This window comes from Muntiacus reevesi, chromosome X (genome assembly GCF_963930625.1).
Source record: "Muntiacus reevesi chromosome X, mMunRee1.1, whole genome shotgun sequence".
Lineage (NCBI taxonomy): Eukaryota > Metazoa > Chordata > Mammalia > Artiodactyla > Cervidae > Muntiacus > Muntiacus reevesi.
In genome coordinates, this window is record NC_089271.1 from 3,675 (window position 1) to 75,763 (window position 72,089).

The 72,089-nt window shown below is 52.3% G+C and overlaps 1 long non-coding RNA gene across 1 annotated transcript; it reads left to right on the plus strand.

The window, feature by feature from the left end:
* The first annotated feature begins 14,651 nt into the window (after positions 1 to 14,651).
* LOC136153783 (uncharacterized) lies at positions 14,652 to 29,755 on the plus strand. Its single transcript, XR_010660430.1, has 3 exons — positions 14,652 to 14,783; positions 14,884 to 14,949; positions 29,623 to 29,755. It is a non-coding gene; the product is annotated as an uncharacterized lncRNA (long non-coding RNA).
* The last annotated feature ends 42,334 nt before the right edge of the window (positions 29,756 to 72,089 follow it).

The following is a 72,089-nucleotide window of genomic DNA, read 5'->3' on the forward strand; positions in this document are numbered from 1 at the left end:
TTGAATTGCTCAGTCATGTCTGACTCTTTGTGACCCCATGAACTATAGCCCACCAGGCTTCCCTGTCCATGGGATTCTCCAGGCAAGAAGATTGGAGTGGGTTGCCAGTTTCTTCTCCAGGGAGATCAATTATAATCGTATAAAAATTTTTTTAAAAAAAAGAAGAAATGGGCTCCGGGGAAGTTGAATGTCCCAGATGGGCATGGAGAGACTTAATATTTTGCACGTGTCTTCCCCGTCAAACCACCAGCCTCTGGAGGGTGGGGGGCATGGGCATCCACATTCAGCCTGGAGGAGGCTCTGTAAACCTTTATTATCCAAGGAACAGGGAACCTCAATAAAGTGGCATCTACCGTTTCCTCGGCTTTTTGTTTTTCTTGATGCATGAGGTGAACTGTGTAGAAAAGTTAGATTTTTTTTGGGGGGGTGTCATGTTTTGAGGCTTGCAGGATCTTAGCTTCCCGATCAGAGATGGAACCCCTGCTCCATGCATTGGAAGCTCTGACTCCTGGACTGCCAGGGAAGCCTCTAGAAATGTTAGACGTATTTTTTAAAATTAATTTTTCTGGGAGTAGAGTTGTTTTAGACAGCATGTCTGTGTCCGCTCTGCAGCAAAGTGAGTCAGCTATACACGTTTAAATAGACGGCCTCTCTTTTCTGGATTTCCTTCCCGTTCAGGTCACAGAGCCCCAGGTGCAGCTCCTTGTCCCGTACCGCGTGTTCGCCTTAGTTTTCTATTTTATGTGCGTGCCTGCGCAGACACTTCTGTCGTGTCCGACTCCTGGCGACCCCGTGGGCTGTAGCCCGCCAGGCTCCTCTGTCCGTGGGATTCTCCAGGCGAGGATACTGGAGTGGGTCGCCGTGCCCTCCTCCAGGGGATCTTCCCCACCCAGGGATCGAACCCGGGTCTCCTGCATTGCAGGTGGACCCTTTCCACTGAGTCGCCTGGGAAGCCCCTCTATTTTGCACACAGTATCAACAGCATACATGCCTCGACCCTAATCTCCCAGTTCACCCTGTATATCCTTCCCCCTTGTATCCATACATTTGCTGTTTGCAGCTCTGCCTCTTTCTCTGCTTTGCAAATAAATTCATCTCTAAGGCTAGGTTTTTAAGAGAAATGAAATGATGGCAAATATATATATATATAGTAGTCACAATGTCTTTCCACTCTCAGAACCCAGCATTTACAGAGTGCTCAGAGAGTCTGTGAGATTTTAAGGAAAAGAAAGAAGCTGGAAAAAAAAGGAAAACCAGGCATTAACACGAAGAGAGACACCTCTGAAAGGCTGAACAAATATTTTTCGGTGCCGCTGAGCAGACTAAGGAGGTGAGCACCGTGGCGTGTGGATCTCAGACCCCATCTTCTTCTAAACGAGGCGGCTTCCCGCACGCGGAGGCGGGGAATCGTGTCCGAAATTCTCGTCCTCAAGACGGGCTTGACTTGGGGAATGGCGAGTGTCAGTAATTTGCAGGGCACCTTTAAGGGAGGTGTAGCAGTCTGCTCAAGAAATATAATGAGAGACCTATTCCTTGCCCTTCTTTCTTGAAACCAATGCCTGAGGAAAAAAAAGAAAACACCCAGCCTTAGCCCTGAGCTGTAAACGTCTGGTTTGTATTCATGCCGCATAGATTTGCAAGTTTTAAACGGCTGGACCTGCTTTCCTAAGCCACGCACACACCTAGAGGACACCTGTTGTGTTTTGGGTTAATCAGCGAATGGATAATTGGCCGGCAGGCACCCCGACCTCCTGAACCAAGGCTGCGTCAACGGGTGTCCGAGGCGAGCCGCAGACACACGCAGAGAAACCCACGAGCGTGTCTGCAGCGGTGGAGCGCGTCCTTTTCTAGGATTTTTATTATTTTAAACGTCGCGTCGCGTGCAGACAAAAGACGCGCCTTTCTTGGCCTGAATACATATAAGCGGCACTCCCCTCGGTCTGTATTCTGCGGCCCTTCCCGAGAAGCATTTGACAGTTTTGTTGTAAATTGTCTTAAACACGCTTTTCCCAGTGGCATGTTGAAATGCATCCATTAGCGATTATTATAAACAGGAGGTTTCCAGAGTTATTATTTTTTTTCCTTTGGTCCCCAAGCACTGAGAACTAAACCGCTGGCAGGACTGTGTCGTATTTTCTGACCCAGATTGCGATGCTCTAGGGGGGGAAATAGGGGAACGTCAGGACCTGGGTGTGAGCTCTGGGCCCAGAGGCGGTCGGCTGACCCGTTTCTCTGACCTCTGCTGGGGGGGCCCGGCCCTGCGAAATTGAGGGCTTAGGGGGGCGTGTGTCTCGGGGCTCAGGGACCTCACAGGGGCCTTGGAGACCCCCTTAGGGGTTGTTATGGAGCTTTGCTTCCAATGGGCAGAAAAGCAGAGGCAGAAACAAAGATGGCATTGCTTGTGTTCCAGCAAGCTTCCCTTGCTCACGGATTATCCCACCGATCTCATCTCCGCCTTCCCCGGAGGCGCCGGGGTGGACCTAGCAAGGTTGTTCCAGAGCATTTACACGAGAAAAATCAGATTTGTCTGGAGCCTAACTCGCATGCTAACCTTCCGCACGAGTTCTTTCCAGCATCGCTCAGAAAGGGGTGCCCCTCGTCCGAGCCGCAGGACTCTGGGAAAGGACGGCCGTGCCCCTGGAGAGGGTCCCGCAAGCGTTCGGGCAGGCTCGTCTGCACACCCCCCTCGACAGGAACGTCTTATTAACAGCGCCGAGTGCGTGCTGAGTTGCTCAGCTGTGCCCGACTCTGCGACCCCATGGGCTGCAGCCCGCCAGGCTCCTCTGTCCACGGGATTCTCCAGGCAAGGACCCTGGAGTGGGTCTCCATGCCATCCTCCGGGGTTTCCATCTCATGCGCCCTGAATGTACGAGGGTCGGTCCCCACCACATCCCACATTCATATACAACCAGCTCCGCAAATGTAAATGTCAGTTGCACGTTTCAGACCTAACGACCCCTTTAAAACGCACGTGTAACTGTGTCCAAAACCAAAAACAAAACAGAACTTAAAAATATATTCAATTATCCTTTTGTAAAATGCAGACGCGCCATGCCTTTGACAGCTAAATAAATGGACTTTATTAAGCCGCCCATTACGGGCTGTGATGATTTCGTATTCCTATTGTATCCTGCCGTCGTCATCGGGGTCTGCGGGGAGTCTGGAGTCCCTTCTCTTCATTTCCCACATTGATTCTTGCGTGAGAGGGCCCCATTGAATAATTAATACACTTCCCGTGATGGATGGCTCGCGTGGCCGGGATATTAGGTTATCAATCACGACCCACTTGTTCTAATGTAATCATATTGAAAACGTGTCAGGAGCTGTTTATCCAGGGATGACGAGGGGCAGGCGTCCCGGGACGCCATCTCCAGCTGCGAGCCGTGAGCCGCGAGCAGTGGGACTTGGAGGAGCCTGCTTTGTGCTTAGAAAATCCTGCGGATCCCTTCAGCTTCCAGCCACCGCCCCGTGGCTACGTTCCTGTGTGTGCGTGCCGAGTTGCTTCAGCCGTGCCTGACTCTGCGACCTCATGGACCGTAGCCCGCCAGGCTCCTCTGTCCAGGGGATTCTCCAGGCAGAAACACTGGAGTGGGTTGCCATGCCCTCCTCCAGGGGAATCTTCCCAACCCAGGGATTGAACCTGGGTCTCCGGCATCGACGGGCGGATTCTTAACCGCTGGGCCTCCCGGGAAGCCCTCTCCATCTTATGACGGCACAAATGCACCATGAAAAAATGAAACGCCACCCTGATTTAACCCTAATCATTCCCCTAGAGGCCCCACCTCATATACCATCCCGCTGCGGGGGACAGAGCTTCCACATCCGAATTTGGGGAGGGGTGTGTGCTGAGTCACCTCATTCATGACTGACTCTTTGCAACCCCATGGGCTGTAGCCTGCCAGGCTCCTCTGTCATGGGATTCTCCAGGCAAGAAGACTGGAGTGGGTTGCCATGGTTTGTCCAAATTGCATGGCATTGCTGTGTACACAAGTGCATTTTGTTCTCCTGATTCGTGCTGATTTTCACAGTTTGGCAGACGACGGAGCCGAGACACCTTGGCCGGTTTTCGGCGTTTGATTCTGGCAGCTGTCGGCACAGGGGCCGCCCCCATCGTGGGGACGCCTGAGGTGACTGCGCGTCCCTCGGTTGCACCTGGACTCTGCGGGCAGAGCTGTGGGGTCTGTCTTTGCAGCGGGTGATCAGGACCCTCGGGGACCCTGAAGCTGGGGGTTCCTAAGGGGAGATGTCAGGTACCACCCCAGGAACGCCAGGGAGGAGGAGAGAAGCCAAACCCAGGCCAGGCTGGACCCCGGGGCACCTGGGAGGAGATGCCCACGTTTTCTGAAGCGGGGCAGACAGGGGGTGCCACTCGCAGAAATGGAACCAGCTCAGCTGTGGGACCAGGGAGGGATCTGTCCTGGGGTTCAGTTCACCCCTGGGACAGGGAGCCAACGCTGGGGCACCCAACCCAGAAAGCGAGTCACTCACACACCCTGCCCAGCGCCTGCCCAGCGCCCGAGCTTGAAGCAACGTGAGCTCCGTCATCTGACCTCCAGACAATTCTCGCCCCATCTCCTGGCCTCCAGACGAGTGTTCATCACCTCTCCTCCAGACGACTCTCCATGACCTGATCTCCACACGACTCTGCATCACCCGACCTCCAGACAACTCTCCACCACATCACCTCCAGACAACTCTCCACCACATCACCTCCAGACGACTCTCCATGACCTGACCTCCAGACGACTCCCCATCACCTGACCTCCAGACAACTCTCCACCACATCACCTCCAGACGACTCTCCATGACCTGACCTCCAGACGACTCCCCATCACCTGACCTCCAGACAGCTCTCCTCACCAGCTGACCTCCAGACAGCTCTGTCCCCTGTCACCTGACCTCCAGCCAATTATGCCTCCCATCCCCGGGCTCTTCCTTCTGTAAATCTTCAGAGACACTGGCTCAGTGACCCAGTGTTTGCTACAGGGCATCTGAAAACCGCCGAGGGTCTTGGGAAGTAAATTGAAAAATCGCCAATAATCTTCACCTGGTGCTCACGATTGCTATTGACCCTGGGTCAGAGGTCCTGCCTCTCTGTGTTCAGATGTTCACATTGTCATAAAGACAGGAGTCAGGCGCTACACAAATCTGTGTAAAATTTGCTGGGGGAAATATCAATAACCTCAGACATGCAGATGACACCTCTCTAACATCCGAAAGCAAAGAGGAACTAAAGAGCCTCTTGATTGGGGTGAAAGGGGAGAGTGAAAAAGCTGTGTTAAAACTCAGCGTTCGAAAACTACACTCGTGGCCTCTGGCCCCATCAGTTCATGGCAAATAGAAAGTGAAAAACTGGAAGCAGTGACAGATTTTCTTCTCTTTGGTCCCAAAATCAATGGAGATGGTGACTGCAGCCATGAAATTAAAAGACGCTTGCTCCCTGGAAGGAAAGCTACGACAAACCTATACAGCATATTAAAAAGCTGAGACATCACTTTACCAACAAAGGTCCATATGGTCAAAGCTATGATTTTTCCAGTAGTCACAGATGGATGTGAGAGTTGGACCGTAAAGAAGGCTGATCGCCCAAGAATTGATGCTTCTGAACTGTGGTGTTGGAGAAGACTCTTGAGAATCCCTTGGACAGTAAGGAGATCAAACCAGTCAACCCTAAATGAAATCAACCCTGAATATTCGTTGGAAGGACTGATGCTGAGGCTGAAACGCCAATCCTTTGGCCACCTGATGGGAAGAACCGACTCCTTGGAAAAGACCCTGATGCTGGGAAAGACTGAAGGCAGGAAAAGAAGGGGACGACAGAGGATAAGATAGTTGGATGGCGTCACAGATTCAATGGACATGAGTTTGAGTAAACTCCGGGAGATGGTGAAGGACAGGGAGGCCTGGCGTGCTGCAGTCCATGGGGTCGCACAGAGTCGGACAGGACTTAGCAACTGACCACATGTAATATAAGTTTACATGATTGCATATTCATGCAATTATCTATTATGAATTTATATATCTATATAATTCCCTACTCCAGTCTTCTTGCCTGGAGAATCCCCACGGACAGAGGAGCCTGGTGGGCTGCCATCTGTGGGGTCGCACAGAGTCGGACACGACTGAAGTGACTTGGCAGCAGCAGCAGCGTGAGATGTGGGAGAGCGTTAGTCACCCAATGGGGTCCGACTCTTTGCTACCACATGGAATATGGCCCAGCAGTCTCCTCTGTCCGGGGTTGATTTCTTTTAGCATGGACTGGTTGGATCTCCTTGCAGTCCAAGGGACTCTCAAGAGTCTTCTCCAACACCACAGTTCAGAAGCATCAATTTTTTGGCGCTCAGCCTTCTTGATTATCCAACTCTCACATCCATACATGACCACTGGAAAAACCACAGCTTTGACTAGACGGATCTTTGTCGGCAAAGTGATGTCTCTGTTTTTTAATACACTGTTGAGGTTAGTCATAGCTTTTCTTCCAAGGAGCAAGCGTCTTTTAATTTATTTCTATGAAAGCTCCCTAATGAGGGCTACACCTCAAGCATCCGGTCCCGTTAGGATGTCTGCTCGAATGCACGGTGGGAAGACCAATGGACAAACAACAGGAAGATAAAGTGCAGGTACTTGCTTGCACACACGTGTTGTGCACGCGGGTACCCACGGCAACCCCGGGCGTGTCAGAGATTCTGGCTCCGTTGAAACGCTCCTTCCGCCCGCAAGGTCACTTGTGGCAATAATCAGCTGATTAGAAGTGCAATCTATCATGCACGTAATAGCAATTTACTGCGGGAGTTTAATGCAGCTTGGTTTAATCATTAGCTCCGGCCTGTCAGCCGCGTAACCCACAAGGGACTGCGGGTCTGCATGATTTAGCAGGCGACCCCTGACCCCCCCAGAGCAGAGAGCATGCCTTCGAGGCAGAATCAGGACACACCGTCGGCCAGACCCACTCACCAACAGTTATTAGCCTTTACAGCTGGACTGTCATTTTAGCAAGAAAAGAGGGCACGAAGGGTAAAAAACAAATAAAAAGAAAAAGAAAACCTAGTGCATCTTACAGGACGCAGAATTAGCATTCACTCCAGAGCCAGCTTCAGGAGAAAACATGGGAAATCGCAGCCTTGTCACAGGGCGCCCCAGCGGCAAACTGTGTGTGTTTACTGGCCGCTGGTCGCAGCTCTCCCGGGCATTTCCAGGTGTGGGACTGAGACAGAGGGGGAAGGAAGGGGTGGGAAGGGCTTGGGGTGGCGCTCGTGGTAAAGAGCCCAGCTGCTGAAGCAGGAGGTGAGACGTAAGAGACGCGGGCTGCATCCCTGGGCCGGGAAGAGCCCCGGAGGAGGGCGTGGCAGCCCACTCCTGTATCCCTGCCTGGAGCATCCCACGGACAGCGGAGCCTGGCGGGCTACAGTCCGAGAGGGTCGGACACGACCAAAGCGACTAAGCATACTCGGCAGAAATGTGGTGAGGTTTCATATTTTATGTCACGCTCCCTAGAAAGCCCGCGAGTCTCCTGGGGAGCTGGTGGTCACCAGGATGCTCCTCGGTAATTAAAGCCTCCTCTGCCTTGTGATAATTGAAAGTTAACCTTGACTCAAAAAAAAAAAAACCACAACAACACAGAAATCCCATGGACAGAGGAGCCTGGCGGGCCACAGTCCATGGGGACACAGAGTCAGACACGACTGAGCGACTCAACCCCCGAAGAAGAAATGCTGTGTGCGGTGATTCATCCACCAGCCGCCCTGAGTTGCTCTGGGTTTTGCAAAGTGATAGCAGAGGGTTGAGTTGCTTCATCGAGAAGCACAGGGAAGGAACCGTCCATCTTTGGCAGGGCTTCAAAAGTCTTGGCGGGGATGAGCCAGATACCCCGCAGCGGGGGGCCCGGGACCACACGGCAAGAAGGACACGGCCCGCATCCCCTTATGACTCATGGGGTCCTCGTGCAGCCACCTGTGGGGATCAGCCCCATGCAGGTGGGGGCTCGGGGTGTCAACTTTTCCCTTTGATTTCTTTTTTGTTTTCAAGACGCAAGAGTTTCCCCGATGGCTCAGAGGATAAAGAACCTGCCAGCAATGCAGGAGACCTGGGTTCGATCCCTGGGTCAAGAAGATGCCCTGGAGAGGAAACGGCACCCCAGTCCAGTATTTTTGCCTGGAGAACCCCATGGACAGAGGAGCCTGGCGGGCTACAGTCCACGGGGTCACAAAGAGTCAGATATGACAGAGCAACCAAGACATACTAACGCTGGGAAGATGACACACAGCCGTTGTTAGAAGAATTGAGTTTCTGCTGAAATCTGTTGGCTCCATCTTCTCCGAGCAGAGTTGGAGCTGTGATGCTAAAACCCAGGGCGCCACTGCCTTACAAAGCTGAATGCAAGCCCCTTTAAGAGATTGATGGTGCCTGCTCAACAAGGGCGTCCACTCGCAACCCCAGGACATTTGCACACGCTCCTCCTGCATCTGGAATCCTTGCTCCTGGTAACAGCTCTTTCTAAAGGTCGGTTCTGCAGAGGAACTGTCCCTGACCACCGCCCCCCCACCAGCCCCACTCCAACCCCTCAGCCTGTCTCCACCCCAGGAATTTTCAGTGCGGGAATTGAAGCCCCATGCACACAACATCCCGTTATCTGTGCCGTCTTCCACGTTCTCCTCCTGAGAACACGAGCTCGGAGCACACGCTGCTGAGCTTCTCACTGTGGGAAGGTGCCAACCCGGGGCGGGCGCTGGTGTTTGGAGTTGGGGGGCGTGCAGGTGAGTGTGGCCACCTTGGGGGCCCGTGTCCGAGCCGACGTGGTTTCCGGGCCTGGCAGAGAATCCTAGGAACTGGTGTCTGGGTCCTCTTAGGGCTCAGGCGCCATTGAGCAGGGCTCCCTGCAAAAGCAAACCATAATTGGCAAGTGGTAGCGTTGCTCTGTTAGTCGCTGAGTCGTGTTTGACTCTTTGCGGCTGCACGGGACTGCAGCCCGCCAGGCTCCTCTGTCCCTGGGCTTCTCCAGGCAAGAAGGCTGCAGTGGGCTGCCATTTCCTTCTCCAGGGGATCTTCCTGATCCAGGGACTGAACCCAGGTCTCCCACATTGCAGACAGATTCTTTACCTTTCAATCCACCAGGGATTCCCTAACTGGCCTGGATAGTGAGTGTTCCCAAACTCTTCTACGTAGCTGCCTGGGGACAAACGAATATCTGGCTGCATTTTGACTCCCGTTTGTGGGCCCCCCGGGGGCTGATGGAGGGGAGAGTGGGGTGGCTATGGACTCCAGGGTCTCAGAGCTCACGTAGTTTTGGCTGGAGGTTTCCCTCAAAATAGCGTGAGGACGCTGGAAAGGGAGAGGTCGGCGTGAAGATGCTGGCGTGGTCCCCCGTCCATCTCCACCTCTGATCATCCCCACGGCTCCCTCTGCCATCAGATTTTGACTGTAACTGATGCGTGTGTGTTTTGTTTGTGGTCAGACCTCCTTACCTACCCTGTTTCTAATTATTTTCGGGCTGGTTTTTCACCTCTGTGTTCCCCTGTCTCTGCTGAAATTTCATCTCTTCCCCGAATGGAAGTTTCCGCGGGGCAGAAGGCACCTCCCTTCCTAGCGGCCCCAGGCCCATTGTCCGGTTAGACAAGAATCGCGCTGTGCCCTCTGATGATAAAGGTGCATTAATGCCCGGTCATGATCCATTAATTATGACAAACGGTTGGTTTCCTGGCTATTACTGGCGGGGGACTGATATTCATTACCTTTCTCTGGGTCTGTTCATCTTTTCTTTCTACCCTGGACCATAGATTTCTGCCTTTAAGGATACTGATCGTGAAATTTCTTAGAAAAGCAAGGTCTTCAACAAAGTGTAGAATATAGGGGTAGTGTACCATACATACCAGGATGTATGCGTATAAGATATATAATAAGCTACAAACACATACTGGAATATAGTCAGTATTTTATAATAACTATAAATGCAGTATAACCTTTAGAAGTCATCAATCTTTATTCTTAACAGACACTAGCTCCTTAGAAGGAAAGCTGTGACAAACCTAGACAGTGTATTAAAAAGCAGAGACATCATCACTTTGCCAACAAAGATCCATCTAGTCAAAGCTATGGTTTTTCCAGTAGACACGTACAGATGTGAGAGCTGGACTGTAAAGAAAGCTGAGCGCCGAAGAATTGATGCTTTCAGACTGTGGTGTTGGAGAAGACTCTTCAGAGTCCCTTGGACTGCAAGGGGATCAAACTGGTCATTCCTAAGGGAAATAAACCGTGAATGTTCATTGGAAGGACTGATGCTGAAGCTGAAGCTCCAATACTTGGTCACCTGACTCATTGGAAAAGACCCTGATGCTGGGAAAGATTGAAGGCGGGAGGAGAAGGGGACGACAGAGGATGAGATGGCTGGATGGCATCACTGACTCTATGGGCATGAGTTTGAGTAAACTCCGGAAGTTTGTGATGGACAAGGAGGCCTGGCGTGCTGCAGCCCTTGGGGGTCACAAAAAGTAAGACGCCACTCAGTAACTGAATAACAACAGTTCTTAACACGTGAGATGACCTAAGTATCGTGTTTGTAGACTTTTCGAATGAGGTTTGACAGACGTCCACGGTGAGAAATACACTGAACGTCATGATAGAGTACACACAAGATTTGATGAAGCTGCGGCGAAAGTATTAATAAAATATGTCCTAGCCTAAAAAAATAATCACCATATAGCGTTGCGTGCCTGCATGATGTCCCCACGTCCCTGCCGAGCAGGGGTTTGTGACCGTCCACCTAGGCATTCTATCTTTGGGGAAATCTGAGGAAATATAAAGAACTAAACTGAGACGGTTTGCTCCACTTCACCTGGTTTTTATTATTATTCCTGGACCCCAGATGTGCAGATCAGGAAATAGGTCACTTGTCATGGTTTTTGAGGTTTTGGAACAAAAAATTGTGGATGGCTACAAAGTATTCTCCGCAGTCAAGTAATGAGGAAGCTGTTTCCTATTTTGAGGGAGATTTCGTGTATGTTTTTCCTCCCAGAAGGGAGGCAGGTGACCGCTGGGTGCATTGCCGCTGTTTATTCCTATCGCTGCTTTCCCAGATCAGCAGACGCTGGCAAACGGGGGGCCAGTGGTCCTCACAGGCTGACTTTGTGTCAGTAGCCAGGACTTCCTGGGGGCAACGCAGGGCAGAGAGATGACAGTGTGCCGATTTTAAAAGTCTTTATTGAATTTGTTACAACAGTGCTTCTGTTCTCTGTTTTGGTTTCTCCGACAGCAAGGCTTGAGGGATCTTGGGTCCCCGAGTGGGGATTGAACCTGCATTGTCTGCTTTGGAATAGAGGCTCAACCACTGGATCACCAGGGAGGTCCCTTGAGGCTCTTGAAGTAGAGGGGACATCTAAGCTGTGAAGGTCAGGGGTCCTTCAGAGTGGCCTTTCTGCAGATGTTCTCAAGGAGAAGCAGACAGTCTGCGGCAGGCGGGGTGGGGTGGGGTGACTACGGTTGGGGTTCTTTTGTTGTTGGCGAAGTTTATTAAACCTTACCAAAATCAGCAAATTTCAAATGGCAACATATGATTTTAAATTTATGCTTAAACCCTTACGCGTTGCGCAGTCAGTTCTCTCGAGCCTCCTGTCTCAGAGCCCGGCAACCACCAGCTTAGGATCGGTCCGTGGATTTGCCTTTGAGGACGCTTCCTGTGAACAGAATCACACACAGATGTAGCCTGCTGCATCTTGCTTCTCTCAATGAGCATCGTGTGTTTGGGGTCCACCCACATAGTAGCCTGTGTCAGAGCTTCATTCCTTTTCACGGCTGCATCGTATTCCACTGGGGGGATGTGTTGCAGGAATAAGCCAGTTCTCACTCGTGTTGGAACCGTTTCTTGGGCTTGCTCTCTGCTGCATTTGTTATTATAATCACACATGATGGCCCACCTCAGAGAACCTTGCCCCTCTGCCTGACTGTTAAAGGCCCCATCAGTTCAGTTTAGTCACTCAGTCGTGTCCGACTCTTTGCGACCCCATGGACTGCAGGACGCCAGGCTTCCCTGTCCATCACCAACTCCCAGAGCCTGCTGAAACTCATGTCCATCGAGTCAGTGATGCCATCCAACCATCTCACCCTCTGTCGTCCCCTTCTCCTGCCTTCCATCTTTCCCAGCATCAGGGTCTTTTCCAATGAATCTTTCCCAGGCCCAATACAGGATGGCTATTTTGAGACATTAATTTGCCAACATCTTGGCAATCTGGCTCCCTGAACAAAGTCTTATTCCTTGCCTCGATACCTTCTCTGATTCATTGGCCTGTCGTGGGGCAAGCAGAGTGAGGTTGGACTCGATAACAGATAGACCCCATGTTGTGTATCAACCCATCCATCCATCCCTCCCTCCCTCCATCCATCTGTCCACCTACTCACTTATCCATCCATCCAACCACCCACTTATTCACCCACCCACTTATCCATCCATCTATCCATCCATCCATCCATCCATCCATCCATCCACCTACTCACTTATCCATCCATCATCCATCCATCCATCCCTCCATCCCTCCATCCATCCATCCACCTAGTCACTTATCCATCCATCCATCCATCCATCCACCACTTATCCATCTATCCATCCACCCATGAACTCTTCGCTGTTTCCACCTTGTGGCTATTGTAAATGGCACTGCTATGAAAGTACAGACAAGTTGACACTCTATTTTAAAAATCCCTTTCTCACCTTAACCCATAATCATAACAATAGCAAGAAGTCTAAATTGGCCCACGAGAGCCTCCCTCAAACTCAGGGTAAGTTTGGGTAGTTCTGAGTTCCTTAAGGGAACCTTTCCTTTAGGGGCAGAATATACAGCAAGACAAAGCCATTTGGCATAACAATTGTTTGGAGCTGGAGGCAAAGGAGAAGCAACTTCAGAAAGACCCCTGAGAGGGTTCCCGTCTCAGAGTAAACTCAGAAGCTTCTGCAGAGCAAAGAGCGCCAAGAACTGCCTCTCCAGGGAAGTTTTATGACAGTGAAGAGGGTGACCGGTGGACGTGCACAAATACGCTGGTTAAAAAGGAACCACAGCCCCAGATGGAGTGTTTGGCTCAGGGTGGGGGCTTTCCTCGTGGCTCAGACGGTCAAGAATCCGCCTACCAATGCAGGAGACCCAGGTTCAATCCCCGCATCAGGAAGATCCCCTGGATGAAGGCATGGCAACTCACTCCAGCCTTCTTGCCTGGAGAATGCCTCGGACAGAGGAGCCTGGTGGGCTACAGCAAACCGAGACTGGATTGCAGTTTCAACCTGTCTCAGAGACCTGATCTCAGAAACAGCGGATCTGAGATTTCCTGACTCACAAAGGGAGGCAATTTGCATGATAAAGAACCCTGCCATTCTCTCCCTCCCAAAGAAGGTGTCCCGGCTTAAAAATTAAGCCTCTCTTTTCTCTTGCTCTCAGCTCCCCCAGCCTGAGTCTCCTTCTGAGGAAAACCTCTCACTTTTTACCGTTCAGAGAGCCGGCTCCTTACTGCGTGGGATGCCAGAGAATTAAAACAACAAAAGGGAACGGACCTCACTCTGTCAGTTTCCTCTACTTGTCTACCTACCCCAAAGTTTCCCACTCTTGGAAGCCTGAAATTCTTTTCTTTTCCTCTTGTTTTCACAAAACTGATCTCTGTAAAGATGCTAAATGTGCCCGTGTTCCAACCCTTGCTTTAAGACACTCATCACTTGAGGGACAGAGAGAGAGTGTGTGTGTGTGTGAGTGTGTGTGTGTGTGAATTCTGTTTTTCTCTTGCTAATCAATCTTTTGTCAGTCTAAGGTGCCAGCCCCCTCCCCCTCATAAATATAAAACAGGTGAAGGAGAAAGATTTCCTCTGCGTTTATAGCTTTAGTGAATAGCAAGTCCTTATTATTATTATTATTTTTTTTATTTTGGACTATTGGTGATTAACAACGTAGTGATATTTTCAGGGGGACAGTAAAGGAACTCGGCCGAACACATCCACGTATTGGAGCTTCCCTGCTGGCGGAGACGGTGATGAATCTGCTGGAAATGCAGGAGAACTGGGTTCGATCCCTGGGTGGGGAAGATCCCCTGGAGGAGGGCCTGGCACCCCTCTCCAGTATTCTTGCCTGGAGAGAATCCCACGGACAGAGGAGCCTGGAAGGGCTGCCTTCCACCAGGTCGCCAAGAGTTGGATGCGCTGGAATTTTAGTTTTCCAGGAAGCATGGGTTCTTACTGAGCACACTCAGCAAGGTGTGGGTCTCCATCCCCCATCCTTCCCCTGTGTGGGAGGCCCATCTCCTGCTTCTGGGGCAAGGGTCTGTTGCTCAGCCAGCCTGCTTGGTTCTGGGGGTGGGCGAACCTGCTTTCTCCACGGATCCCTAACTGCCAGGAGGCTCTGGTATTTCTCCACGTATAATCCCCTAGTGGGACCGAGTGTCGAATCACCCCTTCTCTCCGCATCCCTTTTGCTGGATCTCTGCACTCCGGTTAACATCCTCAGCTGCCCGCCCCCGGCCGGCAAGGATGCCGAGGCCGTGCAGAGCCAACTGCAAAGCAGAAAAAAAAATGCAAGTGCAGAGAAGGAATTCTAATTGAAACCAGTTGCGTCGGAGGCCAATTTGCCGACCGGGAGAGAAGAGGTCCTCGGGTGGCGCTGGGGGCAGGGCGGGGCGGGGGCCTCCGGGTTGAGGCCGGCAGCTGGGGGCTGTCCGTCCGCTGGACGGAGATCAGACCTCGCCGCGGGGCCGGGCTCGCCCGGGAGGACGGGGCCGCGATTTCTGTGGCCTTCGAGAGAGGCACAGCTTGGGTGCTTATGGTATAAAGTGCGGGGAGACACTGGCCTGGGTGGGCCCGGAGAAGCCTTCCTAATGACAATCCCTGAAAACCAGGATTTTTTTTTTTTTCCTCCCCTCCAGAACCATACATCATTGTCAAGCGAGAAGATTAAACTTATTGTTTCTTTCTTGCAGCGGCAACTCAAGGTGAGTGGAAATGTCTTGAAATGCAAACCAACCCAGCAGACAGAGTGCGGAGGAGATGGGGACCGACAGCAGAGGCTTTCTCCCTGGGTGTTTTTTAAGGGGACTCGGGGGAGGGGGAGGCGGCGAAACGCCCCTGAAACGGAGACGCTCGGATGATGCCGGGCTCAGACGCGTCTGTCGACGTTGGGTGTTTTATTTCAAGGCTGGGAAGGAACGTTATTTTTGCTCCATCACTCAGACCATTAGTTGCGCGGGGGGCGGCGGGGCGGGGGTGGAATGGGGCTGCAGGATAAACGCTGTCATTTATTTAGAATGAAATAGAATAAGGAGGGGGCCTCCCGCGCCGTCCTGACAGGCTCCGGGAAGAGAGCCTACGGCTGCAGGGACAGGAAGAGAACCATCTGGTGGAAAAGTGTTCAGGAAATTCAGCCTCTTGTCTGGCCGAGTTTTCCATATGCAGATGGGGGCCAGGCCCTTGGCGTTTCCACGTGGACCCGGCGTGTGGGGCGTGCGTGCGGCTTAACCTGCTCCCTTGGCTTCCTCTGGCTGGCCGTTTGTTCTGGCCAAGCTGCATTTCAATCATTGTGTGTCCGTGGATGAGTGCATACGTACACTTTTATGTGTGTGTATGTGTGTTCGTCGCTCAGTCCTGCCCGACTCTCTGCGACCCCCTGGACTGCAGCCCCCAGAGGCTCCTCCGCCCACACGAGTCTCCAGGCAGGAATACTGGAGCTGTTGGTCATTTCCTCCTCCGGGGGAATCTCCCTGACCCAGGGGTCAAAGCCGGGTCTCCTGCATTGCAGCCAGACTCCTCAGATGTATGTAAATATTATATATAGACAGTATATATATAAGTATTATACATAGATACCTATATAGACAAATGTAAATACTGTATACGGACATTATATGTAAGCATTATGCATAGACATCATATACACACATTTTTAAATATTGTATGTAGATACTGTATGTAGTGGAGGAGGAAATGGCAACCCACTCCAGGATTCTTGCCTGGAGAATCCCGTGGACAGAGGTGCCTGGCGGGCCGCAGTCCGTGGGGCCGCAAAGGGTCAGACACAACTGAACTGACTTAGCATGCATTGCATGTCGACATACGTAAGTATTTGTATAGATGTTGTATATTGACACTGCAAACATTTTTTATCAAAATTGTACAGAGACTGTATATATAGACATGGTATATAGAAACATATAAACACTGTAGTAGACATTGTATATATTATATATAGGCTACATAATATAGGTATTATATGTATTTAGTACTAGCTCTAGTGCTAGGTCGCTTCAGTCGTGTCCGGCTCTTTGTGACCTCATGGACTGCAGCCCGCCAGGCTCCTCTGTCCGTGGGATTCTCCAGGTGAGAATACTGGAGTGGGTTGCCGTCTCCATCTCCAGGGCATCTTCCCCACCCAGGGACTGAGCTCAGGTCTCCTGTATTGCACTCAGACTCTTTACCCGTCAGAGCTACCAAGGACGCCCTACTCTAAATGTTATCTATAGACATTGCATGCAGATGTTATACATAGGTATCACATATAGATGTTGTATATACATAAACACTGTATATAGACATTGTATGTAGACATTTTATATAAAATTTTATACAGACTTTGTATAGACATTGCATAGAAACATACATAAACACTTTTGTAGACATTATATACATTACATGTAAACAGTATATAGTAGAGGCGTTACATAGAGACATAATTATATACAGACATATGTAAGACATGTATAAACATTGCTTGCAGACATATATGTAGATAGATAGATTATGGAGATGGGTTGGGAAGATCTCCTGGAAAAGAGAATGGCAACCCACTCCAGGATTCTTGCCTAGAGAATCCCAGAGACAGAGGAGCTTGGCAGGCTACAGTCCATGGGGCTGTAAAGAGTCAGACACGACAGAGTGATGAACACTTACTTATTTTATTATATGTAGACATCATATATACTTAGATAAACATTGCATGTAGACCTTGTAGGTAGACATTTTATATAAAAATTGCATACAGACTATATATAGACATTGTATACCGATGTGTCTAAACATTGTATGTAGACATATGTAGACGTTATACATAATTATATATATACACAATGTATATGCCTGTTGTATATAGATTTTACATATAAACGCTCTATGTAGATGTTACATATGGACACTATTCATAAGCATTGCTCTGATACACTATATATAGATGCTATGTATAGCATTGTATGCAGATGTTACACGCAGGCATTTTACATAACTGTCTCGTGTGTGTACACCTGCATGTGTATGTGTGTGTTAGCAGCTCATTCATTTCCGACTCTTTGCACCACCGTGGGCTGCAACCCTCCAGGCTCCTCGGTGCATGGAATCCTCTAGGCAAGAACAGTGGAGTGGGTTGCTCTTTCCTCCTCCAGGGAGTCTTCCCGACCCAGAGCTTGAACCAGCGTGTCCTGCATGGGCAGGCAGATTCTTCACCGCTGAGCCAGCGGGGAAGCCCACCGCAGTCCGCAGCGTTCCCTAACGCCTCGCTCACATCAAACCAGTCTCCCGTCCTTAGACGACCTGCCTAATTGCGGACGGCATTTGAGTTTGGAACTCTTGATTTAGAGAAACACACCTTTCCCACACCCAGGGCCCAGGCCCTCAGTGGACATTGGTTCAATACTTGCTAAAACATCTTAGAAGGAAGTGCCGTCTCCTTGTATTGGGGTGCATCCATGGGGCTGCCCTCAATTGTACGTGAGCCTCCAATCTGATGCTTTTCAGGCATCTGAGTAGCAGGCCCCGTGTCCAGCCTGAGCCAGCCGGGGAGCTAGGGCGGCGGCCCGGATCGGTGTAGACGGCCACGCGGAGCGCAGGTGCTGAGTGACCCATGAGACCCGGAGCCCTGGGCGCTCATCAATTGCTCTTCAGAAATTTCTTTAAATGTAAAATGCGATTTGGTAGATATTTGGAGAAAAAAAAAAAAAGAGGCAGGCAAGTCCGAGGACATCAGCAGATGGAGCTGGGGGGGAGGGAGGCGGAGGTGCTGGCCGCGATGAGACCCGGAGCTCCCCGGAGAGCGTCCCCACGCCGCCTGCGCGTTCCACGCCTGACAGATGGACGCGCCGTCTTTGCGGGGCTGTTTCTGACAGCGCAGCCCGGAGACCGCATCTAATGAGGTGGGGCGGGGGGACAGAGGGTGGCTGACCTGCGCGGAGCAGGGGGTGGTCACCTGCAGGGGCAAGTCTGCCAGGCCTGGGCTCAGCACCGAGCTGCAGAGACTGGATCCAGGGCACGTGCTCTGTGCTGCGTCCTCGCCGGAGGAAGGGATCTGGTGTGTGCAGTGCAGAGAGAAGCCTTCCGGGGCTTCGGGAGAGAGGGCGGCAGCTGGGTGTTTCACACCGTTAGTGTGGCGGGGGCGCTGTCGGGGAAGGCCCAGGCAGGCGGACAGTGCGGGGCCGGGGAGCATTTCAGCAGGGCACACGGGGGGCGGTCTATCCTCACGAAAGACGGACAGGAGATGCTGGTGGGAGAGAGGGACGGGGATCGCTGACACGTGGTAGCTTGCGTGCACACTCCCACAGTCACACACACGTTCTCACACGCAGGCAAATACAGGTCCAAGCATGCATTCAGACAGGCGCACACACACCCACAGTCACACACACACACGTTCTCTCATGCAGGCAAATACAGGTCCAGGCATGCATTCAGACAGGCGCACACACACACACAGTCACACACACACACGTTCTCTCACGCAGGCAAATACAGGTCCAGGCATGCATTCAGACAGGAATACACACACCCACAGTCACACACACACGCGTTCTCACACGCAGGCAAATACAGGTCCAAGCATGCATTCAGACAGGCACACACACCCACAGTCACACACACACACGTTCTCACACGCAGGCAAATACAGGTCCAGGCATGCATTCAGACAGGCACACACACCCACAGTCACACACACACACGTTCTCACACGCAGGCGAATACAGGTCCAGGCATGCATTCAGACAGGCACACACACACCCACAGTCACACACACACACGTTCTGACACGCAGGCAAATACAGGTCCAAGCATGCATTCAGACAGGCACACACACCCACAGTCACACACACACACGTTCTCACACGCAGGCAAATACAGGTCCAGGCATGCATTCAGACAGGCACACACACACCCACAGTCACACACACACACGTTCTCACACACAGGCAAGTACAGGTCCAGGCATGCATTCAGACAGGCACACACACACCCACAGTCACACACACACACGTTCTCACACGCAGGCAAATATAGGTCCAAGCATGCATTCAGACAGGCACACACACACCCACAGTCACACACACACACACGTTCACACACGCAGGCAAATACAGGTCCAAGCATGCATTCAGACAGGAGCACACACACCCACAGTCACACACACACACACGTTCTCACACAGGCAAATACAGGTCCAGGCATGCATTCAGATAGGCGCACACACACCCACAGTCACATACACACACGTTCTCACACGCAGGCAAATACAGGTCCAGGCATGCATTCAGACAGGCACACACACACCCACAGTCACACACAGACACGTTCTCACACGCAGGCAAATACAGGTCCAGGCATGCATTCAGACAGGAACACACACACGCACAGTCACACACACACACGTTCTCACACGCAGGGAAATGCAGGTCCAAGCATGCATTCAGACAGGCGCACACACCCACAGTCACACACACACACGTTCTCACACGCAGGCAAATACAGGTCCAAGCATGCATTCAGACAGGCACACACACACACAGTCACACACACACACGTTCTCTCACGCAGGCAAATACAGGTCCAGGCATGCATTCAGACAGGCACACACACACACAGTCACACACACACACGTTCTCACACGCAGGCGAATACAGGTCCAGGCATGCATTCAGACAGGCACACACACACCCACAGTCACACACACACATGTTCTCACACGCAGGCAAATACAGGTCCAGGCATGCATTCAGACAGGCACACACACACACAGTCACACACACACACGTTCTCTCACGCAGGCAAATACAGGTCCAGGCATGCATTCAGACAGGCGCACACACACCCACAGTCACACACACACACGTTCTCACACGCAGGCAAATACAGGTCCAGGCATGCATTCAGACAGGCGCACACACACCCACAGTCACACACACACACGTTCTCACACGCAGGCAAATACAGGTCCAGGCATGCATTCAGACAGGCGCACACACACCCACAGTCACACACACACACGTTCTCACACGCAGGCAAATACAGGTCCAGGCATGCATTCAGACAGGCACACACACCCACAGTCACACACACACACGTTCTCACACGCAGGCAAATACAGGTCCAGGCATGCATTCAGAGAGGAACACACACACGCACAGTCACACACACACACGTTCTCACACGCAGGCAAATACAGGTCCAGGCATGCATTCAGATAGGCGCACACACACCTACAGTCACATACACACACGTTCTCACACACAGGCAAATACAGGTCCAAGCATGCATTCAGACAGGTGCACACACACCCACAGTCACACACACACGCGTTCTCACACGCAGGCAAATACAGGTCCAGGCATGCATTCAGACAGGCACACACACACCCACAGTCACACACACACACGTTCTCACATGCAGGCAAATACAGGTCCAGGCATGCATTCAGACAGGCACACACACACACCCACAGTCACACACACACACGTTCTCACACGCAGGCAAATACAGGTCCAGGCATGCATTCAGACAGGAACACACACACGCACAGTCACACACACACGTTCTCACACGCAGGCAAATACAGGTCCAGGCATGCATTCAGACAGGAACACACACACCCACAGTCACACACACACACGTTCTCACACACAGGCAAGTACAGGTCCAGGCATGCATTCAGACAGGCGCACACACCCACAGTCACACACACACACGTTCTCACACGCAGGCAAATACAGGTCCAGGCATGCATTCAGATAGGCGCACACACACCCACAGTCACATACACACACGTTCTCACACACAGGCAAATACAGGTCCAGGCATGCATTCAGACAGGCACACACACCCATAGTCACACACACACACGTTCTCACACACAGGCAAGTACAGGTCCAGGCATGCATTCAGACAGGCACACACACACCCACAGTCACACACACACGCGTTCTCACACGCAGGCAAATACAGGTCCAGGCATGCATTCAGAGAGGAACACACACACCCACAGTCACACACACACACGTTCTCACACGCAGGCAAATACAGGTCCAGGCATGCATTCAGACAGGCGCACACACACCCACAGTCACACACACACACGTTCTCACACAGGCAAATACAGGTCCAAGCATGCATTCAAACAGGCGCACACACACCCACAGTCACACACACACGCGTTCTCACACGCAGGCAAATACAGGTCCAGGCATGCATTCAGATAGGCGCACACACACCCACAGTCACATACACACACGTTCTCACACACAGGCAAGTACAGGTCCAGGCATGCATTCAGACAGGCACACACACCCATAGTCACACACAAACACGTTCTCACACGCAGGCAAATGCAGGTCCAGGCATGCATTCAGACAGGCACACACACACCCACAGTCACACACAGACACGTTCTCACACGCAGGCAAATACAGGTCCAGGCATGCATTCAGACAGGAACACACACACGCACAGTCACACACACACACGTTCTCACACGCAGGGAAATGCAGGTCCAAGCATGCATTCAGACAGGCGCACACACCCACAGTCACACACACACACGTTCTCACACACAGGCAAGTACAGGTCCAGGCATGCATTCAGACAGGCACACACACCCATAGTCACATACAAACACGTTCTCACACGCAGGGAAATGCAGGTCCAAGCATGCACTCAGACAGGCACACACACACCCACAGTCACACACACACACGTTCTCACATGCAGGCAAATACAGGTCCAGGCATGCATTCAGACAGGAACACACACACCCACAGTCACACACACACACGTTCTCACACGCAGGGAAATGCAGGTCCAAGCATGCACTCAGACAGGCACACACACACCCACAGTCACACACACACACGTTCTCACACAGGCAAATACAGGTCCAAGGATGCATTCCCACAGGCACACACACACCCAAAGTCACACACACACACGTTCTCACACGCAGGCAAATACAGGTCCAGGCATGCATTCAGACAGGCGCACACACACCCACAGTCACACACACACACGTTCTCACACGCAGGCAAATACAGGTCCAGGCATGCATTCAGACAGGAACACACACCCACAGTCACACACACACGTTCTCACACGCAGGCAAATACAGGTCCAGGCATGCATTCAGACAGGAACACACACACCCACAGTCACACACACACACGTTCTCACACGCAGGCAAATACAGGTCCAAGCATGCATTCAGACACGAACACACACACCCACAGTCACACACACACACGTTCTCACACGCAGGCAAGTACAGGTCCAAGCATGCATTCAAACAGGCGCACACACACCCACAGTCACACACACACATGTTCTCACACGCAGGCAAATACAGGTCCAAGCATGCATTCAGACAGGAACACACACACCCACAGTCACACACACACACGTTCTCACACACAGGCAAGGACAGGTCCAGGCATGCATTCAGACAGGCGCACACACCCACAGTCACACACACACACGTTCTCACACGCAGGCAAATACAGGTCCAGGCATGCATTCAGATAGGCGCACACACACCCACAGTCACATACACACACATTCTCACACACAGGCAAGTACAGGTCCAGGCATGCATTCAGACAGGCACACACACACCCACAGTCACACACAGACACGTTCTCACACGCAGGCAAATACAGGTCCAGGCATGCATTCAGACACGAACACACACCCACAGTCACACACACACACGTTCTCACACACAGGCAAGTACAGGTCCAGGCATGCTTTCAGACAGGCACACACACACGCACAGTCACACACACACACGTTCTCACACACAGGCAAGTACAGGTCCAGGCATGCATTCAGACAGGCGCACACACACCCACAGTCACACACACACGTTCTCACACGCAGGCAAATACAGGTCCAAGCATGCATTCAGACAGGCACACACACCTACAGTCACACACAAACACGTTCTCACACGCAGGCAAATGCAGGTCCAGGCATGCATTCAGACAGGCACACACACACGCACAGTCACACACACACACGTTCTCACACGCAGGCAAGTACAGGTCCAGGCATGCATTCAGACACGAACACACACACCCACAGTCACACACACACACGTTCTCACACGCAGGCAAATGCAGGTCCAGGCATGCATTCAAACAGGCGCACACACACCCACAGTCACACACACACACGTTCTCACACGCAGGTAAGTACAGGTCCAAGCATGCATTCAGACAGGCGCACACACCCACAGTCACACACACACACGTTCTCACACGCAGGCAAATACAGGTCCAGGCATGCATTCAGACAGGCTCACACACACCCACAGTCACACACACACACGTTCTCACACGCAGGCAAATACAGGTCCAGGCATGCATTCAGACAGGCGCACACACACCCACAGTCACACACACACACGTTCTCACACGCAGGCAAATGCAGGTCCAGGCATGCATTCAAACAGGCACACACACACCCACAGTCACACACACACACGTTCTCACACGCAGGCAAATACAGGTCCAGGCATGCATTCAGACACGAACACACACACCCACAGTCACACACACACACGTTCTCACACGCAGGCAAGTACAGGTCCAAGCATGCATTCAGACAGGCACACACACCCACAGTCACACACACACACGTTCTCACACGCAGGCAAGTACAGGTCCAAGCATGCATTCAGACACGAACACACACCCACAGTCACACACACACGTTCTCACACGCAGGCAAGTACAGGTCCAGGCATGCATTCAGACAGGCACACACACCCACAGTCACACACACATTCTTAACTCACACTTTTATATAGGCACACACACACCCGGTCACACACATCCCCGCTCACACTCATGCAAACACGGGTCCAAGCACATGTTCAGCTAAACCCACACATGGGCAGACACACCCCACAATGACACACACACCCCTGTAGCCACATACAAGTGCACATACATTCTCACACACATGCTGTTACATGTTCCTGCTTGCCTGCTAACTCGCTTCACTAATGTCTGACTCTTTGCAACCCCGTGGACTGTAGCCCGCCAGGCTCGCCTTTCCATAGGATTCTTTCTCCAGGCAAGAACACTGGAGTGGGTTGCCATTTCCTCCTCCAGGGCATCTTTCCTGATCCAGGGATCGAACCTGGGTATCCTAGGTCTCCTGCATTGCAGGCTGATTCTTTGCTCACGGAGTCGCCAGTAAAGTCCAAATACCTCTACACACATGTGCAAATATTCATAGCCACACACATTTAAAATGTACAACACAAGCCGTGTGCATGCACAGAGGCTGACATGTTACACACACACACAGGCATAGACATGTCTGCAAGTTTGCTTGTAGCTACGTATAACAAATATGCATACACTTGTCCATAGGCATACGCCCGTGCACACACACAGACCCCAATACACACCAGCTCACCCTGGGGGAGAGTGGATACGTATATGTGTATGGCTGAGTCCCTTCAACGTTCATCTGAAAGCATCACAACCTTGTTAATTGGCTATACCACAATGCAAAAAAGACTTCCTTGGTGACTCAGATAGGAAAGAATCCGTCTGCAATGCAAGAGACCCTGCATTGCAGGGTTGATTCCTGGGTGGGGAAGATCGCCTGAGGGAGGAAATAGCAGCCCGCTCCAGTATTCTTGCCTGGAGAATCCCATGGACAGAGGAGCCTGGCGGACTGCGGTCCACAGGATTCCAAAGAGTCGGACACACCTCAGCGAATAACGCTTGCAACACTTGCAATACAAAATAGAAACTTAAAAATAAAAAAAACCCTTTAGTGATTATTTCAATGATGAGCAAAGTAACTTTTTTCCCTTAGGAAGAACTTTGTGGTCTCCTGGTCTGTTGCATAAACTCTGGAAATGCCGGGTTGAAGCGGCCCAACGGCAAAAACCTTAAAAATCTGGGCAGAAACGTTAAAAATGGAGTGGCGTTTCACATAAGGCTGTGACAACTCTGCTGAGCAGCGTCTGCATTTTTGAAACAAGCCTCCTGCCTGCGAACCTTCAATGCCATTTTAGTGATCTGTCTAATCTACCTATTAATTTACCGGGAGCGGTGATTAAGCGGAAGGTATCGGCCACGGAGGACACGAGTCAAAATCCAGGCTGTTCTGTCACAGGAGGCCACCGCCTGCTTGTACCCCTCCCCTCAATTTTTTTTCTTTTCTTTCCCCATCATCTCACAAATCCTCAGATAGAAAGTTTGGGGTTTTTTTTTTTTCTTCTTCGAGACAGAGCTTGTAATAATAATAAACCATCTGGCTTACTCAGACATGAAAGATTAAAATGATATACAGTAAGAAGCCTGCCCATTCAGTTGCTAATGTCTTAAACCACAACTCCAGCACCGAGCCAGTCTTTGGAGGCAAAAGGTAATTAAAAGACCTCCTTGCAGAGATGGGCCGCTGGGAGCTGAGGCCGGGGAGTCCCCGAAAGCTGAACTGATTCTTGGAGACGGGGCGGGGCAGCTGATCTGTGTCCACGGCAGGCAGGGGACGGGCGAGGCCAGCAAGCTGTCCGCGCTCCGCGTCGCCGTCCGGAGGTGAGGCGTGTGCACGTTCAGTTCTCTCGGTCGTGTCCGACTCTCTGCGGCCCCGTGGGCTGGGGCCCACCGGACTCCTCTGTCCATGGGATTCTCCAGACGAGAACACTGGAGTGGGTAGCCATTCCCTTCTCCAGGGGATCTCCCCCACCCAGGGATCGAACCCTCGTCTCCTGCATTGCAGGCACATTCTTTACCATCTGGGCCACAACTTGGGTGACGTATATGCGTACGACCTCACCTAAGTCAACCCAGAAGTGTTTCTCCTCTCTCCCCACGATGGTGCCGGCTCCCCGTCCGCCTCCTACGGAGTCATTTTCCTGCTCTCAGTCGCCTGCATCCGTCAGGGTCCAGCGTCCTCTGGATGAAGAGGATGATGTGATGAGTCACTCCCAGGACCGAGTTCTCAGATACCGGAGGTGCCGGGATACTGGACTTTTCTGGGTTTGTAACAGGGCAGAGGGGCTTCCCCGGTGGCCCTCGTGGTCACAAGCCCAGCTGCCAATGCAGGAGACATAACACACACAGGTTCGAATCCTGGGTGGGGAAGATCCCCTGGAGGAGGGCATGACAACCCACTCCACTCTTCTTGCCTGGAGAATCCCATGGACAGAGGAGCCTGGTGGGCTGCAGTCCGTGGGGTCGCACAGAGTCAGACACGACTGATGCGCCTTTGCACGCAGGCACGCAGCTGGACAGAGGTCAGCACTCAGAGGAGGGTGGTCTGGACTCCCTTGGGAGCTCTCGAAGCATTTGAGGCTTCGGGTCAAAATGTTGACACCCCACTCTGTTCTTTGTCCCGGGGGTGTTCAAACCTGCACGCTCCCTCCCCCGCCTCCTCTCGGGGTTCAGAAACTGCTCCAGGCTTTAAATGCACTCACTCCTTTTGCTAACATCGTGAATCTCTGAGGACTTCTGGCTTCTGGGGAAACAGGGGTGGAGAAAAGACGGGTTGGGTTTGCATGTGTCCAAAACCACTGTCTCTACTGACCTCCTCATGGACCTTCCCTGCGTCCGTCCGGAGGGTCTCCACGGGACCCCACAAACCCGACCCTTCTCCATCTGCGCTGCTAATGACAATGGGCATTTTTCACCCAGAGCTACTGCAGGGACTTCCTAACTCTTAAGACTGCTTGCGGTTTTTTTTTGTTGTTGTTGTTGTTTTTGCTCTCCTCTTGTTTGTGAAAATGCCAGGATGATTTAATTGGGGATCTGGCTCCTGGGGCTCCGTCATGTTTTGAGCGAATGCACCTAGGAAGTCACTGTCTCTTCTTCCCGTCTTCTTGGCGGTGGGGTGGGCGTTGGTCCCAAACCCTGGTCAAGTTTTCCTGTCCTCTGAGGACTGACCACGCGGTTCCGATGATCTCTGCCAACCTTGGTGAGAAGCGATGAGTCTGGCTGTCTTTCAGGTCAGAAAACGAAGCAACTGCATTTTTTTCTCTCTCTGGGCCATGCGACACAGGCTGAATGCGCCCCATTTGGGGGTCTGAGCTAGGACTCTCTCAAGGCGACCATTTTATGGAAGCACAAGTTCTGGGGTTTTTTTGTGGGTTCGGTGTGTGGCTCGTGGTTCAAGAACAGCACCGCAATAACTGTACTCATGCTGCTTCTGAGCCGAGCTACAGAGACGAGGTGCGTGTGTGTGTTGACGGATGAATGGATAAGAAAATGTATTTATATAACATTCCCTCGTGTGTCTAAACACACAGGGGAATATTATTCAGCCTTAAAAAAAAAAAAAAGAAGAAGGCAATCTTGCCATTTTCGACAACACGGATGGACCTGGAGGGCATTATGCTAAGTGAGATGAAGTCAGACTGAGAGAGACAAATTCTGCATGATTTCTCTGCGCGGCGGAATCTGAAATAGTCAGCCGCACGGAGGCAGAGGAGGATGGTTGCCCAGGGCTGAGGGAGGTGGAACCGGGGAGGCGATGATCTAAGACCGAGGGTCCCCGGCCTCCAGCACCTGCTGCCTGATGATCTGAGATGGAACCGGCGTAATCACAGTAGAAATCAACCGCACAGTGAATGCAATGTGTGTGAATCATCCTGAAACGTTCCCCGCACCCACCCCGGCCCGTGGGAAAAACTGTCTTCCACGAAACGGGTCCCTGGTGCCTAAACGGTGGGTGACTGCCGTCGAGAGCACAGCCTTCCAGCTCTGAGAGGAAGACGTCCCACACGGGGGATGCGCACCATGGGAAATGATGCTGCGCTGCACATTTGCAATTGGATAAAGGGGGTGCTTCCTGGGGCTCCCCAGGTGGCTTGGATGGGAAAGAATCCGCCAGACAGTGCGGGAGACTTGGGTTCAGTCCCTGGGTGGGGAAGATCCCCTGGAGGAGATGGCAACCCACTCCAGTATCATTGCCTGGCGAATCCCATGGATGGAGGAGCATGGCGGTCTACAGTCCACGGGGTCTCAAAGAGTCAGACACGACCTAACCAACTAAACAGCAAAAACAACACGGATCTTTGGCAGACAGGAAGCATCGGAGCTGGCCGAGACTCAAAATCCTGTCTTTCCATCTCAACTGTACAATCCCCCTCATCAGATCACACATTTTTGTGCATTACGGGGCCTGGGTCCCAACGAATCTGTCAGTGTCTCAAAGGCCGCTGGAGGCAGTCATGGAAATGGAGAGACGTGGCTGACTGCCGATAAAACTTTATTTACAAAAACAGGCAAGGGGCCGGATTGGCTGCAGGGAAAGTCCTGGTCTAAATCTCTGCCTGTCAAAGTGGGGTTCCGGGGACTTCAGCGTCCCCACTGCCTGGGAATAGCCTCACGGGGTTCACACACCATCTCCCCACTCCAAACCAGCTGAACAAAGCTCGGACCGTGAGATGGGGGCACATGGGCACAGTGTGATGTGGAGTTCGGCTCCCGAAAGGGGTTTGGAGCTGGTGCCAGACATTGGAAAAGACCCTGATGCTGGGAAAGATTGAAGGCAGGAGGAGAAGGGGGCGACAGAGGATGAGATAGCTGGATGGCATCACCAACTCAATGCACATGAGTTTGAGTAAACTCCGGGAGTTGGTGACGGACAGGGAGGCCTGGCGTGCTGCAGTCCACGGGGTCGCAAAGAGTCGGACACAACTGAGCGACTGAACAACAAAAATAAATAACAACACCTACAGCATTTATCCCTTTGTTTTTCCGAGGTGCTCTCTGCACTGATGGTGATTTCAGCGTGTGTGTATCAGTCGATCAGTCATGTCTGAGTCTGTGCGACCCCGTGGGCTGTAGCCCACCAGGCTCCTCTGTCCGCTCCAGGCGAAAACACTGGAGCCGGTGGCCTCGCGCTCCTCCAGCGGATCTTACCAACCCAGGGATCCAACCCGAGTCTCCCACACTTGCAGGTGGGTTCTTTCCCATCTGAGCCGCCAGGGAAGCCCTAGGATAACGGCCGCTGCTAAGCGGGTCTCGGCCATCACAGCTGCACCCTGGATACACGTGCAGCCTCCAGATGTTAAGGTGACAGAAGGTCTCGCGGTGCAGGCGTCAGGCAAGGGTGCCTGCACCCCAGGCGTCCGAGGGGTCCTGGGGAGAAAGGGATGAACACGTCATGATCTGACCCTCTGGGAGAAATCCAGCCAGGAAAGCAGGAGCAAGTGCTTGACAGAGAGACAGAGAATCTCGTTATCTTAAGAGCTGTAAATCCCAATTATTTCTCAGACAGTAAAATCCACTCTAAAATATGCATACATAGAAAAAAAAAAAAGCGTGACACTTTGGGTGTTACATACGCCCCCAAACCCAGATTTCTCAGGGCCTCTCTCTAATCGCCGGCATTTTTTTCTTTTTCTGCAGTGGCTCTGATTTCGGGAAATTTCCACCGCCCCTTCCTGCAGGTATGTGAGTCCGAGATAGATGACTCAGAACCGAGACTTCTGCGGGCAGTGGGGTTTGCTGTCAGGGGAGGCGCAAGCCGCTAATCAAGGCTGCCTGCAGCTTCTGCAAACTCAAGCGTGCTCAGATGCCGCGCCTGGCTCTCGGAGTTCGGATCCCGGTGTTCCTTTGATCCCTCCGTCCTCAAGACTGACAGCCAGCAAGGTGCGTCCTTGCACCAAACTTGGGTGGATTTCATTTTTCCGCGAGCACTCGGCTAACTTTCCGGTTCTTTGTTTTTGTCCCCACCGTCCATGCCATTCTGTGTCTTGGCAGCCAGGAAAATGTAAATGAGCTGAGATTTTTTTTTTTTTTTTTTTTTTTAACAAGGCAGGCCCTCGGAGATGACCCCTCACGGATCTAAGCGGCAGAGCTTCAGGCGTGGCCGGGGACAAACGCTCCGAGAACGCGGGCCCTGGTGTTTCATCAGAACCCGCCACCGTTGGGCTGGGGGAGTCGGACAAGCTGCTTAATGAGCGGAGACCAGCCCGCGCGGGGAGACCTCTGATGTGCGACACCAGGCACCCACAAACCAGGCCCCCGCCCCGCCCGCTCCCCTGATCGTAGACAAATAAACCCGGCGGGCACCCGGCTCAAAGGCAGCGCGGTGGCCACCGCGCCTGGCAGTGAGCGATCATCGCCGCCCCCTGGACTCTTTGAAGCTGTTTAAATTCTTCGGAACACAGCCGTCTGCTGTGCCCCCCAAGCCCCAACCCCGAACGAGGACAATCAAAGTCCAGCGGGCTGGAGAAACAGCACAGGGCAGAAGCTAGGCGCGGGCTAAACGGCGGCACAGGAAGCTTTTCCTCCTTGCATGTTGCTGTTCCTGGAGATCAGAGTTCTGGGTTCGGCACTAATTAAGAAAAGCCAGTGGGGACTCCCTCCCCGGCCTTCTGGCATGGAACGCGGCCTCGGAGGAGGACGGCCCCGAAATCGCCCCAAGATTTAAATAATTAATATGACACCTTGAGCTCCAAATGGGGGAAAAGTAAAGAAGAAACAGGGAGGCCAGTGTTGGTGGTTTCAACAATGCCCGGGCGCGTTCGATGCCATTTGTTCTGGGGCTGGGGGGTTGGGGGGATGACGGCTCGGCTCTTTGTCATGCTAAGGGATCCCTTTGTGGGCACGGGGTCCCCGGCCCCCCTCCAAGGGAGGCTCGGAGGAGAGGGAGTGTGCGTCCCCAAGCTGGACGACGGTCATTTAATGGTGTTTAATCCTCTTAATCCGGGCGATCGGCCGGCTGCAAAGATGGTCCCAGAAGCCCCACAGAGCCAGCGCCTGGCGGGGCAGAGCGGGCTGGGAGGGGGACCCAGAGACGCTCCGGGAGCATCCTGTTTGCCACATGGCCTTGTGCTCAGTTCCTCTGCCGTGTGCCCGGAGCCATCTGACCGCAGGCGAGTAGGATGCAGTTGAAATCAGCTGCAAATCCCATGTCCTGCGCAGTGTCTGGGGAGCAGCGCCAGCCAGATGGATGGGTGGATGGATGGTGGATGGATAGATGGGTGGATTGATGGATGCATGGGTGGGTGGGTGGATGGATGGATGGATGATGGATGGGTGGATGGATGGATGGGGGATGGGTGGATGGATGGGTGGATGGATGGTAGATGGATGGATGGATGGATGGATGAATGGATGGGTGGATGGATGGATGCATGGGTGGGTGGGTGGATGGATGGATGGATGATGGATGGGCAGATGGATGGATGGGTGATGGGTGGATGAATGGATGGATGGGTGGATGGATGGATGGATGGGTGGGTGGATGATGGATGGATGGGTGGATTGATAGGTGATGGATGAACCATGGATGGATGATGGATGGACAGATGATGGACGGATGGGTGGATTGATGGGTGATAGATGGATGATGGATGGATGGATTGGGGATAGATGGTGGATGGGAGGATTGATGGGTGATGGATGGATGATGGGTGGATGGATGATGGGTGGATTGATGGGTGATGGATGGATGGATGGGGGGTGGATGATGAATGGATGGGTGGATTGATGGCTGATGGATGGATAGATGGATGGGTGGGTGGATGATTGATGGGTGAATGGATGATGGATAGATGGATCAGAGATGGATGATGGATGAATGCATGGGTGGATGGATGGATTTATTATGGACTGATGCATGGTTGGATGGATGGGTGTGTGGATGATGGGTGAATGCGTGGGTGGATGGATGGATGCATGGTTGGATGGATGGATGGGTGGATGAATGATGGATATGTGGATGGGTGGATGACGCCCCTAGGTAACCAGGGTGGAGACCAGGGTCTTGGCTTAGGGTACATGTGTGAGCACAAACACACAGACCCACATAGTACACGTACAGAGAAACACACACAGACCACACAGGCACACGCACATAGTATGCACACACCGTACGCTCTAAAGACACTCAGACACACACCAGACACACACAAGCACACAGCACACACAGGACATGCAGAGGCACAGGCCCACACGCAAATGCGACTCAGACACGCAGTCACAGAACATCTGTGCCCATCCATCCTGACCCCCGTGTGGTGGATAGGATAATGTCCCCAAAGACGTCCACGGCCTGGTTCCTAAAACCTGGGATCTGTTTTTTTGTTTTTTCTTTTAACACGGGAAAAGGACCTCTGCAGACGTGATTAAATGAAGGATTTTGATGGGGAGAGTCTTCTGTGTTATCCAGGTGGCCCCTAATTGCAATCACGAGGGGCCTTATAGAGAGGAAGCAGAGAGGGTTGTCTCTCCCTTCTGCCCTCTGCCCTTGCAAAATCAGCTGCAGCAGGAAGTGGGCCCCCCTCCCTCTCTGGTCATCCTCGGGGAGCTGGGCTCCTGAGGTCACTGAATAGTTTGCAACGTGATGCAAAGCGCGGACAATATTAATTATGTGCTGAATATCAGAAAAGCATGTCGTGAAATGATCCTTTCACGGCACTCCTTTGCTCCTCGAAATTACTTTTTATTCCAATTATGGATTTTTATGGAGACATTGTTTGATAATGTAATAATATTTGCCACTTCCCTTCCTCCGAGGGCGGCGATGAATGTTTAATAAGACACCAAAGTTGCAGAGGTGTTATGAGCATCTCCAAAGAGAGGTACTCGATAAATTAATAATAGGGAGAAATTATGCACCACATTGTGTAAAAAGGAGGAAAAAAATCAATTGCTGCATCTGAAGGGCCGCCAATCCACTTTATATTCTGAATGTTAGAGTTAATTAATTGAGTTACACCCTCTATTAAAGAAACAAACACGTCAGCTTTTTAAGTTCTTGTTTTTCAGGCAGAAAAAGTCATGGGGTTCCCTGAGGGCGTGGGTTCCCCATCATTTCAGTTGTCACTGAAAAGCGGGGAAAGTCACTGTTGTTGTTTAGTCACTTAATCCTGTCCGACTCTTTGCGACCCCGCGGACTGCAGCACGCCAGGCCTCCCTGTCCGTCACCAACTCCCGGAGCTTGCTCAGACTCATGTGCATCGAGTCGGTGATGCCATCCAACCATCTCATCCTCTGTCGTCCCCTTCTCCTCCCGCCTTCAATCTTTCCCAGCATCAGGGTCTTTTCCAGTGAGTCAGTTCTTTGCATCAGGTGGCCAGAGTGTTGGAGCTTCAGCTTCAGCATCTGTCCTCCCAATGAATATTCGGGGTTGATTTCCATGGGTGTTTACAGCCTCTTTATTTACTGTGTCCAAACCCCTGTGCACACAAAGCCAGCCGCCCCATCGCCGGCTGCAGGCAGAGGCTGCAATCAGACCCCCTGAACTTATTAATCTTACAACCAAAGGTTTGCATCCTTGAAGCTTCCATGGCGGCTCAGCTGGGAAAGAATGTCCCTGCAATGCAGGAGGCGTGGGTTTGATCCCCGGGTCGGGAAGATCCCCTGGAGGAGGGCGAGGGCATGGCCACCCACTCCAGGATTCTTGCCTGGAGATTCCCATGGACAGAGGAGCCTGGTGGGGCTACAATCTGTGGCATCACAGAGAGTCGGACACGACTGGAAGGGCTTGGCACACACTAAGACACCTTGTCTTTCCAAGACCCACGGCGACTTCCGCGGCCCCCGCTGTGGGTTTTCTCCTGTGTCTCCTCCCCGCTGTAACCTGTAACTCTGACTTCCTCTGCAAAAGCAGAGATCTTCAGTCAGCGTCTTCGCCGGGGATTCTGGGCAGTCGGTTTCTGCTGGGCTGGAGGAATCACGAGTGTGGGAGGGACGGAAAGTGGCAATGTTGCCCGCGGTCTGTGGTTTCCCGGCTGCCCACTCAGATCCGGGGCCGGCTTGGGTACCAGATTTCCCCGTGATACTTAAACTGTGGTTCGGTTTACAAGAATTCCAGGAGGCCTGGGGCAAACGGAATATCCAGTTGTGTCTAATTCTGCCCCTTGGCTTTCCAATGAAGGGAAAATTCAGTACGCTCTTGAAATTCCTGTGTGTGTGTCCCTATCTCTGTTCAATCTATTTACCTATCAATCATCTATCTATGATCTAGATAAACTATAATTCAACCTGTCTATTTCTAAAGTGAAAGTGTTAGTCACTCAGTCATGTCCGATACTTGGCAACCCCGTGGACCCCGTGGACTGTAGCCCACCAGGCTCCTCTGTCCATGGGATGCTCCAGACAAGGATACTGGAGTGGGTTGTCATTTCCTCCTCCAGGGGATCTTCTCAACCCAGGGACCAAACCCGAGTCACCTGCATTTTAGGCAGATTCTTCGCTGTCTGAGCCACCGGGGAAGCCCGTCTATTTCTATCTCTATTATCTATTTAGATGTACAAACCTAGGTCTCCCTCATTGCAGGCGATTCTTTACCAGCTGAGCCACAAGGGAAGCCCAAGAATACTGGAGTGGGTAGCCTATCCCCTCTGCAAGGGATCTTCCTGTCCCAGGAATCGAACCAGGATCTCCTGCATTGCAGGCAGATTCTTTACCAACTGGGCTATCAGAGAAGCCCATCTATTGTCTGTCTATTCATCTATTAACTATCTATTGATATATTTCTATTTATTCATCCATCATGGGGCCTTTTTCATCTATTATCTATGTATCTATCTCTATCATATAATATCTAATCTATCTTACTCAACATTCAACAAGACATGATTGACATCTTCTCAACTTTTGCGTCTACTTCTGTGACATAATTTTAAAGGAGGCATAGTTTTCTAGCAGGGAGAAAGGCGAGCTGGATGCATACTTGTTCAACGGATGCACAAAGAATTCAGCGTGCGCGGGTGACAGGGTCTCGCTGTCCTTGGACACTTGGAGTCACCCCGGGCTGTGTCCCCGCGGGAGAACGTGGGCAGTCAGCCACCCCCAGGGGCCGAGGCACGGACTCACCACTCAGCCGCCCAGGCGCCCTCAAAGTGTCTCCTCCCGGGACTCGGATGGATGATTTTCTGACACGTCTTGTCACCCAGTTAGAACATTTTCCTTTTCACAAAAATCTGTCACCTCCCCTCACTTATCCTTGCAAGAGGAAAGTGTTCTTTTAATAGCAGTGGTCATCACTCATCTGCTGAATTCCTTCCTCCGTTTCTGAACTCTTTCCAGGTGACGCCGGCGGTGAAGAACCCACTTGCTAATGCAGCAGATGCTAGAGACGTGTGCTTGAGCCCTGGGTGGGGAAGCTCTCCTAGAGGAGGGCATGGCAACCCCCCAGCCGCCCGCGCCCCGCCAGTATTCTTGTCTGAAGAATCCCACGGACAGAGGAGCCGGGCGGCCTGCCGTCCATGGGGTAACAGAGAGTCAGACACAGCTGAGGACTGACCTAGCACGGAACTCAACATCTATCGCTCTGTTTGGTTCTAAAAACTTAATTTTGTTCCCAACCCGGCAGTCGCGTGTTTTTTTTCTCTTCCGAGTTTGTTTCTGGCTTCCCGTTTCCTGTCCCCGTGGCTGACTCCTGGGGGCCCCGCGGTGGTGGGGGTGTCGCCGAATCCCTAACGAAGTGCTCCTCTGCCTTCCTTTCCGTGGCGGCTCCTCATCCCCGCACGCGTCACGGATGGTCCATCACGCAAACAGTCCCCGTCAGACAGACGGGATGCCGTTTGATAACAGAGTTGTTGCTCAGTCGTGTCCGACTCTTTGCGACCCCACGGACCACAGCACACCGGACGTCCCTGTCCATCACCTTCTCCCAGAGCTTGCTCAAACTCAGGTCCATTGAGTCGGTGATGCCATCCAACCATCTCATCCTCTGTCGTCCCCTTCTCCTCCTGCCCCCAATCCCTCCCAGCATCAGGGTCTTTTCCAATGAGTCAGCTCTTCCCATCAGGTGGCCAAAAGATTGGAGTTTCAGCTTCAGCATCAGTCCTTCTGATGAACACCCAGGACTGATGTCCTTTAGGATGGACTGGTTGGATCTCCTTGCAGTCCAAGGGACTCTCAAGAGTCTCCTCCAACACCACAGTTCAAAAGCATCAATTCTTTGACTCTCAGCTTTCTTTATAGTCCAACTCGCACATCCACACATGACAACTGGAAAAACCATAGCGTTGTCTAGACAGACCAATGTTGGCAAAGTAATGTCACTGCTTTTTAATATGCTGTCTAGGTGTGTCATAGTTGTTTTTTTTTTTTTTCTCCAAACAGTAAGCATCCTTTAATTTCATGTCTGCAGTCACCATCTGTAGTGATTTTGGAGCCCCTCAAAATAGTCTGTCGCTGTTTCCAATGTTTCCCCATCTATTTGCCATGAAGTGATGGGACCAGATGCTATGATTTTGGTTTTCTGAGTGTTGAGTTTTAAGCCAGGTTTTTCACTCTCCTTTTTCACCTTCATCAAAAGGCTCTTTAATTCCTCTTCACTTTCTCTTTTTACAACCTGTAAGTATGAGAAGCAGCTTTTCGGGCATTATGAGGAGAGGAGCTGACGTGCCTTTATCAGGGTTTTCGCTGGTGTCTTACTGTTTTCTTTAAGGCAGCGTGGTGAGCGTGGGTGACCGTGGGCAGTTGCGGGCACAGCTATATCCGGCGGGAGAAACCACAGTTTCCACCTGCCTGTCTCTGCCTGTCTCTGGGCTGGTGGGACCCCGAGGTGGGCGGTAGGAGGAGGCGGCCCCGGGATGGGGTGACCCAGCTCCCAGCAGAGTGGCACAGCGCTTTCCCCCTTCCGGGTGATGACTCAGCCTGGCTTCCTCTTGCAGGGCCAGCGGGCGGTGGGCACCCTCCTGAGTGGGCCGGTTGATGTAGAAAATTCTGCGGGACAGTCAATTTTCTCGGATTAAACCCCCGGCCAGGGACAGCTCTTTAAGGTCTGCCTCCCACGCTGGAAACGGTGGAATCGCTGTGGTCCTGTCTACAATTCCTCTCGACACGAGAGGAAAATTTATTCCAAGAGCGTTTGTTGAGCTCCCAGGTAAAAACAGGCCCCACTGGTCATACCAAGCGGCTCACTGCCAAAGAATCTGCCTGCAATGCTAGAGACACAGGAGACCCAGGTTCCATCCCTGGTTCGGGAAGATCCCCTGGAGAAGAATCCACATCTCTGGTGTCTCCTGCATTGGCACACAGGTTCTTTAGCCCCCGAGCCATCAGAGGAGACCTTGATTAAATAAGGTGTGCTTAATATTCTTATGCCTTTCTCGGCTTCTGAACAAGCATCCCAAGAACCCCAAACCATCAAAATAACAACAGCTCAGAGCTACAAAAGATCCAAGCTGCTGGAAATCCAAGCTGAGGAAGCCCAAGAATTTCTTCTTCTTCTTTCTTCTTTTTTAAGCCAAAAGCCTGAACCATCTCCCGTGTGTGTCAGAGGACATTTCTGCTTCTTCCGCGATGCCTTTTCAGCCACAGTCTTTTATTAGAAACAAACGGTAGAAGGCTAAGAAGTGCGAGCTCCCACACGCCCCGCCTCCAGCTTTTTTTTTTTTTTTTAAAAGCCTGCCTGCCCGTGACCTCCAGCAACCTCACATTCCTTGCACAGAGCATCTGATATTAGAGCAGATTGCGTTCATGCCGACCTAAGTGGTATCACATGTTATCTTGCCGCCCGCACTGGGGGGAGCCTGTTCACATGTTATCGCTGCTGCGGACCAACCTCGGAGCGCACGACCATCGCCACCTCCCAGCGGCTGACGCCGCGGGTGAGCACCCCCCCTCCACCATCGCCGGACCTGCCTTTCCGGCCCGTGACCTTCTCTCCACGCGGCAGTGACTCCTGACAAGTCTCCGGAGGGCTGCAGAGTGGTCCAGGCGTCCGTCACACGTGTTTTCTCTAACCCGAGGTGAAAGCATGCTGTTGGGATGCTATTTTCAGTCTCTCTCCCTCTCTTTTCTGCATGTGTTATTAAGAAAGCGGTGTCGGCTGTTGAACACCCTCCAGCCTGCTGCGGTGCTCACGCTTCCAGGGCATTTTCCATCCTGTTGTCGTGGTTCTGACTCAAAGGTAGCCCCCTTTCCCACGGGGACCCTTGTCAACCAGCCTTGCAGGGGTGCTGTTCAGGCGCTCAGTCGTGTCCAACTCTTTTGTGACCCCATGAACCGCAGCACGCCAGGCCTCCCTGTCCATCACCAACTCCTGGAGTTTGCTCCAACTCACGTCCATCGAGTCGGTGATGCCATCCAACCATCTCATCCTCTGTCGCCCCCTCTCCTCCTGCCTTCAGCCTTTCCCAGCATCAGGGTCTTTTCCAGTGAGTCTGCTCTTCACATCAGGTGGCCAAAGGATTGCAGTTTCAGCTTCAGTCCTTCCAATATTCAGGACCAGTCTCCTTTAGGAGGGACTGGTTGGATCTCCTCGCGGTCCAAGGGACTCTCAAGAGTCTTCTCCGACACCACAGTTCAAAAGCATCAATTCTTCGGCGCTCGGCTTTCTTCACAGTCCAACTCTCACATCCATACGTGACCACTGGAAAGACCATAGCTTTGACTTTATAGACCTTTGTTGGCAAAGTGATGTCTCTGCTTTTTAATACGCCGGCTAGATTTGTCATAGCTTTTCTTCAACTAGCCTACAATAAAAATTTAAAAAGAAAAGACAAGCAAAAAGAAAACTGAGGCCACCTCTTACTATTTGTACCCTCCAAGGACTGGCTTTTCCTCCCCCTCAGTGTAATTCTCCAGAAGTCGATTCAAGCCGCTCCGCTTGTTACAGGTCCGTTATTGTGAGTGACATTCCCAATACTGTGCATTTTTGCCTGTAGTTTTACTGCGATGGGGGCACACAACACCTTACAAGTTTAAGGAATACAGCCTAGTGCGTTTACTAGTATGCATCATGAAATGGGTTTAGTGATGGTCCCCCATCTTGTACAAATACAACATTAAAGAAATGAAATTCTCTTCCTTGTGGTGAGAACTCAGGATTGCTCTCTTAACAGTTTTTATATCAAGTACTGTGCATTTCACAACAAAAACGGGAAGACCCGTCTCCCTCAAACGTGTCTGTTTGTGGGACTATTTGCCTCTGTGTTTCTCAGTGATGTGTGTGCACACCTGTGGCTAATAAATGCATTTGTGGGAAAAGCTGAGGACCCCATGCTAATGAATCCGTCTGAAGTCAGGAAATTGGTACTTGAACCGATCAGCAAGTAAAGATGAATGAAGACAAAAAAGAGTAAATCGAGAAAAAAAAAAAAGTGAACCACATGGGAGCCTCAAAAGTCTGAACACAGAGTGGCCGTGTACCTGAGAATTCCACTCCTCGGTGGATACCCCAAAAGAATGGAAAAGAGGAGCTCAAACAAATATTGTAGGTAAATGGTTATAATAATGTGATTGACAACAAGCAAAAGGTAGAAACAGCCCAAGTGTCCATGGATGGATGGATGGATGGATAGTTCATTGTGGGGGTGGATGGATGGGTGGGTGAGTGGATGGATGGATGAGTGGGTAGATGGATGGGCGAATGGATGAGTGGATAGACGAGTGGGTGGATAAGTGCATAAATGAATGGATGATGGATGGATGGGTGGGTAGATGGATGGATGGATGGATGATGAATGGATAGATGTGTGGGTGGATGGATGGATGAATGGATGATGAATGGATGGACGTGTGGGTGGGTGGATGGATGGATGGATGGGTGGATGATGGATAGATAGATGATGGGTGGATGATGGATGGTTGGGTGGATGGGAGGATGGATGATGGATGCCTGCATGAAGGATGGATGGATGGGTGGGTGGATGGATGAGTGGATAGACGAGTGGGTGGATAAATGCATAAATGAATGGATGATGGATGGATGGGTGGGTAGATGGATGAATAGGTGGATGAGGAATGGATGGATGGGTGGGTGAGTGGATGGATGGATGGGTGGATGATGAATGGATAGATGATGGGTGGATGATGGATGGATGGGTGGATGGGAGGATGGATGATGGATGCATGCATGAATGATGGATGGATGGATGGGTGGGTGGATGGATGAGTGGATAGACGAGTGGGTGGATAAATGCATAGATGAATGGATGATGGATGGATGGGTGGGTAGATGGATGAATGGGTGGATGAGGAATGGATGGATGGGTGGGTGAGTGGATGGATGGATGGGTGGATGATGAATGGATAGATGATGGGTGGATGATGGATGGATGGGTGGATGGGAGGATGGGTCAGTGTGGGGGTGGATGGATGGGTGAATGGATGATGAATGGATGGACGTGTGCGTGGGTGGATGATGGATGATGGGTGGATGATGGATGGTTGGGTGGATGGGAGGATGGATGATGGATGCCTGCATGAAGGATGGATGGATGGATGGGTGGATGGATGAGTGGATAGACGAGTGGGTGGATAAATGCATAAATGAATGGATGATGGATGGATGGGTGGGTAGATGGATGAATGGGTGGATGAGGAATGGATGGATGGGTGGGTGAGTGGATGGATGGATGGGTGGATGATGAATGGATAGATGATGGGTGGATGATGGATGGATGGGTGGATGGGAGGATGGATGATGGATGCATGCATGAATGATGGATGGATGGATGGATGGGTGGATGATGAATGGATAGATGATGAATGGATGGTGGGTGGATGATGGATGGTTGGGTGGATGGGAGGATGGGTGATGGATGCATGCATGAATGATGGATGGATGGATGGGTGGGTAGATGGATGGGCGAATGGATGAGTGGATAGACGAGTGAGTGGATAAGTGCATAATTGAATGGATGATGGATGGATGGGTGGGTAGATGGATGAATGGATGGATGATGAATGGATGGGTGTGTGGGTAGATGGATGAATGGATGGATGATGAATGGATGGATGATTGATGGATGATGGGTGGATGATGGATGGATGGGAGGATAGATGATGGATGCATGCATGAATGATGGATGGATGGATGGGTGGGTGGGAGGGTGAGTGGATAGACCAGTGGGTGGATAAACACATATATGAATGGATGATGGATGGGTGGCTGGATAAATGGGTGGATGATGAATGAATGGATGGATGATGGTTGGATGGATGTGTGGGAAATGGATGGATGAAAAATACACACTGGGGTCCATGCTCAAGGAACATTATGCAGCCGTGAAAAGCAGTGGAGTCTGACCCAGGCTACAACGTGGATGGACCTTGAACACAGGATGCTCAGTGAGACGGGCAGACACAGAGGGACACACAGCGTGTGATTCCACCTGTAGGAAATGTCCTGGACAGGCAAATCCACGGAGACAGGAGGTGGGTTAGCACTTGCCGGGGGCTGGAGGAGGGGCTGGGGCAGTGACTGTTGCAGATGGGGTCTCCTTGGGGGGATGAGAACGTCCTGAAACTTGACAGAGGTGGTGGTTATACGCGCGGCGAGCATGCTAAGAAGCTTTCAAATGTCTGCTCCACGCGCAGGTGCGAATTATGTCTCCATAAGGCAACTGATCCAATGAAATAAGAACACTTCCTGTTGCAGTCCCATCCCAGCGCCCAGGCCTGCCTGCTTGGGTCCTCGCTCTGGGGGGGTAACCTGTGGGGTCTCAGCCTCGCCTGGGGTGAGGACTGTGTGGTGTAGATAAGGCGTGAGGACCCCCAAGAAGCCAAGTTTGAATCTCTGCCCAGAGTTAATTCCAATCAGAGGGCAGTGCCTGCCAGAAAGCCCCCTTCCCATGTGGGAGATTCCCCCCCATCCCCACCACCAGACGCCAGACATCTCTTTGCTCTGAAGTTTGCATTTCTTCAGATGGTAAAGAATCCGCCTGCAATGCGGGAGACCCGGGTTCAATCCCTGGGCCGGGAAGATCCCCTGGAGGAGGGCGTGGCCACCCACTCCAGTACTCTTGCCTGGGGAATCCCATGGACACAGGAGCCTGGCGGGCTGCAGTCCACGGGGTCACAAAGAGTCAGACATGACTGAGCAACTTTCACTTTCCCTCGGCATTTCTACCGAAGGGGATGAATGCGCTTAGGAGGACCCGAACCCACTGATGGAAAACATCGCCCGCATGTTTCCTGGGGAAACGTCTGGGTCTATGATCAGGGGTCGTTTGGCCCTCTGTGGTCTGTGCAGAGGTTGAGCCCCCTGTGTCCATGTGTGGAGGGGAGCAAGACGTCTGCAGGGATGCGGAGCGGGAGACCTTTGTTTTCTAATCCATCTCTTGGCCCGAGCCGTCCTGGACCCCTCCTTGTCTGACGGCTTCATGCCTCAAAAAGCAGCAAATGGAATGAGGCCCAAGTGCAGCGGCGGAGCCGGGGGTAGGCCAGCCTGCTGCGTCTTCACTGGGGCAGTGATGGCTTCTGTGATCCGCTCGGGGCTGGGGGGCTGGGTGCGCAGAGGGCACTCAGGGTGAGGGTCACTGTGGTGCCCAGGACTGGCTCCTGTCGGCTTCTCTCTCCAGCATCCCTGGGTCCTCTCGTCCGGCGGGACACACATGCATGACACGCGTTTTCACACCGAGGCCAGGCTCTGGCCCCGTGTGGTACACATGGGCTGTAACAATCCCGACTTCTGTCTGATATCTGCAGAGGAGCTGCAGAAAGCCGCCTTGGAACAATGGGATATTGTCCGTCTGGGGCGCACCAGATCCAGGGTATTACCATGATGGATAACAGGCTTACCTAGAGCCGACCTGGCTCCTAGGGCGACGCGCGGTCCTCTTGTTAAAGAACGTGAAAGGCGGACGGGAAGACGCAAAACAGTGCGGAAAAGGAAATTAACGTGCAGGGAGGGGGGCGGGGAGGGGGAGCCCAGAGTTCCTTGTCGGTCGTCGCGTGGAGGACCGGCTTGCGGATGGAGAGGTTGCTACCCGCCTGTGAACACCTCCTGCAAACCTCTCCCAGACTCGAATCTCATGAAGATGGTTCATCAGTATTTTCAAGAGGAAGGGCATTAATACATAGAAAGGGGAAGGATCGTAAATAAAGTAGATGGGGAGGGGGTGAAGCCGTGAAAATGCAGCGTACCCTGAAAAGGAAGAAGCAGCCCATCGCTTTCAGGCACTCTATAGTTTCCCCGTCCTGAGGGTGGAGAAGGAAACAGGGCGGTGTCTGAGGTCTGCACTCCACAGATGTTCACTTCTCAGCGCTTTATTTGGCAGCGCTGTGTGGCAGTCGGGATCTCAGCTCCCTGACCAGGGAAGGAACCCGTGTCATCAGCATTGGACATGCAGCATCTTAATCACTGGAACACCACTTGTTCAGTCGCTCAGTCGTGTCCTACTCTTTGCGACCCCGTGGATTGCAGCACGCCAGGCCTACCTGTCCGTCACCAACTCCCGGAGCTCGCTCAAACTCATGTCCATTGAGTCAGTGATGCCATCCAACCATCTCATCCTCTGTCGTCCCCTTCTCCTCCTGCCCCCAATCCCTCCCAGCATCAGGGTCTTTTCCAATGAGTCAGCTCTTTGCATCAGGTGGCCAAAGTATTGGGGTTTCAGCTTTAGCATCAGTCCTTCCAATGAACACTCAGGACTGATTTCCTTTAGGAGGGACTGGTTGGATCTCCTTGCAGTCCAAGGGACTCTCAAGAGCCTTCTCCAACACCATAGTTCAAAAACATCAATTTTTCGGCACTCAGCTTTCTTTATGGTCCAGCTCTCACAGCCATAGATGACTGCTGGGAAAACCACATTACCCAGCTTGCTGCCGGAGGAAGAAGGGGCGGGCTGAGCGGGAGAGGTGTGTTTATCCAGTCCGTTCATTCCAGATGGACGGTGGCAGAACAGGAAAGATTTAGGAAAGAGAGACACCTGGTTGACTGTGTCTCAGCGCCTCAGCGCTACAGGTAGAATGCCCCTTCGTTGGAACGAAGAACAAATATCATAAAGGTGTTTTCACTGAGGAAGCTCAACCAGAAAGTGTTCAGGGTTTTCCAAGCTCTTGGACGATCCTTTCTAGTGGCTGAGGTGCACAGAGGTGGATTTCTCTAGGGAGCCGTCCGGGGCTGGCACGCCACACCCTGGTCTGTGTCTGACATCGTGGGCTTTAGCTGCCTTCCTGCACCCACATCTGATGTCCGCTCTCCAGATCCCCACCGCGTCCCACGCTATTACTGCCTCTTCCCGTAAACACAGCAAAAGTCAGTCTGGCTTCCCTGGCGGCTCAGTGGTTACGCATCTGCCTGCAGTGCAGGGGACCCGGGTTCAATCCCTGCGTCAGGACGATCCCCTGGAGAAGGGAATGGCAACCCACTCCAGTATCCTTGCCTGGACAATCCCACAGACAGAGGGGCCTGGCGGGCTACAGTCCATGGGGTCCACAGAGTGGGACGCGACTGAGCGCCTAACACTTTCATTTCCTATCTGCTCCTCCACCCCGTGTTATGCTAGCGTGCACAGGCGAACCTGTCACCGTCACCACCGCTTTGCCTTTTAAGATGACTCCCTTTCTTTTAACTCATTCTTTTCTGTGTGTTTGTTTCCTGGGTCAGGTTGCACCTGCGAGGCGGCCAGGAGCCTCAAACCTCAAGCGTTTTAAGCAGCAAAGTTCCGATGGGTCCCCGTGCGAGGGGAGATCTGCAACAAGTCACCACGGACACCGTAATTACGTGGCTGCTTTTTGATTCTTTTTTTTTCCCCTCTGAGGCAGCGTTTTTGATCTTCCCACCTGCAAGGGCGACAGGCTGTCTTGCAGCCTGCCCTCAGCTTAGCCTTGCCATCCCCGACGGAGACTCGGAGCAGAGAGGGGGCCGTGAGCCAGTTTGCTCTTCGCTCTGCGTAGACGCGGGGGATCCGGCGGGAGGGGAGCCCCCAGCGCCCCGCCCAGGCGTCTCAGATTTGCTGGGGGCAGCGGGACGGAGGGTAGGAGCTTGCGCATACCAATCAGCTTGATTTGTCGCCGCGGACTGAAAGATGCCCAGCGCCAGCTGAAGGGAAATTTAATAACAGTGCCCCGGGGGGCTTGAGGCCAGAGAGCTCAATGGGACCAGCTGTTTCTGGCTCCTCTGAGGATGGGAAGGAAAATTAAATTAAATTTCAAAAATAGTTGTGATACTCACTGGAACGAGGGGTGTGGAGGTGCGTGTCAAGTCAGGGAGCTGAGACGAGAGTGGTCCCAGGTGGGCAGGCGGGGCTGGACGCAGGTGAGACCTCTGGCCCCCCGGCACGGCCCCCCCCTGGGGGGCATACCTCCGGCTTTGGGGCCTCCCACCGTGGATCCTGGTGGGAGTCTATTGGCTGTCGGCCGACATGGACATCATTACTGTCTGTGATTCTTGTAACTTTCAGTTTCTATTGTGGAAAAAAAAAATACAGCCAAGTGTACAAAACATGTGGGAGAATTCTGAAAAAGAAGTCTGAGAAGATTCACAGAGTTAAGAGAAGAAAGTTGTGGTTCCCAGAGGGGAGTCTGGGATGGATATGGACACACGGCTGTGTTTAACATGGAGAACCAGCAAGGACCTGCTGGACAGCACGGGGAACTCTGCTCAATACTCTGTAATAACCTGATGGTTCCCAGGGGGAAGGATGGGGGAAGGGATAGTCAGGGAGTCTGGGATGGACGTGGACACACGGCTGTGTTTAACATGGAGAACCAGCAAGGACCTGCTGGACAGCACGGGGAACTCTGCTCAATACTCTGTAATAACCTGATGGTTCCCAGGGGGAAGGATGGGGGAAGGGATAGTCAGGGAGTCTGGGATGGACATGGACACACGGCTGTGTTTAACATGGAGAACCAGCAAGGACCTGCTGGACAGCCCAGGGAACTCTGCTCAATACTCTGTAATAACCTGATGGTTCCCAGGGGGAAGGATGGGGGAAGGGACAGTCAGGGAGTCTGGGATGGACACGGACACACGGCTGTGTGTAACATGGAGAACCAGCAAGGACCCTCTGGACAGCCCAGGGAACTCTGCTCAATACTCTGTAATAACCTGATGGTCACCAGGGGGAAGGATGGGGGAAGGGATAGTCAGGGAGTCTGGGATGGACATGGACACACGGCTGTGTTTAACATGGAGAACCAGCAAGGACCTGCTGGACAGCTCAGGGAACTCTGCTCAATACTCTGTAATAACCTTATGGTGCCCAGGGGGAAGGATGGGGGAAGGGATAGTCAGGGAGTCTGGGATGGACATGGACACACGGCTGTATTTACCATGGAGAACCAGCAAGGACCCGCTGGGCAGCACAGGGAACTCTGCTCAATACTCTGTAATAACCTGATGGTCCCCAGGGGGAAGGACGGGGGAAGGGATAGTCAGGGAGTCTGGGATGGATGTGGACACACGGCTGTGTGTAACATGGAGAACCAGCAAGGACCCTCTGGACAGCCCAGGGAACTCTGCTCAATGTCACGTGGGAGCCGGGATGGGAGGGGAGTTTGGGGGAGAAAGGATACGTGTATAAAGGCTGAGTCCCTTTGCTGTCCGCCTGAAACTATCACAACAGTGTGAATTGGCTATACCCCAATACAAAATAGGTTTTGAAATAACTAGAAAAAGAAGTTTGAAGTTGTCTGGCTTCCCTGGTTGCTAAGATGGTAAAGAATCTGCCTGCAATGCAGGAGACCTGGGTTCGATCCCTGGGTCGGGAAGATCCCCCTGGAGAAGGAAATGGCAACCCACTCCAGTGTCCTGGCCTGGAGAACCCCATGGACAGAGGAGCCTGGCGGGCTACAGTCCAGGGGGTCACAGAGAGTTGGACACGCCCGAAGCGACCGAGCGCACACTCGCAGACCTCAGCGCGCGAGGCAGGACTCTCCCAGGAAGTCCGTCCTGAGGTCGTATCCCAGAGCGGGTGTGGGTGCTGAGGGTCCGCGTGGCACGATCCACGGAAACTCCCTCCCGGCAGGCTGGGTGGACTTGCCGCGGAGGGAAGAGATTTAAAGCCCTGAGATGGAGCCAGACCTGGGTGGTGCGGACCGCGGGCTTGTTTGCTTTCTCAGCGGTGCAGCTAAATTATAATTATATTTCATCCCAAAAAGAAGGCTTTTGTAGCCGGCCCCCACCTTGGCCTGCCGCTGGCATAAATCTTCCCTGGGGAGGCGGGTGCACCTCGGGATGGGGGGGGAGGCCTGCGGATCTGGGGGGGTACGGGAAGGCGAGTGAGACCGGCCGGGCCCAGCATCGGGCCGGCTCCACATTCGCAACGGCGTGGACGCTGGACGGAGCCAGGAGCCTCTGTCCCACAGCGACCGCCAGGCCGCTAACAAGCGCCGTCCGGGCGCCGTGCATGTGTTCCCATCTTTGTTTTTCTTTCATTTGTCTCCGTGGCGAGCGAGAGCGAAAAGAACCCCTTAAAACTGACGGGATCGGTGCCAAGGAAGCGAACGGGGACCACCCTGAGTCCGCGCGGGCAAGCAGGGGCTCCGAACGGTTTCATGCAGGAAACGCATGAAGAAGGGGCACGCACCGACGGGTCACAGGAAGGGACGGACAGGGCTCCTGGCCGCGTGGCCAGCCCTGGCGGCGCGTCCCCGGGCGGGCAGGCGCCTCAGCGCCCTCCTGTCTGGGCCAGGAAACCACCGGAAGGGCCGGGCTCCCCGAGGGTGCATAGCTGCGCTCTCTGAGTTCTGCAAAATCACCCCCCTGCAGAAGGCGGGCTGCAGTCTCACGGGCTGCTCCCAGGAACTGTGTTCTCAGACAACCAGCTAGGAACATTCCAGCCCTGACTTTGTGGTGGCTCATTCTTTCCAGCGTAAGCGGTCAGCTCAACGGTTTCCACCCTGACCCCCACCTCCTACCAGAGGCTGCCCACGGGGTCTGCGGAGACACAGGAGACTCCGGGAGTTGCATTTCAGGACGGGCTGGGAGAACACGATGGGGTGGACGAGGAGGGCCCAACTCCTCTAAGCAGTTATTTAAAGAATGATTAAAAAAAAAAATGCTGGCTTGGTTAAACAAGGTGAAGGGTGGCGTTGAAACACACATCGCGATATTAACACCCACACAGGCAGCCCATCTGACCCCCCTTCCCCTTGAAACTCCCGCGATGGGAAAAGAACACCCAGGTTTGTGATGTCGGATCGCAGGAAGCCGTGGATCTAACATAAAAGTCCAGTCCGAGGTCCGGCAAGTTCACTCTTGGAATATCCTGGGTTGGTTCCTCTCCTGGAGTGAGGTGCGCTCCCCAAATCTGGGCTTCAGGACTGCCGGGTGCTTGACGGATCACGTCCGTCACGTGGAAACGAAAACCGGAGACGATCAATGATGTAGAACGAGGCGCAGAGAAATCTCCCTGGCGGACGCCGTGATGCCGTGATCTGTGTTGGAGACCCACGGAACATGGCCCCCCAGGCACAGGCAAGCGGTGTATTCCAAGGAGCGGGGGTATTGTGTGGGTCACAAGGGGGAACGTTAAAATGTCCTTTATAGCTCTCTGCGTGTTTTTTAATTAATTTTTATTGGAGTACAGCGGCTTTACAATGTTGTGTTAGCGCTCTGGGCTTTCCAGGCGGTGCTAGTGGTTAATAACCTCCCTGCCAATGCAGGAGACATAAGAGATGCGTGCTCAATCCCTGGGTCAGGATGATCCCCTGGAGGGGGAGGTGGTAACCCCCTCCAGCTTTCTTGCCTGGAGAATCCCATAGAAGGGGAGCCTGGTGGGCTACAGTCTACGGGGTTGCAGAGAGTCAGACAAGATGGAAGCGACTTACCACGTTAGTTCTCTGCATATTTTGCTTGGTTCAAATATCATTCAAAAATACAACAACGGAAGAGGGGGAGGAATACCCCACAAAGTTCTCTGAGTAGCAGAAAGATGTTTTCTGAGCGATTAGAGATTGTTTTACCTTCATTTTTCTGAAACAGGATACTGAATTCTGCAGTAGCTTCTTTTCGTTGGGAGAATGTCAAAACGTAACACGTGGACAAGATCTGAAGGTTACTACTGACAATTTAAGATTGTTGCCAAGATAATTATTCTGAGCGGAGTGGGGAACGAGGAAAATAAAGATGAATGTGAGGTCAAAGAAGGTATGTTGAATTTCTTATGAATCCTGGTATTGTTGGATGCTAGGCAGTTAATGTTTAGCTTCGTACCCACCCCGCTGTTCTGCAGAATAGAGGCTTGGCCCTGGGATTCACATGGATTTCGGGCACCCAGGGGACAGATGTGAGCAGTTCCTCAGTTTGAGGACCAGGCTTCTCTCTGTCCCCACTGGATACTTTTTGCCTCACCTGGCACCTGCAGAGGCAGTTTTGCAGCCAACAGATTCCCACCAAGTGTAAAAACATCTCTTTATTTTTAATGATTTTTTAAAAAAATTTGGACCATTTGTAAAGTCTTTATTGCATTTGTTACAACATTGCTTCTGTTCTACATTGTTTTTTCTGGCTGACAGGCTTGTGGGATCTTAGCTCTTTGATCAGGGACCGAACCCTCACTCCCTGCATTGAAAGGCGAAGTCTTAACCACTGGACCGCCAGAGAGGTTCCTCAAAGCGTCTCTTTAAACCTGAGCTTTCAGCTCTTTGAGTCCGTGCTGTTTATCTCTGCCCTGTCCTCAGTACTTTCGTCAGGATGGAAACCACTTCCCCTAACATCCTCAGGGGTCTTGTTGTAAATTGCCACGTGCGATTTCAGATGGAGTGAAGTGGAAGTTTAAATGCCAGTGCCAAGTCGCTTCAGCCCTGTCCGACTCTTTGCAACGCTGTGAACCGTTGTTCACCAGGCTCCTCTGTCCGTGGGATTCTCTAGGCAAGAATACTGGAGCCGGTTGCCATTGCCTCCTCCAGGGCATCTTCCCGACCCAGGGATCGAACCTGGGTGTCTTATGTCTCCTGCATTGGCAGGCAGGTTCTCTGCCCCTAGCGCCACCTGGGAAGTCAGAGAGTATGTAAAACGTCGATGAAGAGCCTGTGGCCGCACTGGCCAAATACCGCTTCACTGAAGCTGGTGCCCAGGTCCCCCTCGTCCTGTAGAATTGCTGTTTGTACTGTCAGCACCCACCTGGGACATAACGGCTCTCTCCTCGCTGATGGTGATGCTCAGCTTAGAACAAGCAGCCTTGGGGTGGGGGTGGGATCAGGGCGTGGGCGTCGGGGGCCCAGGACCAAACACAAGGTGGGTAGGGGGTTCCGAGAGCCTCAGGGTTCCTCACACTGAGACCCAGCCTGACCTCTGAGATCTACACCCTCTTCCACACATACACCTAAGAGGGGGTATTTCTAACATTTTCTTTTCTTTTTAATATTTATTGAATGAAAGAGTCTTTAAATTCTATAGTGCTTCACGGTTTTCAAAATTTCACGCAGAGGATTTCATATAATCCCACGCTCAGTGGCTCAGTTGTGTCCAACCCTCTGCGACCCCATGGACTGCAGCACGCCAGGCCTCCCTGTCCATCACCAACTCCCAGAGCTTGCTCAAACCCATGTCCTTCGAGTTGGTGATGCCATCCAATCATCTCATCCTCTGTCATCCCCTTCTCCTCCTGCCTTCAGCATCAGGGTCTTTTCTAATGAGTAGGCTCTTCGCATCTGGTGGCCAAAGTATTGGAGCTTCAGCAACAGTCCTTCCAATGAATATTCAGGACTGATTTCCTTTAGGATGGACGGGTTTGACTTGTCCATCCCAAACTCCTTAACGATCTCTCCACCTCCCCCATCCTACCCCATACCCTCAGCAAACATAAGTTCATTCGGTAAGTCTGTGAATCTGCTTCTGTGTTGTAAATAAGTTCATTCCTATTATTTTTTAGATTCCATGTGTTAGTGATATCATGTGATATTTGTCTTTTTCTGGCTGACATACTTCACTTAGTATGAAAATCCCTAGGTCCATCCAAGTTGTTGCAAAAGGCGAATTTCATTCTTTTTCATGGCTGTGTAATATTCCATTCTATATATGTACCACATCTTCTTTACCCATCATCTGTCAGTGGACACGTAGGTTGCTTCCATGGGGACAGTGGGGTTTGAGGGTTAGTTTTTGGAAACCTGGATGGTGAAATAGGAACCAACATCCAGATGACAGGCACTGGTTCTTGGGCCAACACCATATGGTGGTGTTAATTTTAGAAGCAGCCCTGGTGAGCCCTGGTCTGCTGCTTTCTCAACTCACTCCAAGCCCCACCAGGAACTTGGGATGTTGAAGACACCGTCAGCACTGTCTGCTTCGATCCTAAAGGGTGCAGGTATTACTTGTCTACAGAGAGAGACTTTTTGAGGTCAGATCCACACCCCCCAACGAGGTGTGAACTATCCTCTGAGACGGTTCGTTTTTGGCTTGCTATAACAGAGGGTTAAGCAGAAACATTCCTTGTTAGCCCCATTAACGTCGGGAAATTTATTTATTTTTTTTCCCTTGTACCAGAGAACTCAGGCTCCTCTGTGGGTTAACGCGAAAAATTTGCTAACAAACTGCTCCCCCCTCGTTCAGAGGCCCCGAGAATTCCGAACACGCTCTGGAAAATCAAACCGCTGTGACCCGACCAGCGTTTCGACGGGTTAAGACTAAATGAAACAGACAACATGTGGGTCCAATTTACTCCGCGACGCACGTGTTTAAAGGCTTTTGGCAAAAGCTCTCCTGCTCTTTCCTCGTCTTCCCTCACTTCACCCCAAACATTACAGAGATGGTGGGAGACTGTTTCGATAAAACAGCGGAGGCTGAGGTCTGCTCCAGGCATGAAAATGAATGAATCGGGGCGGGCGGCCTCCTCCTCAGCCACAGGGGAGAAGACGCCACCGCCTCCCTCGATCCTTAAATGTTTTGATGTGGTTTTCAGGATTTGTCTCTGGGTACAGGGCAGACACCAAGTGGGGACAGCTACCAAGGCTGGCTGGGGCTTGCTGAGACAGGCTTGCACGTGGCCCCGGGGTGCTGTCTGGGGCGGCGGTCAGGAGCAGACTTGGGCGAGGACCTCAGCTGAGCCTGCAGCTCTGAGCTTTTGTACCTGTTTGGATGTATGCCCCCCGACCCCCGACTGGTCAGCAGGGCTGGGCGCCCACCTGTTACCTCCGTCCTGTGATTCAAGACTCGGGAACTTGAGATATGAGGGCAGCACTCGCCTTATCTGCAGGAGACAGCTCGGGGTTGGCAGGGCGGAGGGCACGTGACCTCCGCCTTGTCAATGAAAATGAAAGTGCTAGTCGCTCAGTCGTGTCTGACTCTTTGCAACCCCGTGGACCGCAGCCTGCCAGGCTCCGTCCGTGGGATTCTCCTGCCAAGAATACTGGAGCGGGTTGCCGTGCCCTCCTCCAGGGGATCTTCCTGGCCCAGGGATCACACCCGGGTCTTGGGCATTGGCAGGTGGATTCTTTATGTTCTGAGACACCAGGGAAGCCCATTAAAACGTCTCGTGAAATGCTCACCCGGCAACCAAGGTCCCAGCGAGGCAGGAGTGATCCCAGGTCTTGTGAGTTTAGAGAACGTCAACTCCATAGCTCCACATTCATAGTTTTATGTCTTTTTGCTTCTGGGAAGACTGGCTGGGGGGGGGGGTGGTGGTGGAGGGGAGGACGGTGTCACAGCAGCCTAATGAACAGAAGGTGAGAACTGAGAAGCGAGCCTTGTCACCAATTATGTAAACATGTCATCTTTGTTTTGTCGATAAGCATTCCGAGCTGGCGTCTTTTCCTTGCAGAGAGCGTCCCCGCTTCCTGCAGGAAGCGAGCGGGGAGACGGGGCTGCCTGTCGAGAAGAGACGCCATCAGATGCTCGGCACGCGGAGGGCGGGCGAGCAGGGGTCTCTCTCTGGGGGGCGCGGGGCAGGGGGGCAACCCCCACCTTGGCCGGCGCTGTCAGCGAGGCGGCCTTGGGGCCGCACCGTCGCCCGTTAGGCATGAAGCAGCAAATGATGGAGACGAATAGGGTCTCCATCTCCTCCCCCGGAAGGGGGCCGGTCTGCATCCCAGCAGAGCCCAGGGACGGTCCTCAGGGGCCAGGTGTGCGGCTGGGCTGCGGGCGCCCTGGGTTCTCAGACCGTTCTGGGAAGGCGGACGGTCCACAGCATCCTGAGCGGGTGGTGGTGGCTGTGATTGAAGGCACTTGCTCTTGGTTCCTGGGGCTAGACAGTTTTAGTTGGGCTTTTTGTGCTGGGGAAAAAAAATGCTTGCGTGTGTGTGTGTGTGTGTGTCTGTGTGTGAATGAGTAGTAAACACTTGAACGGATATGACAGTTGGACCCTAAAGGAGGCTGAGCACCAAAGAATTGATGGTTTCCTACTATGATGCTGCAGAAGACTCTTGAGAGTCCCTTGGACGGCAAAGAGACCAAACCAGTCAATTCTAAAGGAAATCAAGCCTGAATATTCATTGGAAGGACGGATGCTGAAGCTGAAACTCCAATCCTTTGGCCACTGGATTCGAAGAGCCAAGTCATTGGAGAAGACCCTGATGCTGGGAAAGGTGGAAGGCAGGAGGAGAAGGGGACGCCAGAGGATGAGATGGTTGGATGGCATCATTGACCCAATGGACATGAATGTTAGCATAGTTTGGGAGACAGTTGAACACAGTGAAGTCTGCTGGGCTGCAGCCCTTGGGGTCACAGAGAGCTGGGCATGACTCACCGACTGAACAGCAGCAATGAAACCCCATCTGAAAGATCTCCACAGCAAGGATATTGATGGATAACCACAGAGGAAAAGGACTTTGCCCTAAAAACTGCAAAATAGACAAGCGTTAGTTGCTCAGTCGTGTCTGACTCTTGGCAACCCCACGGACTGTAGCCCGCCAGGCTCCTCTTTCCATGGGATTCTCCAGGCAGGAATCCTGGAGAAGGTTGCATGCCCTCCCTCCAGGGGAATCTTCCCCATCCAGAGATGGAACCCAGGTCTCCTGTGTTGCAGACAAGGAGGGCTGTAAAAAACGCACCTCCGTGATGATTTTAAAAACAGCACTGTAGAGGTATAAATTACATAGCATGAAATTCACTTTTTCTCTTGAAGAGACAGTTTGATTCCTTGTAGGCTTCCCATGGGGTCGCAAGGAGTCGGACACGACTGAGCGACTGAACTGCCCGCCTGACTTGCAGGCTTCCCAGGCGGCACTAGAGGTAAAATCCCGCCTGCCAGCGCAGGAGACATAAGAGACGTGGGTTTGATCCCTGGGTCCGGAAGATCCCCTGGAGGAGGAAATGCAAACCCACTCCCTAATTCTTGCCTGGAGAATCCCATGGACAGAGGAGCCTGGCGGACTACAGTCCGTGAGGTCGCCAAGAGTCAGACAGGACTCGAGCGAATTAGCACACACACGTAGTAGTCAGCAGCCAATACTGCAATCGGATTCTGGAACCTTTCCGTGACCCCCTCTAAAGCAGAGCGGCATGTCTGTTTGTAGTCATTCCTCTGACCTCCACCCCAGCCCCCCACCCACTAGGCCACCTCTAGTCTGCTTTCCGTGGCTATAGATTTCCCTGTCCTGGGCAACTCGTATAAACGGAGTCCTGGAGTAATATGTGGCTTTTTCTGGCTGGCTTCTTTCACTGAGCACCCTGATTTTGAGGTTTATTCAACTTGTACGCTGCGTCAGTGTTTCACTGCATTGTGGCTGGTTTTCATTCCATCGTATGGATGGGCTCCGTTTGGTTCATCCATTCACCTGTAGATGGTGACGCTCAAAACCCTTCAAGTTAGGCTCCAGTGGTTCGTAAGCGGAGAACTTCCAGATGTTCAAGCTGGCTTTAGAAAAGGCAGAGGAACCAGAGATCAAATTGCCAACATCCGCTGAATCATCGAAAAAGCAAGAGCGTTCCAGAAAAAAACATCTACTTCTGCTTCCCTGACTACACGAAAGCCTTTGACTGTGTGGATCACAGCAAACTGTGGAAGATTCTGAAAGAGATGGGAATACCAGACTAGCTGACCTGCCTCCTGAGAAACCTGTATGCAGAGTTAGAACTGGACGTGGAATAGCAGACTGGTTCCAAATAGGTAAAGGAGTACGTCAAGGCTGTATATTGTCACCCTGCTTATTTGACTTATATGCAGACTACATCATGAGAAATGACAGGCTGGATGAAGCACAGGCTGGAATCAAGATTGTGGGGAGAAATATCAATAACCTCAGATGTGCAGATGACACCACCCTCATGGCAGAAAGTGAAGAGGAACTAAAGAACCTCTTGATGAAAGGGAAAGAAGAGAGTGAAAAAGCCGGCCTAAAACTCAACATTCAGAAAACAAAGATCCTGGCATCCGGTTCCAGGACTGAGGCAAATAGATGGGGAAAGAGTGGAAACAGTGATGCCTGGAGTGTCAGAGTCCTCAGGGTCAAAAAGAGTCAGACACGACTGAAGCGGCTAACACTTTCACTTTCACCCCCATGAAAGAGTAACAGACAAGATAGACTCCAGACACATCTGAGGAGGCCAGGGTGGCTTTGTTATTTTAATCTTCTTCATAGCAAAAGTCATTGGTTCCACTTGGTGGTAACCTGTTTCACCACCAATGCTGAAATCATTTTGTGGATTTAAAAAAAAATTTTTTGGGGGGGGTTGGTGCTCTTAATTCCGTTGCCACGGTTTAGAGGACTGAACTGCCTGTCTGAAGGCTCCGTCCTTCCAATCTGAGCTAATCAGCTGTTCATAAATCCTGCCCATGTCTGAGGAACCTGGGAGTCCCTGGATTAAATGCCGCACCTTTATTGCCTAAAAGACAAGAGCGTTTGCCTCTTGTTGCTGGAGCTGGGGCAGATCAGTAAATTAATGATGCTTCTCTGACTGGTGTCCAGTTTTATTTTCTGCGTACACAGAGGTTTCTCCGGGTGGATCAACTGATTCGTTGCCCAGACGCATTTCAACTACCCCGTACGTATTTCCTCAGGCAAAGAAAATAGGCGGTTCTGAAAAGGAAATACCTACCCTGCTGATAATGACAGATAAGGGAAGGAGGATCTTCTCCGGTTTAAAAATTCCCTATATGACAAAACACATTTAAACTTTATATGATTTAAAAATAGATTGTCTTATGCATTGTCACAAATGAGGAACACATAGAATTTCCGGATGATGACAAAGAAATTTTGGGAGAAACCCCAGCTTTCAAAAAAAAATTTAAAAAAAGAGTCTAATAATCTATCATCATCTATACATACAAACACAATTTTTCCTACAGGTCTCTCCATCCATCCATCCATCTGTCAATCATCCAGCCATCCATCATCCATCTATCCATTCGTCCATCCATCAGTCAGTCCATCAATCCATTTATCTATCCATCCATCCACCCATCCATCCAGGTGGTCACGAGGCTAGTACAGCACCTAGGAGCTGGTGAAAACTTGTAAAGGGAGCATGCAGATGACCACAAAGTGAGAAACTCTGCATTGGATCTCCGCTGCCTCAAGACGGAGCTATTAAGAGCCCAGAGACTCCAAACTCTGAGTCTTTGTGATGCTCATTTTTCAATATCTATCTTTTTTTAAACCTTTATTGCAGTATCATTGATAGATGGGCTTCCCTGGTGGTTCAGATGGTAAAGAATCCACCTGTGATGCAAGACACCCGAGTTCGATCCCTGGGTGGGGAAGATCCCCTGGAGGAGGGGATGGCAACCCACCCCCGTATTGTTGCCTGGAGAATCCCAGGGACAGAGGGGCCTGGTGGGCTGCAGTCCATCGGGTTGCAGAGAGTTGGACGTGACTGACTCACACACAGTAACACACATCGTTGGTAGGTAACGAAATGGGTTCTCAGGGATGTCACAGGTCCTAAAGCCATCCCTGTGGGTTGTTGAGCACTGCAGCTTGACCAGTGCATCCTTTAACTTCCCTGGATAACAAGGAAGTCATAGTGTTTGGGGTACGTCCCAAGTGGCACAGCTATCAAGAATCCACGCCAGTGCACGTGGGTTGGGAGGAGCCCCTGGAGAAAGAAATGATAACCCACTCCATCCAGTATTCTTGCCTGGGGAACTCCCATGGACAGAGGAGCCAGTCCATACGAGCCACAAAGAGTCAGATATGACTGAGCACACAGTCTCAATTCCGATAGCATTTCTGGAGCTGTCTTTCTCCCCTAAGTACCCAGAACTGAGGTCCCATTCCTGACCCCTTGTGGTGGTGAATTTTATGTGTCAGCATGGCTGAGCCACAGGACACACACGTTAGGTCAACCATCATCCTAGATGCTTCTGTGAGGCTATTCCTTAGATGGGAGGAGCATCGAAATCAGTCGCCTTTGAATGAAGCAGATGGCTCTCCAAGCTGTGGGTGGGCCTCACCCAATCAGCTGAGGGTTATAAGAGGAGCAGAAAAGTGCAGCCTCCCTCGTGGAAGGGAGATGTTTGCCTCCATGTGGCCCTTGAACTTGAGCTGCAGCATCAGCTCCCCCTGGGTCTCCAGGCTACTGGTCGACCTTATAGAGTTTTGCACTTGCCAACCTCGTGGTGTTGGAGAAGACTCATGAGAGTCCCTTGGACTGCAAGGAGATCCAACCAGTCCATCCTAAAGGAAATCAGGCCTGAATATTCATTGGAAGGACCGAAGCTGAAGGTGAAGCTCCAATCCTTTGGCCACCTGATGGGAAGAGCTGACTCACTGGAAAAGACCCTGATGCTGGGAAAGATTGAAGGCGGGAGGAGAAGGGGACACCAGGGGATGAGATGGTTGGATGGCATCACCCACTCGATGGACATGAGTTTGAGCAAACTCAGGGAGATGATGACGGACAGCAAAGTCTGACGTGCTGCAGTCCATGTGGCCGCGGAGAGCCGGACACGACTGAGCGGCTGAACAACAACCTTCAATCTCTCTGTCCATGTATGCACACACACGCATCCTATCACTCTATTTTTCCAGAAAACTGTGATGAATACAGCTCCTTGCTACCCTGATCAATGAAGCTGCCTTCTACTTGGGAAATTTCGAAAAAGCATCCGTCTAATATCGAGAGCGTGGAAATGCCCCACTTGAACTGTCAGGGGGCTGATCTCAAGCTTGGATCCCCTAACGTGCCCTGCTAGCATCCAGAGCTAGAGTCCAGAAATCCTGCTCCAGAGTCACCGGGTGCCCTTGTCTGATGAGTGAAGCGGAGTCTACGCTCACACAGCCCGTCTTCAAATCGACTGCCCTCCGGGGACTCCGTCGCTGCAGACGCAGCGGGGTGGACCCACGCCGGGAGCTGTGTCAGGACCGCCTGGAGTCCGTGAAACGTGCCAGAGATGCCGTTGGTGACGCTCACATACACCCGCTATCGTCTGTACCTTGGGACTCAACTCTGAAGGGCAACTTCGGCCGCCGTCTCCGAGCCCAGGCACGGCCCGGTTCGCCGACCCACCCGTTCTCTGCTCGCCCCAGCACTGCCTTTTGCCAAGTGGCTTTCGTGTCCCCAGCGTGCAGAGTCGCTCAGACCGCGAACTCGGGGCAGCCCCGACACTTCGCGCCGTCATCCTTCCACCTGGAACCCCCGGGACAGTCTGGAGTGCCCGGAATCGCGTGCGTGGCACCCGGGTGTCAGGACACGAAAGAGATGTTTGGGCCGAAATGAGGATGCTTTGGCAAAAGGGTTTCCTCTCTGGAGCCCCGGGTCGATGCTGTGCTGAGGCACGAAACAGTGCGCCTTGTTGGAAAAAGGCAGAAGGGGTTGAAGGGCAGGGATGTCTTCGCCTCTCCCACCCGCGATGCCTCCGGAGAAGCAGGGCAGGAGACCCCGGCTGGGGAAGAGCATCGGCCGGCTTCCCGGCCACCTCCCGGATAACCTTGTTAGTGGCCACAGGGACTGGCTGTCGCCTGGGGCCAGGAGTTACGCGTCTCATTCATAAACATGAGGCTTCCCCCCACCCGCCAGCCCCGCTCCTGTTTGGCACCGCTCCGCTCCGCACCCCGCTCTCCCGTCCCCACCTCCATTGTTCCCAGCGCCCCGCACCCCGCCCGCCCCGTCCTTATGAATCTGACGCCCCATTGTCACTTCTCGTTACGGGAACGAAACATATGAGGATTGATGGGGCTTTCTACCTAATGCTGTTATCCGAACTGGGTTTGTTGATTTAATGAACAAAACGTCACATCGCATCTCCCTTGTCTTGACGTCTGAACCCCGTGGCAGGCGCTGGTGGCAGATTTGCTGAAACGGGGTGTGTGTGTGGGGGTGTGTGTGTGTGTGTGTGTGTGTGTGTGTGTGCGTGCATGCGTGCACTGGATCCGCTAATTTAATTTGCATGCTATCCAAAAATAAAAACAGAAGCACACACCTCCTGCGGTCCAACACATTATAGAAATTTGTTTTTTTTTTTTCTTAAATCAGACTATCCCAGGAGCCACGCTGGGATCAGGGCCCCCCCGTTTCTGACTCAGGGCCCGGAGTTCATCGAGACACCCGCTAAAAACTCCCGTTGGACGAGCGCTCTCAGATCCAGCGACCTGATCGCCCTGGGAAGGTACGGATGAGGCTTGAAAGCAGGCCAGGCGTCGTTACTTCTCACGCCCTGCCAAAAAGGCTGAGGGGCAAGGCCCCCGGCCGGCGGTCTCCGCGATTCACCCTGCATAAGGGGCACGTTGTCACCGGCTGACGCGTCCGCTCCAAAGCCACTCTGTCGTTGCAAAGGGGTGCGCAGGGTGGACCGGCGTGCATCCGAGCCCTGGCTCCCCAGGAGGAAGGACGGGGTCAGCGGTCCCCCCTGAATGGACAGACCTCCTTGCGGCCAGGGTCCTGGGAGGCAGAGATGGATGCAAGCTGAGCCCCCGCCCGGGGCTCCCCCCAACCAGGGACGTTCCCGCTGGGGCGCCTGGCTTGGGTGGCGTGGCCACGTCCCCCACTCCCGCCCGGCTAGGAGCCGAGTCCAGAGTGGCAAGCGGCGTCCGAGGGCGAGCTCCGTGACAGCGTGGGCTTGCGGGCGCGCGTGCTTGGAAGACCCAGTTGTGAGAGTGTCTGGCAATTAAAAATAATTGGGAAGCAGGTTTCTCTCAGCCCTTCCAAGAATGCCAGCTAGCATATAATGATGTTTCATTAGGTATGCTGAAAGCTGTGAGCTCCGTATGGCAGAGGCAATTAAAGAGGATCATAAGAGGGATGAGGGGAAAAAAAGAGAGAGAGAGAGAGACATTAAAAATACCCCAGCTCAGACGAGCCATGCATTTAATGGCCACTTCATTAACTAATTGATTTCTTATTAGTTACGGGGAGAAGCCCCGGTTAGCGCCTTCCGCACACGTAATTAGCGGCATTTACACAATTAAGCCACTTGTTCATTCCGTGGCTAAACATTCTTGGAACCGACCACGGCAGCCTTGCTCTGGGCCATCCGGCTCGCTCTGTTTTATTTTTCTTGCTAATATTGGCTTAACCTTCAAATCAAAAATTCTCTGCCCACCCCCCACCCCCCCACCCCGCACCCGACCCTGGGGCTTCGCCGTATTTAATCACGATGCTAAATGCACAGAAATCTGCTTCATCAGAAAGGGTGACGGGGGCTGGGCCCCTCTCGCCGGCCCGAATCCTCAAATTCTTGCATGGATCTCGTGAGGTTGATAGCCTTCCCTGACGGAATCATTGTCGGGTGGTTTCATTTGCCTCTTATTCCCACCCGCCCCACAGACGTGCTAAGTCACTTGAGTCATGTCCGACTTTTTGTGACCCCCATGGACTGCAGCCCGCCAGGCTCCTCTGTCCATGGGGATTCTCCAGCAAGAATACTGGAGTGGGTGGCCATGCCCTCCTCCAGGGGATCTTCCCGACCCAGGGATGGAACCCGGGTCTCCTGCATTGCAGGTGGATTCTTCATTGTCTGAGCCCCCAGGGAGGCCTCAGCCTCCCACAGAGACCCATTTCCGACCGTCGTGGAGACCAGACATCAGATCAAGGTGTGGGCAGGGCCATGCTCCGTCCACAGGCTCCAGGAGATGGTCCTTCCAGACTCACCGTGGCTTCAACATATTCATCACCCCCTCCCTTCCCCAGCACTGCTGTTCTGGGTGCAGTTCACATTCCTGCCTGACGTGGATTTGTGTGACGGGGGTGCCCTCTTGAAGCTCCCGCGTCGCTGTGAGGAGAACCTTCCGTGGGAAGCTGACACCCTCAGCGTGGACGCGGAATGAACACACGTGGAACTGCGCTGAGATCCCGGGGTTCCAAGCCTAGGCACAGCCAGCTGAGCTCAGTCAGCTAAAGCTGAGCGAACCGGAGTGGCTGGGCTTCCCTGGGGGCTCAGGCAGTGAAGGATCTGCGCGCAGTGTGGGAGACCCAGGCTCGATCCCTGGGTCGGGAAGATCCCCTGGAGAAGGGAATGGCAACCCACTCCAGTATTCTTGTCTGCAGGATCCCATGGACGGAGGAGCCTGGCAGGCTGCAGTCCACGGGGTCACAAAGAGTCGGACACGCCTGAGTAACACTTCCACTTTCTTTCAGATAAGAGTAAATGATCATCATTTTATGTCTCTGAGCGCGGGAACGGTAGGTTCCTAGTCTAGATGTTGCTGTGGTACGCATTTGCCTGGACAGAAAGCCATGAAAATCCAACCCCACTCGCATGGAAGCTGAAATCACCAGGAGCAGTAAGACATGCACGTCAATTCGTAAGACGGAACTGCTAGCAGTCGACCGCTTCTGACCTATGAAATGTGAGAGCTGGACCACAAAGCACGCTGAGTGCTGAAGAATTGACGCTTTTCAACTGTGGTGTTGGAGAAGACTCTTGAGAGTTCCTTGGACTGCAAGGAGATCCAACCAGTCCATCCTAAAGGAAGTCAGTCCTGAATATTCATCAGAAGGACTGATGCTGAAGCTGAAACTCCAATACTTTGGCCACCTGATGGGAAGAACTGACTCACTGGTAAAGACCCTGATGCTGGGAGAGATTGAAGGCAGGAGGAGAAGGGGACGACAGAGGATGAGATGGTTGGATGGCATCACCGACTCGATGGGCATGGGTTTGAGCAAGCTCCGGGAGTTGGTGATGGACAGGCAGGCCTGGCGTGCTGTGGTTCACGGGGTCGCAAAGAGTCGGACACGACTGAGCGACTGAACAAGAATGACCTAGAAAGGGGCTTCCCAGCTGGTGCTAGTGATACAGAACCCACTTGCCAACACAGGAAACAAGAGACGAGGGCTCAATCGCTGGTTCGGGAAGATCCCCTGGAGGAGGGCATGGCAATCCACTCCAACGTTCTTGCCTGGAGAATCCCATGGACAATCCCGTGGACAGAGGGGCCTGGTCGGCTAGAGTCCATATGGTCTCAAAGAGTCGGACATGACTGAGCGACTTAGCACACACACCTGCAATCTGGGAAACTACCACTTCATATGCATTCAAGCTAAAACTCTTTTCGAAGAAATAGACCCACAGAAAACATGCAAAATATCTCTCCCACCCCTTCACATACACCGTTGTATGGCTGTTTTTACCAGGTGAGAAGAGTGACAGTATGTTATTAAGTTAGCTGTAGGGAAGTGGAGTTCATGTATTTAAACTTCACATCAGTCCTGGGTGTGCATTGGAGGTACTGATGCTGAAGCTGAAACTCCAACACTTTGGCCCCCTGATGGGAAGAGCTGACTCATTGGAAAAGACCCTGATGCTGGGAAAGATTGAGGGCAGGAGGAGAAGGGGACGATAGAGGATGAGATGGTTGGATGGCATCACCAACTCGATGGACATGAGTTTGAGTAAACTCCGGGAGGTGGTGATGGACAGGGAGGCCTGGCGTGCTGCAGTCCATGGGGTTGCAAAGAGTCAGACACGACTGAGCGACTGAACTGAGCTGAACACCCTTAAATGTTTTAAGAGATTTCTAACCATGTCACGGGGCAGGCAGGAGCTCAGCTCTCCAACCAAGAATTGAGCCTGCACTCCCCACACTGCAAGCATGGAGTCTTAACCACTGGAGTGCCAAGGGGGTCCTGGGATTGTGGAATTTAAAATTCGAAGCAACTTTCAAATTACCTAGCCCTCCTGGTTTTTACACGTAAACAGATACCCACAGGGAGAATGGGGCTTCCCTGGTGGATCAGTAGTTTAGGAACCCGCCTGTCAATATGGGAGACGCAAGAGATGAGGGTTCAATCCCTGGGTGGGGAAGATCCCTTGGAGAGGAAATGGCAACCCACTCCGGTATTCTTGCCTGGAGCATCCCATGGACAGAGGAGCCTGGAGGGCTACAGTCCACGGGGTCACAAAGGGTCAGACACAACGGGAGCGATTAGCATGAACACATGCACGGCATCAGAAAAACAGACATTAGCAAAGTCAGAACAGAAATCCAGACCCACAATACAAACTCTACCATACATCTCGGCCAAAACCCTGAATAGACTTAGGGCTACGCAGAAGCTATAAAACAGAACTTTATAAAGCGATTCATTGCACTTTGCAGAGATTCACTATCATAAAAATTTCACTTATGTTATTAAAAAAGAATAATGCCAGTCTTAATCATCGAACAGCGGGTGTTTCAGAATATTGTAAAAATAGGCTCACTTTCAACGCGTAGAATATTAAACACTTCCAAAGTTTTAATGAATAGTGTTTGGGAACTGAATCTGATCATTTGATAGACAACTACAATTAATCCCATATTTTTAGAGGTTAAAAAAAATTGCTTCTAAAGTACAGAAAGTCTGGCTTTCTTAACTAATTTCCACTTCCCCCCTGAAGTCTTCACACTGTTAATTTATTCCGACATTTTTCTTAATCGCCACCACCAAGATAAATTCCAGCCCAAATTCTGAATTTATGAGATCCTAATGGATGAGGTTTTACTGAAGAGACATCTTGTTCCTGATGCAATTTTAATGTCACCATCATCAATTATCCTGGTCGTCTCACAGTTCAAACGTAGCAAAGTGTAATTTATTTCTACCAAACAATACAAAGCGAACCACACACAGAGACAGAGGTAAGATGCATGAATGGGGCAGAAATGAAAACATTCTAGGAGTGATGCTGAAGCTCCAGTCCTTTGGCCACCTGATGCGAAGAGCTGACTCACTGGAAAAGACCCTGATGCTGGGAAAGATTGAGGGCAGGAGGAGAAGGGGGCGACAGAGGGGGAGACGGTTGGATGGCATCACCGACTCGATGGACATGAGTTTGAGCAAGCTCCGGGAGTTGGTGATGGACAGGGAGGCCCGGCTGCGGTCCACGGGGCTGCAGCGTCGGACACGGTTGAGGGAGTGAACAGCAAAGCACCCGGGTGGAGGCAGCGAGCCACCGTTTCAAGGACCACATCTATTTATAAAGAGGATTAGAGGCGGCCGGTGTGACTCCCGCTCCCGCCTCCTGGGACTAAACCCCCAGAGGGTTCCCCGCTCTGTGTCCTCAGCCCTGAGGACGAGAGTGGGCTTTCAGGGCGGTGGCCTCAGACTGTCCCGCACCAGCCGTTCTCTCTAACCGTAGAAGATGACACCTACCCGGTTAAGGGTCTCCTTCCTCTCTGGGCGGCATCAGGGGCTTCCTCGCATGTGAATCACTTTCGGCTACGTGTTTCAGAAGCAGATTCCTCCAGGGGTTGCGGCAGGGGTGCCGGGGAGTGTAAAGCAGTGTGTGGGTGTTGTTCCCTGACTCAGTGGTGTCTGACTCTTTGCGACCCCGTGGACTGTGGCCCCCCAGGCTCCTCCGTCCATGGGGTTCTCCAGGCAAAAATACTGGAGTGGGTTGCCATTTCCTCCTCCAAGGGATCGTCCCCACCCAGGGATTGAAGCCACGGCTCCTGCATTGCAGGCAGATCCTTTACCACCGAGTCGCCAGGGAAGCCTCACTCTGCCTTACTCAGAGGACAGTGTCTACAGAATACGCATGCAAACTTTTTTTTTTTTTATCTTTAGTGATTTTCCCCACTCTGAAAGGGAAGGTGCAGAATTTAACTTTCTGACTCAACCTTTCTGAACGCCTCCAGCCCTTCTTTCTCTTCTCCGTGGAACTGGATCAAAAGCACCCTTTAACGATTTGGCCGCGTGGCAGAGTTCTCTTGAAGAGAACACGCTTCAGAGTGAATAAATAAACCATTGTGGGCCATGCCTTTCATTTTCTTGCTTTAGTTTGACAAAGCTTCTCTAAACAGGTGCCTTCAAGCATTTCTCTGGGCTTTTCCTCTCTGCAGCAGGTCTTGTGTGGACAGATGAGGCTGAAGGGAGACAAGGATCGTGTGTGTGTGTGTGTGCGTGTGTGTACTCAGTCATGCCTGACTCTGCAACCCCCTGGACTGTATCCCACCAGGCTCCTCTGTCCATGGGATGCTCCAGGCAAGAACACTGGGGTGGGTTGCCAAGCCCTTCTCCAGAGGATCTTCCTGACCCAGGGATCGAACCTGCATCTCCTGCCTTGGCAGACAGATTCTTTACCACTGAGCCACCAAAGCAAGGATGGTTTAGTCACTAAGTCGTGTCCGACTCTTGCAAGCCGATGGACTGTAGCCCACCAGGCTCCTCTGTCCATGGGATTCTCCAGGCAAGAATCCTGGAGTGGGTTGCCATTTCCTTCTCCTTCATAAAGCTCCATGGTTCCCCGACCCCAAACCCAAGGAGCATAGGGTATGAGAACCTACAGTCAGAAATGGCAGAGACCCCACGCAGCAGAATGACAAGGACTGAAATCACGCTTGAAGAGAAAGAGCAGCAGAGACACAGCCCGAGAAATGACAGAGGGAAAAAGGACTCGAGCTGGAGCAGATAGGACGCCTTTCGACGGACAAGTCAGAGGGCGGTGGGGTCAGGGACGTCGAGAGGGTGGAGGGTCTGCCTCTGCACACGGGCACTTAGATGCTCCTCTGCACACGGGGCGGTTAGATGCTCCTTTAAGTCGCCGTGAGCTTCATCTCCCGGGGACGCTGGTCCGCCTTGATGCCAAAGCATCGGCAGAGCCCTCACGCTCCTCACTGGGCAGACAGTTCCACGATGAGATGGCGCTTCCAGCCAGAACGACCAGGGCTTCCCCGCCCCGCTCACCACTTCGACACATTCATTTGTGCTGTTTGGCTAGGCAGAGGGGTGCAAAATTATTTATTCCAGTGGAAACAGCTGACAGCTGACAGATTTTTCAAAGCTCCTATTTGACTTGTGTGTATATGTGTGTTTTTTTTCCCCTCTACAAGTGCTCAAAGTTAGTATGAAAAAAAAAATGTTTTAATAGAACATAAAAATGAGTGTCAGAGATTTCACACTCTAGGAGCTGGGAAGAGCTCTCTCTCTCTTTTTTTAAAAATTTTTCTCCCACTTAGCGCGTGAGATTTTTATTAATAGATTTCTTCTCTTGAGACCCTGTAGATGTCTCTCCATGGATCTCTGTGCCTGGGGAATTCTTCTGACTTTCTCACGGGTGTTTGGAGTAACAGAAGGAGTGATCTGGGTGGTCACGGCCGTGCCGGGTTGCCACGGATGTGGATGTTCGGAACGGGGATGCCTGCGGTACCCGAGCACACCTGTGGGTCCTGGGGATGTGAAGGAGAATTATGCATGTTCCCCAACGGGAGCAGGGATCTCGCTGTTTTTCAGGGTCCACTGCTTACATGCTGTCTTCATTGATGACCTGTCATGTCCCAGCCGGGATGACTGACACCCCGGCGGGTACCACCATGGATCGAGACGTGTCTGTCACCTCCCTGACAGCCCCGGAGCGTCTCTGATATCCCGGCACATCGCACTCCCCTCGGGGAACCAGGGGGCTCCCTTTGGTGTCAACAGGAAGCAAATCGTGGGAGGGACCTGTTGCCCCAAGTGCAGCCACGATGCTCCGGGTCCCACGGCGTCAGCTCGGTGGCCGCATCAGAAGGATGACTGGTTTGTTGATGCTGTTGATCAGGCGCTCAGCCTCGACCGACTCTGCAACCCCATGGACCGCAGCCCACCAGGCCTCCCTGTCCATCACCATTTCCCGGAGCTTTGTCAAACTCAGTCCATCACGTCACTGACGCCATCTAACCACCTCATCCTCGGTCATCCCCTTCTCCTCCTGCCTTCAATCTTTCCCAGCATCAGGGGCTTTTCCAGTGAGTCAGCTCTTCATATCAGGTGGCCAAAGGGCTGGAGTTTCAGCTTCAGCATCCATACTTCCAATGAATATTCAGGACTGATTTCCTTTAGGATGGACTGGTCGGCTCTGCTTGCAGTCCAAGGGACTCTCAAGAGTCTTCTCCAGGACCACCGTTCGAAGGCATCAATTCTACAGCGCTCAGCCTTCTTTATGGTCCAACTCTCACACCCATACATGACCACTGGGAGAAAACCACGGTTGTGCCTGCTGCCTCGGCAGAGAAAAGCAAAAGTGTTAGTCGCTCAGTCATGTCTGACTCTGTGTGACCCCGTGGACTGTAGCCTGTCAGGCTCCTCTGTCCCTGGGACTCTCCAGGCAAGAGTAACGGACTGGGTGGCCATCCCCTCCTCCAGGGGATCTTCCCGACCCAGGGATGGAACCCAGGTCTCCTGCATTGCAGGCGGATTCTTTACTGTCTGAGCCACCTGGGAAGCCTGCTCAGAATACTCAACAGTAACGTTCCAGAATCCTCAACAGCCCGGCGTGGAAACCAAAGCCAATGTGTGGGCTTGGGGAGAGCCCCCTGGAGGCGGGCGGGTGGCTGGGAAGGGTGTGCGGGCGTCCAGACAGATGGAAGAGGTTTCCCATCCTCGCTGCTGGTTGCCGTGGAAACCAAGGATAACAGCACCCAAGAGCGTGGTGAGCCGGGTCCAACCAGATCCCGTTCGAAGCGGCTGTTAAACCCCGTCCGTCTCCCTCCCAGCGCCCTTCAGATGTCTGGCTCACTGCTCTGCGTTCAGAGCCCTCCGCCTCCGCGTCCGCCGTGGGACCTTGGACGTTGTGTCAGTCTGTTACAGCCGTCGTGACTAAGTGCCGGAGCCTGCGTGGCCCGAACAGCACGCGTTTATTTCTCACAGTCCTTTGAGTTTGGATGTCTAAGGCCGAGGGGTGGGTGAGAAACACGGACATTACTCAAGGCTTGGCAATAATCCTTTTTTTGGTATGTGGATCATTTTAAAAGTCTTTATTGAATGTGCTATAACATTGCCTCTGTTTTATGTTTTGGTTTTCTGGGGCATGAGGCAAGTTGGATCTTAGCTCCCTGACCAAAGATTGAACACAGTCCCTGGATGGGAAGGTGAAGTCTTAACCACTGGACCGCCTTGGAAGTCCCTCGGTGATAATCCCAGACGTAACGGGCCCTGACTGCCTTCTCTTCCCTGTGAGGAGGGGATGGGAGGGGTCTGGAAGGGGGAGGGTTTCCCTGACGACCTCTGAGCAGGCAGCCCCCTGATGTCCACGATGATCCCTTGAGGTGGGTCTCATCTCCAACGCACGCCTGGGCAAACTGGGTCTCCCGATGGGAGACGTCACGCCCAAAGCTGGGGAACCAGGGTGGGTGGAGCTGACTTTGGTCCAAGCCCATGCCCCCAGCGTCAGCATCAAGGGGTGCTGGCAACACGGCCGCCATGGCCAAAAGGAAGATGACAACACCCGGGTCTCCTTGCGGGAAGGGCTGTGAGGCTGAGCGGACGTCTCCAGGGTGGGGAGCGGGGCCGGGTGCAGACAATCCTAGACTTCTTCCTGGCCTCCAAAACCACTGCGGACGGCGACTGCAGCCACAAGGTGAAAAGACGCTTCCTCCTTGGAAGGAAAGCTATGATCAACCTAGGCAACGCTTTAAATGTCAGAGACATTACTTTGCCGACAAAGGTGCATCTAGTCAAAGCTATGGTTTTTCCAGTAGTCACGTATGGATGTGAGAGCTGGACTATAAGGAAGGCCGAGTGCTGCAGAATGGATGCTTTGAACTGAGGCATTGGAGAAGACTCTTGAGAGTCGCTTGGACCGCAGAAGATCCAATCAGTCCATCCTAAAGGAAATCAGCCCTGAATATTCATTGGAAGTATGGATGCTGAAGCTGAATCTCCAGTCCTTTGGCCATGGGATGTGAAGAACTGGCTCATTGGAAAAGACCCTGACGCTGGGAAAGATTGAAGGCGGGAGAAGAAGGGGATGACAGAGGATGAGATGGTTGGATGACATCACTGACTCGATGGACATGAGTTTGAGTAAACTCTGGGAGTTGGTGATGGACAGGGTGGCCTGGCGTGCTGCGGTCCATGGGGTCACAAAGAGTCAGACACGACTGAGCAACTGAACAAAAAGAACAAATGGCTTTATGTTCACAAATACCCCCGACTCCAACCCCCGGAGGAATCTGAGACTCCCGTCTTTCCTGGTGGCACCTGGAGGCCGTGTTTCCGAGAGTATTAGCACACGTTCACCCAGCTTTCCCGGGACCTGATGCGAAACGTGCCTGGAGACACACGTGGGTTGGGTCGCGCTTTTCCGTCCCCTGGGGAAGGTGCAGAGCTTCCCACAGACAGATGGCGCGTATCAGGCCCTGTTCAGTGCTGACAGTGGCTGGAAGGAGCTGGAGGTGAGTGCTTACGGCCAGTGAGGGGGGCCCAGCCTGGGGTCAATACTGACCAAGGGCCCCTCAGGGAGAGAGTGGGGGTCTGGGGACCAGGGGGATGGGGGGCTGAGGTCCAAGGCCAAGACAAGGGTGTGGAGAAGCATATGAGAGCAGGTACCCCCCCACCCAGAGAGGCTCCGCACTGGAGGGAGGTGTCAGGGGTCAGCGTTCAGCCGTGCAGTCAGATAGAAGAGTTTGCTTTGCCCTTGGCGAGGCGCAAATGAGGCAGAGTGTTCCAGCAGCTTTTGTGAACGGAGGCGGCAGGAGGTGTGAGCAACGGTCAGGTTCTGCAGCACTGTGCGTGGGGGGAGAGAAAGACACGGAAGTCACGGATAGAGAAACGTACAGATGGAAAGACACAGAGGTAGATGTACAGAGAGACAGACAGGTGAGAGAGACGGCAGATACAGAAAATAGATGATGGGTGGAGAGCGGACAGAGAGGGTAGACTGGTGGACACAGAGAGAGAGAGAGACCAGGGATACAGATACTAGACAGATGACGTATGCAGAGACGACAAATAGTATAGATGCATAGACACAGAGAGAGAGAGAGGGGACAGAGGCCAGAGATAAAGATAGTAGACAGATGATGGGTACAGAGATGACAAATAGGATAGGCAAAGACAGAGGCAGAGAGATCAATAGATGGGAGACCGAGGCCACAGATATACAAAATAGATAGATGATGGGTACAGAGCTGACAAATAGTATAGATGGACACAGAGAGAGATGACGGACCAAGACCACAGATATGGACACTAGTTAGATGACGGATGGAGAGATGACAAATTGATAGATGGTCAGAGATAGATGATACACAGACAGATCACCGGTATAGATGATACAGACATAGATCACTGGTTAAGACAAAAATAGATATAATGGACGGATGCATGGATGGATAGATAGACATAAATACATAGATGATTGCCAAATAGATGTGATGAACGGATGGGTGGATTCATACATAGAAATATAGAGAGAACATAGATCACCGAGAGACATATATAATGGATGGATAGATGCTTACATAGATGATGACAGATAAGTCTATGATTGATTGAGAAGCAAACAGATACAATAAATGGGCAGATAGATAAAGAGATAGACATGATAGAAAGATAAATAGAAAGGAAGATAGATTGATAGATAAAATAGACTGATGACTGATAGATATGGTGGATGGATAGATGGATACATAGATATGATGGATAAATAATAAAGATACATAGACATAGACATACAGATAGATATGATGGATGAATACATATGATGGATAGATAGTAAAGATACATAGATAAATATGACAGACGGATAGACAGATATGATGGACAGATGGATGAACAGATATGATGGATGGATAATAGATAAAAAGGATGGATGGGTGGATAGATATGATGGATTGACAGATATGATGGACAGATAGAAATGATGGATAAATAGATAAACGTACATAGAGAAGGATAGATAGATGATAGAGAGAGATTGATGATGGCCAGATAGAGGGGGAAAGAGATGGAGAGAGATTTTTAATTCATCCAATAGGACAAGAAAAACATGCAAAACACTTTCAAAGCACTAAGAAGAGAAAAAAATAACCTGTGTGTGTGTGTGTGTGTGTGTTTACAAGGGAGAGAGAGAGAGAGACAGACAGACAGACCGCGGGGAGGCGGGCCTTAACCCCTAAGGAGCGGCGGGAGGCGGGCCCCCTGCAGACAGGTCACCCCGCAGGTCGCAGGTCTGGGCATCCAAGACTGACGCCTGTTGACTCGGCGCTCATTGTCCGCACGTCGGGGAATCCCAGTATCAGTCTCTGTACCAGCGACGTGTGAAACCCGTCCTTTAGTTTTCAGGCTGGTCTTGTTGCTTCTGGAGGCAGATTTCCGGGTCCCGCGCGGGGAACCTGTCTGAGGATTTGCCGTCTTTGGTGATCGAGGTGTCCGCTGACTTGAAGCCTCCGTAGCGTCCACAGAAAACGGACCGGAAGGAAGCCTTTCCTCTGGTGACAAACGTCTTCTCCCCACCGGGGGCCCCCGGAGACCTCCTGGGGGTCGTTCCGTCTACACTCGGGGACCCTGGCTGTCAGACCTGCCACCCACAATGAGCCCTAACCCATTCGGGGTCCTCCTTGTGGGCCCAAAAACCCGAACGTGGTGAAGGAGGCGAAAGGGCTGGAAGAGAGGCGAGAGGAGAAGCAAGAGACAGGAAGAGAGGGCGTCCCTGTCGGCTTCTGAGACGACGGGGCACACGATGCTGGAGGCACTCCACGGCGGTGGGGACCGATGGCAAAGACAGAGCCAGCTCTCTGCACAGCTGCCTCCTGATAACTGTCACATCAGCTTTTTTTTTTTGGGGGGTGGGGGGCTGAGAAAATGTGAAAACGCGTTTCCCTTTGGCCCCAAGACCAGCCGTGTTTCTGAGTGTTTCTGACCAGCCGAGTTTCTGAGCGGCTTTAGCACACCGCCAGGCAGACGTTCCGGGGCCATCTCTCCTGCTCGAGGGGGCCGGTACCTGGGCAACCCCGGCCCCTCTGGAGGGTACTCAGCTGGAGTCCCCCGTGAGCTCCAGGCCCACCCGAGAGCTTTCCGAGTCTCCGTCCCTCCTTCTCGCCCCCGGACACCCTTCCAGCTCCCTCTAGGTGCCCACCCCGTCTTGTTCCGAGGGTCTGCAGAACGCCAGGCGGGGAGGACTCTGAGATTGCGGGTGGGGGGAGAGGATCATACCTCTGTGATAACA